This window comes from Vigna umbellata, chromosome 7 (assembly GCF_029865625.1).
Source record: "Vigna umbellata cultivar VRB3 chromosome 7, Vumbellata_1.0, whole genome shotgun sequence".
In the NCBI taxonomy this organism is placed as follows: Eukaryota; Viridiplantae; Streptophyta; class Magnoliopsida; order Fabales; family Fabaceae; genus Vigna; species Vigna umbellata.
Window position 1 is genome coordinate 3861519 of NC_142171.1, and position 72089 is coordinate 3933607.

General features: G+C 34.2%; 5 protein-coding genes, 3 non-coding genes and 1 pseudogene across 9 annotated transcripts; 6 read left to right on the top strand and 3 right to left on the bottom strand.

The window, feature by feature from the left end:
- The first annotated feature begins 4131 nt into the window (after window positions 1–4131).
- Window positions 4132–8605, top strand: LOC124843553 (uncharacterized). The gene is made up of 10 exons (XM_047320325.2): window positions 4132–4291; window positions 4791–5258; window positions 5405–5488; window positions 5583–5702; window positions 6094–6226; window positions 6331–6493; window positions 6626–6754; window positions 7488–7682; window positions 7803–7925; window positions 8130–8605. The coding sequence occupies exons 2-10, from the start codon at window positions 4967–4969 to the stop codon at window positions 8241–8243; spliced, it is 1353 nt and encodes a 450-aa protein (XP_047176281.1). The 5' UTR covers window positions 4132–4291; window positions 4791–4966; the 3' UTR covers window positions 8244–8605.
- Window positions 8606–13275: 4670 nt separating this feature from the next.
- LOC148194968 (uncharacterized) lies at window positions 13276–14583 on the top strand. The gene has a single exon (XM_088094430.1). The coding sequence runs from the start codon at window positions 13276–13278 to the stop codon at window positions 14581–14583; it is 1308 nt and encodes a 435-aa protein (XP_087950556.1).
- A 6007-nt stretch (window positions 14584–20590) lies between these two features.
- Window positions 20591–22278, bottom strand: LOC148194969 (uncharacterized). The gene is made up of 4 exons (XM_088094431.1): window positions 22237–22278; window positions 21447–21573; window positions 21238–21279; window positions 20591–20799 (listed from the first exon to the last, which is right to left on the bottom strand). The coding sequence occupies exons 1-4, from the start codon at window positions 22276–22278 to the stop codon at window positions 20591–20593; spliced, it is 420 nt and encodes a 139-aa protein (XP_087950557.1).
- Window positions 22279–27449: 5171 nt separating this feature from the next.
- On the bottom strand, window positions 27450–29949 carry LOC124833741 (putative WRKY transcription factor 3). Its single transcript, XM_088094835.1, has 4 exons — window positions 29383–29949; window positions 28279–28889; window positions 28035–28193; window positions 27450–27840 (listed from the first exon to the last, which is right to left on the bottom strand). The coding sequence occupies exons 1-4, from the start codon at window positions 29632–29634 to the stop codon at window positions 27570–27572; spliced, it is 1293 nt and encodes a 430-aa protein (XP_087950961.1). The 5' UTR covers window positions 29635–29949; the 3' UTR covers window positions 27450–27569.
- A 1301-nt stretch (window positions 29950–31250) lies between these two features.
- On the top strand, window positions 31251–31322 carry TRNAW-CCA (transfer RNA tryptophan (anticodon CCA)). The gene has a single exon. It is a non-coding gene; the product is annotated as a tRNA-Trp (tRNA).
- A 6565-nt stretch (window positions 31323–37887) lies between these two features.
- Window positions 37888–39586, top strand: LOC124833730 (uncharacterized). 2 transcript variants are annotated; one of them, XM_088095497.1, is made up of 5 exons: window positions 37888–38263; window positions 38496–38573; window positions 38681–38780; window positions 39006–39130; window positions 39232–39586. In XM_088095497.1, the coding sequence occupies exons 1-5, from the start codon at window positions 37910–37912 to the stop codon at window positions 39454–39456; spliced, it is 882 nt and encodes a 293-aa protein (XP_087951623.1). In that variant the 5' UTR covers window positions 37888–37909; the 3' UTR covers window positions 39457–39586. The 2 variants fall into 2 exon arrangements, with proteins under 2 accessions (XP_087951623.1, XP_087951624.1); XM_088095498.1 differs by having other exon boundaries at window positions 39236–39519.
- Window positions 39587–41394: 1808 nt separating this feature from the next.
- Window positions 41395–41466, top strand: TRNAW-CCA (transfer RNA tryptophan (anticodon CCA)). Its single transcript has one exon. It is a non-coding gene; the product is annotated as a tRNA-Trp (tRNA).
- Window positions 41467–43064: 1598 nt separating this feature from the next.
- TRNAW-CCA (transfer RNA tryptophan (anticodon CCA)) lies at window positions 43065–43136 on the top strand. The gene has a single exon. It is a non-coding gene; the product is annotated as a tRNA-Trp (tRNA).
- Window positions 43137–71287: 28151 nt separating this feature from the next.
- Window positions 71288–71974, bottom strand: LOC148194971 (uncharacterized; annotated as a pseudogene).
- Window positions 71975–72089: the final 115 nt, after the last annotated feature.

The following is a 72089-nucleotide window of genomic DNA, read 5'->3' on the forward strand; positions in this document are numbered from 1 at the left end:
TTTAAAAAAGAAAAAAAAGAAGCGGAGAATCATTATTTGTGGGAGAGAATTGGCTCAAAACTCAAGACGTGTATATAAACTGAGGTTATTAACTTCCACACTGAGATTGAATTTCACTGGGAGTCCAAGTGAAATCCTATAAAAAGAACCCCTTCAGCCCCAATAACACACTGATAAACCTACTCATTCATAAGGTGAATCAAAATCAATCAAGAATTTAACTTTGATGTTTACTAGCTTTCTCTGTGGACCTTTTCAACATCTTTTGTAACATTCTTTTGAGAACAATACAATAGTAACAGAGGTCGTATCAATGTTTAAGTATCATATAATAGAAATCACTTGTCAAAGGCACATTAGGCTCTAAAAGAATACTACTTCCAGAAACATGCACTATGAACTAAGCTGCTTTGGAAGAGATATCAATGCATCAGAATACGCATCAAGTTAACTAATAATTGCCATACAAAAATATCACCCAAGAAAGAGAAAAGGAAAAAAAACAAAGGAAAAAGACACAACAGCACTTGGACACCAGAATTTGAGCTTTCATTGAAAAAATTGTTTGAGATTTGATCATTTGAATCTTGTTTTGTTGTAGGTGGCTCTAACACCAAATTGAAAAATTGATGTTATTGACTCAAGAAAGTAATTACTTGCTATTGTATTTGCAAACATGAATATTACCTATACTCAAGCATTTTACTCTTGTGGTTCTAGGAAACAATTCCCGAAATTCATCACAATGTATAATGGTAGCTAAACCTCCTACAGAACATCCAGATAGAAGAGCCTGAAAAAGAAAAAAAACAGAGATAATATCAAAAGGAAACCAGGCAGCAATTTTCTTTTCCTGAAATTATCAAGCTCATATACTAATATAATATAGTATTAAGTATTGAGTTTGCTTGCATTTCTAACCTGACATACCAGCAGTGCAGTAGACAGGACAAAGATCATTCCACCAAATGACAAAGCAATGCCTGGAAAGCAACTGTGGAGCACGCTTCATTTGCCTTTTCATCAACTCCACTACACAACTGTCACATAACGAAGCATTGGAAAGAAATCAGACTGGAAATCTTCAGTAACATCCCCTGGCTCAGATACATCACACAAATTTGTTTTCAACTTTTAATTTTGCCAGAAAAGTTAGAAACACAATAGATGGAAAGAAAAGACCTTTATTTAGAGAAGGGTTTTTCGACAACAATTGACAGAAACTAACCAAAGTTTTAAAATATAATGTTGTCATGTTATTCAAATATTCAAGATTAGATATCCAACCGTCATTATGGTACACAATTAAAACTATTTTTTCTTTTGGTACTGGAGAAGAATACTTTTACGTCAATTAGAAAATAATGCACAAATGATATATAAAATATTTCAAATAATATTATGTTGTGTAGAAGGCTTAGTTCCACAGAAGTATGTATAGAAATATGTTTTTAATCACAGTTTTGTTCTTAAAAAATGAAAAAAAGAAAAAATATTTAAATTATTTTAAATTTTGAATCTTAAATTTATAAAACTGAAACATGTTTCAAAAAGTTACACATTTGAAGCGTCAGGTTGAAAGTAGTATCATCTATAATAAGATTAAAGTAAAACCTTGAAAATAATGGGCAGAGAACGCTGCTTATACCTTTCGATAAAATAAATTAAGATCAAATAAAAAGGCTGCACAAGTAAATAAATTAAGATCAAATAAAAAATCAACATGTCGTTTTGAAAGAAAAATTAATTAACATGTATTCAAAATAATAATTGCACTGATACAATAATAGAGAACAAGACTGCAAGATTCAAAGAAAGGAATATAAAGTTATGAAATAACAAAATAATCATTAAATTTACCATATGCAGTGCAAATATGAGAGTCCCTTCCACTTAACAAGATATTGCTTGACAAAATTATGTTTCGACTCCAACTTTTCTGCATCATTTTCAGTAGGCACCATAAGTCCTGTTCTGGAGCAAATCTTCACTTGCTCCAACATATCACATTAATTATAAAGGATGAAGCAGCAATAGCAAAAGTTACACATTTGGAAGAGAAAAGTAAATAAAAGCTCTTTAAAAAGATTGAAAAAAAAACTTTTTAAAAGATTACTATAATATAAAAAGAAAATTCTCAATTGTTACTGATGAATGACAAATCTACTTCTGAAGACTTATAGTATTTCAAGCCAGGGAAAAGAAATTCACCTACTTTAAAACATTAAAAATAAAAAAACTATCAGCAGTGATACAGAATAGTTCTTAGGTTATTATAACCCACTCGGGTGGGCCTATATATCTGGTATGGAGACAAACAATACAGAGTCGGTCATTCCTACTCTTAAGTTTTCATCCTATTCTTAATCTTCTTCTCTAACAAACAAGATGAGTCACAACCAATATACATATGATATGCAGACAATTGGATGACTCAAAGTCGTTCAGATCAATGGTCCACAATAGAGGAAGACTCTGGCTTGATTAATGATAACTATTAATAGGTTTAACTATTAAAATTTAGCAATAAATGTTATAAGTTTAGTTTCAAGTTTGGATTCGAGTCAGGAATACTTAACATCACTAGCTCAAGGATGGTAAGGTGTATGCATCCTTCCTTTCCAAATTTCAATCATGAGACAGTAAAACAGCAAAGTATCAACAACATTATAATGTCAATTGTAAGTAGTGATAATTGTTAGAAAAAAAATGAGAACTAAAAATATATAACCACCTGTGACATTTAAAGCACCTCTACCCACGGCATTTAGAGCAAAACCACCACTATAGCAGCAAAGATCAAGAACCTTTAGACCATCTGAAATTGTTGATATAAACTTCCGATTCTCACGCTGGTATGCATAAAATCCTGTCTTCTGACCCTTAAGTGAAATTGTGTATACAATTGCATTTTACACAATCTGAAAAGATCTTAAGAAGTGAAAATGCAGGTCATATTTTCATATTCTTCAAGTTCAAAAAATAAGAAAAGCTTCCTACAGTGCTCAGATCTTAGTCAGAAGCAAGATTGACGATAAGGAAACAAAATACATAAACTGATAATGCTCCCAGCTCCTAAAGCAAATAAACTAAGGTACTTTGGAGTAGGTATATTGCTAGATATAACAAAACAGAGCATATGCACACATTAAATTTCATTCTTGTGTTGCGCGGAACCCTAATCGCCCAAACATAGCAAAAGAGAGGATCTAACCTTATAGAGGAGTCGCGGTCCAAGAACACGAGAGTTTTAACGAGCAGTCAATCGGGAAGAGTCGCGGCATTGGCTGTTTTGAACTTTGCCCTCAATGCAAAGGAGCTTGTGGAGGAGAATCGCGCGCGTGCCAGAGAAAACTAGGAGAAGATGTGAAGGAAAGATGAAGAAATGTAGAGAACTAAGAGAAGAAAAGAAGATGCGCGCAGAGTGAAGCGGGAATGGGAATAGGAGTGGGTAGAACATTTAATATTTCACACCGGTTTTAAGTAAAATAGGTATAAAATTTATTTTCTACACTGTTTCTGAATTTAACCGGTGTAGAATTATTTATTATTTATTACGATATTGCCACTATGTTATTTTTTATACCTATTTTTAAAGTAAATGGTATAAAAAAGTTCTTTTTATTTACCATTTTGCCATTGTATCATTTTCTACACCTCATAAAATTGAACAGGTATAAACACACGCTATAAAAAGTCTATTTTGTACTAGTGCAGGCTTTATCAGTTTTAATAATAATCGATGAAATAAATTTTATCACACAATTCTGTCACATGTCACTTAATATATGAAATATAAATAATTTAATAAATCGTTGTTATTTTTTTACTTGCAGGGTTATAACTTTCTTGACAGGTAATTGAAATTTATTAAATTAGTATATAAGAAATTATACATAAAAATTAATGTTTCTATTCTCTCTGTATCTATGTATACGAGATAATAAAGACTTAGAGGCAGAGCTTTGATCCAAAAACTCTACTTTCTCCCAGTGAAGTTTTTCTTTTCTTTTCTTTTTTAAATTTTATTTATTTAATTTAGATGAAATTTAGATATTCGAGAGGAGAGGATTAAAGACTACAAACATTCGAGGATCCGAAAACAAAGGAGCCATGTGGGTACGAGTTCTGAAATTTTATTTGTCTCTTTATTTGGGACATCTCTTTGTTTTGCTTTTGTGTATTGGTTGATTTCTTCTGAGACAGGAGAAGGAAGAACTGCCGAGGAATCCAAGTTCCTCCCAGGAACTGCGATTCCTCTTTCCTGCTTTTTTAACTTTCTCTCTCTCAGGTTCTTCTTTTTATCTCTCTATCTCACATTTTTTTCATCTCTTATGCAATATCCTTCTTCCTTATTCTCTGTCTTTCTCTTATGCCATCTTACTCAATTCCTTCATGCATGCATGCCTTTTATCTCATCGAATGCATGCCTTCCCAGTGCAATCTTTACATCATTTTCGCCCTATATTACATTTTTCGCATCACTACCTCTTAAAGCGCCTTTTATATTTTCCTTTCAATGTTTTGAAGCATGTTTTCTAGGCTTTTGTATTCATGCAGTGGATCCATTTTGCACGGTGTCTTTCCACTGCATATTTCAAAAGTATATATTCTATATACCACTACTTTTTAAATCAATTGAAGAAAATAGACAAGAAAAGAGTCACCAAATGTTAAAATACCTGTTTTGAAAAGAACTTGATAAATAAAGTTTGGTCTAATTGTTGACACTGACTAGATTTTTGTTTTGTCTCCTTCAGGAAGTTATTAATTCTATATTCATTCTTCAGGTTTTATCAAAAAGAAGGTGATCACTGTTTTACCAGGGATCGAGGTTCATGTTAAATATAGAAGTAGGTGCATTATATCTAGCAGATTAGGGTGAGAAACGATCTATTTGTCCATCGTCCATCCAGTAAATTCTTTGATCTATCACTGGGCCTGAATTCTTTTTAAGTAGACAACAATGATTGGAGGATTTGTACAAAGAGTCATTGGAGGCTGTGCCTCCAATCCAAACAGGAAGAGGAACAGTATCCACAAAAGAGAAAAAAAGCATTTTAGAAAACGCAAGGGAAGTGTTTCCACTTCACCCGCTGCCTTGCCTGTGAGAAGATCTAGCAATGCTGGAAGCCGTGTGGGAGACTTTCCTTTTTCTGACTCTATGGACTCTGAGGACGGTGCTCCAGCCACTTACCGGAAATCTGATGTTTCTAACAAAAAATTTTATCACAGTCATAGCAAAAAACATCTAAATGGTATGTTTTGAATGAACCCAGTTAAGAGATATGAGACTTGTAGTATAGTAGTAACTGTATCCATTTGTTTGGTGCGATTTATGATTCTATTTTGCTTTTGGACATAGATCACTTTGATAGGAATGATGAGCAATTATTTTTTGCAGGAAAAAGCAGTGAGGATGCCTGGTTTGATTCAGTTAGCATTATAGAGTCTGATTCGGATGATGATTTCATTAGTGTACTTGGAGGTGATGCATTTATATCATGATTTTGTCACTAATTTATCATTGTTACATTGTTATGCTCATCAAATTTCTCTGTTTCTTGCTTTGTGGCCAACAGATTGTTTTCCCTTTGTTAGTAATGCTTTGGGAAGTGCCCCGAACACTCAGCATGAAAATGAATCATACGTTGTAGATTCAGGAAGTAGATATGACGGGTTGAATGAAAGCTGCATTAAAGGTAGTAACAATAAGAATGCTTTCTGTGAATAAGAAGAAATCCTTTGATGAAAGTGAGAAAAAAGAATCATATAAGTACAATATGAATTAAGATTTTTCCTTAGTTTCTGTTGAAAATTTTGGTGTTTGTCGGGAATATTTCACTATTCAGATATTTATTGCTTGAAAAATCTTAAAACATATAATTATTTTGTCTTAAAGCTTTGGAGCTTTCCTCGTTCAACCGTGACAACGTAATCTGTATTTTAGTTCAACTGAATAATTGTTTGCTCTTAGCTAATTATTTGGTCTGGTCAAAGCACTAAATATTAAAAAAAGATGATGATATAAGGTGTGTACGTATTTAGACCTAGAGGACTTACTATAATAACAATAAATGAGTAAATGGGCAGGTGCATCCGAGAGATTGTATCGTCCAAGAGCTGGGCTTCAGATTCTACATACAACTGAAGAGAAGCCATGCCCTGGTTCCTGGTCCGTAGTTTCACCTTCAGTTTTCAGCCTCCGTGGAGAGAATTTTTTCAGGCATGTCAGCAAATTGTATCGGTCAATTTTTTTTATTTTTTTCATGTTATGCAATCTATATCCATTAATCATTTGATTTCCTTTTGGTTCATCTGAATATACAGAGATAAGCAGAAGTGTCCTGCTCCAGATTTTAGCCCTTATGAACCAATAGGTGTTGATTTATTTGCCTGTCCCCGGAAGATAGATCACATTGCTAAGCATCTTGAACTTCCGCCTCTAAAAGAACATGAGAACGTACCTTCCCTTCTAATTGTTAACATACAGGTTCACTCTCTAACTCAATCAACTGATAACTTCACCTTAACTAGGTTTTCTCGATATTGACACATTGTATTTCTGTTTGAACAACGTACAAGAATGCTACGTAGCTCAATTATGTTCCTTTTTTTGTCCCAGTTGCCAACGTATCCTGCTAGAGTGTTCCTTGGTGATGCTGATGGCGAAGGCTTGAGCCTTGTATTATATTTTAAATTGTCTGAGAATTTTCATACGGATACTTCTCTACACTTTCAGGATAGCATCAAGGTATTTCTTCTCATTAATAATTGCATCTTTTGAATCCCAAATCTGTATGCTTACAGTAATTTTCCTCTAAAAGGAATTTGCAAGTAAATACAGTCTTTAATCGTTCACAGCTTTCTTAATTTGCTTCCTGGACTATAGAATTTCAACATTTCATTGGATTATATCATATTAAATAGTTCTTTCCCTACCAAGAAATTAAGGAGCACCGATCTTGCAGGATAGCTCTCAAGATAAACCATATGTAAATGTTTCACTCTGATTCTTTTTTCTCACACTCTCTTTTCATTAAGGCTTATAGGTAATTCTTATATAATCTATTTATATACCGTTGGTTTGTTATTTGCAACTAGCTGCTCCTCTTTCAAAAACATGTAAAGTTGATTTGATACGAAGAACTAAAGTGGTTTGGTTAATGTCTTGGCTGTTTGGTAGGTTGTTGGAATAAGGCCGTTCAATATATTTATGGGTTAATCCTACCGACCGGTCTAATCTCCTTTGAATTAATTCTACAGTCCCCCATCAAATTATCCTTGATTTAGAATAAAGTATTAGACTTTGTTTCTAATGCTTGATGACCCTCATGTATAACCCAGATACCAACGTTCTATAAATTCTTGGTTTAACATTTGAACTTGGTCCTTAATGTAACACGCTCATTCTTTTCTAGTACTAGTATAGAATGGCTACATAGAACTTTACTTTTTTCAGTTTATTAACAGTATTGGTTTCACAGAGACTAATAGATGGTGAGATGGAAAAAGTGAAAGGCTTTGCAAAGGAAAACTTGGTTCCCTTTAGTGAAAGGCTAAAAATTTTGGCTGGGGTAGTTAATCCAGAGGACCTTGAGCTAAATTCTGCAGAGAAAAAGCTTATACATGCCTACAATGGAAAGCCAGTACTTTCACGCCCTCAACACAGTTTCTTTAAGGTTACACAAATGGATCACCTGGCTTAAAATTTTCGTCTTTAAATTTATTTATCATCTTAAATGAATTTATATCCTTGTGTATCAGCTGTTAAATTATGTGTCTTCAATTCGTCATTGCAGGGACCTAACTACTTTGAGATTGACTTGGATATACATCGCTTTAGCTATATATCAAGGAAAGCACTTGATTCACTTCGAGACCGTACAAAAAATGTTGTACTTAATTTAGGCTTAACTATCCAGGTAAAATATGGGCTTAACTACTCACTCTCTTTTAGACGGATGAAAGATTCAATTCTTTGTTTCATCGGTTGTATCCTATCAATGCAATTGTTATCATTCTTTTTTAGTTGATATGAACCACCAAATGATTGAAAGTTCAGGTGGAAGCCATTCCGAAGTCATGATTTCTAATAATACCCTTTTTCTTCTATGCTTCTTTGACAGGCTCAGAAGCCGGAGGAACTGCCAGAGCAAGTCTTATGCTGCTTACGGCTGAATAAAATTGATTTTGTTAACCATGGTCAAATTCCTACTATTGTTGCTCATGATGATAATTAATTCATGTAAACATCAGGTGGCAATTTGGGATAAGACCCACATGATCATCAAAGGCGGGAAAGAAAAGACAAGATTGAGGGCTGTTTTGTAGGAATTGGGTGCTGAGTCTACTTTAACAATGGAGGCAAAAGAAGAGAATCTGTGCTTTCTCTCACATATGCAAGATTTTTGTTTTCTTTTAGTGTATTAAAGTCCTGAATCTATGTCTTTTTTGCACCTTTGATATCCCATAGATCATAGATTCTAAGGAATGTTTATGTCGATGCTCAAAATGAGGCTCCCTGAGGTTGCAAGAGGAGGAGATGCTGAGTAGAAAGCATTAATTTTTTATCAGTTGTGATTTATCGAAATTGTTTTGTTTACCCTTTAGCATGATCACATCGTAGATGTAGACTGGGGGAAAAATTAACGACTTTGCCATATCTATGGAAATGTCTGACTAAGAGAATGTCTCGATAAGTATATCTAGAAACACTTCGGGAAAATAAATATAAATAAATGAGATGTTTTTCGTAAGTTGAATTTTGTTTATATTTTAATTTATAAATTTTCTTATTTAGTTTCTTGAATTTTATTTTTAATTTACAAATAAATTAATCTCACAGTTGTGATCTTTTTACATAAGCGATGTAAAAGTATTATGTAAGAACCTAAAAAATAGAGTAATAGAGTAGATAGGTGTATTAAAATATTGAAATGAGCATTTTACTTTAAAAATAATCTTATAATATAAATAGAACTTTTTAAAGTTCGGTTCATTATTTAAAACACTTCGTCTCTTTAAAACACTATTTCCTATCGTTTTCCTGCCTTCTCTCTAGATTTTCTCTCAACTGAGTTGTCTGATTGACGATCAGGAGGTGCCCAGACGTTCACGGCGTAGAGGGCTACACAACTGACTGATCAATCTCTTGATTCTAGTTGGTAAGTTGTTTTTCCTCTTTCTCCGCATGTTCTTGAGTCTTGATCATGCAAAGTGTGTTGTTGCATGTGTCTAGTAACTTTCTTCTTCAATTCTCAACTTAATTTAGGTTCTAAGAGTCGTTCTATATCACAAATTGGTGATTTGTAGGTGTTTCTAGAAATTCCTTGCGGTGCAAGCAAGTGATCGGTGTTTCGGTAGAACTGTCCATTATTCAAGGTAAGGGAAGCTAGATTTATGTTTTGATTAGTATTCTGGTATGTATGTGTGATGAAGTTTGTGATATAATAGTGATTGAACTAAATTTAGGTAATTGAGTGATATTGTGTTCTATGTAATGTGATTTCTGGAATTGAACTGAGTAGTTTCGCATAGCGAGTCGCTATGGCGAGATGCTCTCTGCCAAGGGCATTCGCACAACGAATTGGTGCGTTATCCGAATGGCTTGAGAGCTTTGCTCTCTGTCTGAACATTCGCACAGCGAGTTTGGACACTGTGCGAATGGTTGATAAGGGTTGCTCTCTGTCTAGTGATTCGCATGGCAAATCAGAGCGCTATGCGCCTGGTTGGGGTCTGGAGTTATTCCTAACTTTATTCGAATAGCGAGAAGGGGCGCATAGCGAGTGGTTTAGGAAGGTTGGTCTGTGTTTGGGCTTTCGCATAGCGACCTGGGGGCACTATGTGAGAGGTTGAGGTCTGGTACCTCTGCGAGTTAATTCGCATAGCGAGACAAGTCGCTGTGCAAGAAACTCCTGAATTCGCCTTGCGACTTGGGTGCGTAGAGTGAAAGGTTTGAAACATTTGCTCTTTATTACTTTGTATTAAGTTTGATTAAATTACTTGTGGCATGTATTGTGAATTATGTTTGAAGGTGTATGTCTGTATATAATTGAGAATTATTATGAGTTCAATTACAAATAAAAGTATGTGATTCAAAGGGGTGAATGTAAGTTTCAGTGTAGAATCTCTTGGTGAGATTCCAGGTTGTTTAGAATGAATGCATGAGCTCGGTCTTGGGGGTTATCCTGAAACTCCAATGGTCTTTCATTCTCAAGTAGAGAGGATTGAACCATGTTGTGAGGAGTAGCAGGAGGTCTTAGTCTTGGGGGCTTCCAATATTCCTCAAGGTCCGGAACAGACTAACCTCGTGAGGGTCGTAGGGTGAAACCCATTGGCAATGGCTTTGCAAAGTAGTAGAGGCCACCACGAGTGCATGACCCGCCATAGCTCGGCAATCATTCTAAGTCCGGACGAGTCAAGTCTAGAATATAACATGCTAGGATGTTTGGTTTAGTTACTTATTTTGAATTATTTGTTGTATGTTATATGCTATTATAGGGTATGTTTTCTTGTATATCTAGCTTACCCTTCTGCTTGTGTTGTACTTTGTATGTGTGGTGTTTTTCTTTTGCAATGATCATCTAATGGATGTGAGCAGAGGGAGATGAGGTGCCTCTAGAGTAGGCTTTGGAGGGCGATGACTTTGTTGTTTAGATTAGTTTAGTTAGATTGTTATTTTGGTGTATAGTGGTAGAATACTCTCCTATATTTGGGATGACTACAAAGTTTATACTTTATCTCATAATCTTTAATTGTTCTATTTTTATTATTTCGGTTTAATAGTACATTTTGTCTCCAGTTTCGTTAACAAATCTCAATTTAGTCCCTCGTTTTAAAAGTGTTTGAAATAGGTCCTCACTTTCAAAATTTTGATTCAAATTAGTCCCTTCCGTTAAATATAACCAAACGGCCTTAATGAAGTGATGATCTGGCACAATGCAGTGGTGATGTGTCGTTTTTTATTTAGGACATTTTGATTTGTGGGATATTAACGTTATGAATTGTAGGGTTTTTTTAATCCTAATAAATGTTACCCTTTTTTCTGACACCGTTGATTAGCTTTTATGAATTGCTTATATAATCAATTTCATAAATGCTCTTTTAGTGATTTTAATTAAGGAAATCCGAACTTCTTTTTTATTAAGAATCCATTTTTGTTTATGCAATTTTAATTATTCAGAAAACCTTAAATTAAGAATCCTAATTAAAATCAGAAAGGGAAAATTCCCAATTTGAAACCCTAAAATTGGGAATGATTATTGGCCTTTTAGTGCGTTGCACCTCTATTTTGCGAAACTCACTTCATCTCCTTCGGTGTTCTTCACCACGCTTATGGCCTTTGCATTCTGATTTCTGGTTCGATGGTTTTCTTCTTCTTCATTCGCGTTTTTTTGTCACAGAGGAGAACTAGGTCGCGGTGGTTTGGGTTTTCAAGCTGGCCTGTTTCGTTTGCGATGGGGTTCTCGTGCAACAATGGTTGTCAGAGTTGCGATAGTTTCCTCTAGTGAAGACGTGACTCCTTCTTCGATTGGCAACGTCTTTCGTTGCCAACGCAGCTCGTGAATGACAATAACTTAGATGCGTCTGCGAGATCTGGTGCTTCGCACTTGTTGGGTTGCTCGAGGCAACAGGAGTCACGTTGTGCCACGACAACGCTACGTCACGGTGGTCCTCACTCTCGCGATGGCAGAGGCACAATCAGTGGTGGCGTGTTCGTTGTTTCGTCTCGGGTCATTAAACACTTTCTCAAGCAACTCCGAAAGAGGGAACACCTCTTTGCCAACCATGAACCCCCACACTACTGCCAATAGAAAACACTCAAATCGAAACCCAAAACAACAACAACAGAAACGAAAAGAAGATAAACAAGAAGAGCAATTGTACTGTGTTCGCAGTGGAGGTGAACAACTCTATGCAATGTAGGTGAAGAACTACGCCCTAATCTCGCATAAATGGAAATGCCCTAAAATCAATTTTTCCCCAATTTCAAATACCCAATCTTTAATATCCAGCTCAACTCTAACTTCGTAACACGTCACCATGCTTACATTTTAAAAACGACACGTCACCATTGCATTGTGCCAGATCATCAATCCATTAACGTGTTGGGTATCCAAGTGTGAGTCCAAGTCCCACATTGGATAGAATTGAGAAAGTAGAGCAATATATAAAGATGAAAGACCCATTAACCCATTGCCTTAAGATTTTGGGTAAAGAGTGGTGTCGATCCCTTTATATAGTTGGCTTAGATGTTATTGGTGTTTGTGTAGCCCATAGGAAACCTCCTCCTCGATAGATCCAACAGTGGTATCAGAGCCGATGGTTTGTCTTGATGACCGGCTCGGACGAGTATAATGATCCCTATACCGAAAGTCTTCCTCGCAGAGGGTATTCAGGTAAGCAAGTTTCGTTAAGATACGACGGTTGGAAAGGGCTACTCGTGGTTGTGGTTAGTTGGGAATGCTCTTGTTTGGATAAACTTCAATTTTAGGGTTTTATTAATAATTTTGTTTAAATCTTATTTTATTAGTTTTTTGTGTATAGTAATATTTAGTTTGATTTGATAGAGATAAAATAGGGATATGTAGTTATGATTTTCGGTTTATCTAGGTATAATAATTTTATGATAGATTAAGCAGATTTTATTTTTAAGATAGTTGATATTTTATTTTTATTCCTCGTAATATTGTAAGTGTTATGACTATTTAAAGCCCTTCAATTATAATGAATAACAAGACTCAATTTTAGGAAAATATCAGAGTGCGTATATTGTGAGATTTACCCATCAGTGGTATCAGAGCTTTATGCTCTGAGTACTGAGAGAGAGAAAAAGAGAGAGAGAAGAGAGTCAAACACCGTGAGAGAAAAAGTGAGTGCTTGATTTTTTGTGAGAGAGATGACAAAGGTATTCAATGGGATGAGTGTGCCACAATTGTCAGAAAATACCAATTACGACAATTGGTCTTTGTAGATGAAGGTTCTTCTTGGATCCCAAGATGTATGGGACATAGTGGAGGACGGGTACAATGAACCCACAGATGATGAGCATTAGACAGAGAACCAGATTGCTGCATTGAAAAAGACACGAGTGAAAGACAGATCGGCTTTGTACTTTCTATATAATGCAATGGATGAATCTGGATCGAGAAAATAACTACTGCAAAGTCAGGAAAAGAAGCATGGGAAATTTTGAAGGTGGCATACAAAGGAGATACTCGCGTGAAGCAGGTTCAAGTACAAGCTCTTAGAAGAGAGTTTGAACATATGGAGATGGATGAAAATGAGGGAGTTGTCGAGTTTATAACTCAAGTGCAGAAGATGGCCAATCAACTCGGAATGAACGGAGAAGAGGTTCCTCCTAACCGGGTTGCGGAAAAGATCTTGAGAAATTTGACGAATGATTTTGAAAGTATCGTGGTCACTATTGAAGAGACAAAGGATTTGTCAACTCTCACTGTGGAGGAGTTAGCTGGGTCATTAAAAGCCCACGAATTGAGGAAGAAAAAGAAAAAGAGGGAACCCGACGATCAAGCACTACAGATACAGTTTGACTCGAATAAATCTCGGATTACTCAGAGTCGAGGTCCTGGCGGTAGATGGAGAGGAGGAGGACGAGCTGGATGTGGCCGAGGTAATTTTGAGAATGATAGTGAAGAGCAAACCGGTCAACAGAATTGGCATGACCGAGGACAAGGGAAAGGTCGAGGAGATCGGTCAGGAGTTGAATGTTTTAAGTGTGGCAAATATGGCCACTATGCAAATGAGTGTAGATCAAGCAAGTGCTACAATTGTGGCAAGGTTGGTCACATTGCAAAGTATTACAAGACCGAGACAAAGGGGGAGACGAATCTCGTTACTGAAGTTGTTGAAGAAGAGTGTGGAATCCTGTTGATGGCAAAGAGCTCGGATGCAATGGACATGGAGAGCCCAATCCCAAAAATGGATGAAGTGATCTTGGTAAAGGATGCAACAATTGTGGAGAAGGAAAATCTGGAGAAAGAACTCAAACAAAAAGATGAAGAGATTCAGTGGATAGGAAGACTTCTAGATGAACAGAGGGTTGAGCTTGAGGAGCTAAAGAAGGCGGCTCTTGAAAAGGAAATGAAAGCATATAGCACTCATGAACCAAATAAAAATAAGGAAGAAGAAGATGAAGAAGAGATGAAGGCTGATGAGATTTCTACCAACTCGGTATGGTATCTAGATACTGGGGCAAGCAATCATATGTGTGGAAACAAGAACTTTTTTTATAAACTCACCAAGGTGGAGGCCAAATTTATGTCTTTCGGAGATGACTCCAAGGTGGTCATGAAAGGGCGTGGAACAATTCGACATATGCAAAAGAATGGACGAGTTGGAGAGATTAGGGATGTTTACTATGTTTTGGAGCTGAAGAGCAATATTTTAAGCATGGGTCAGATAATTGAAAAAGGTAATTCAGTTTTTATGAAAAATCAGGTATTGTATTTAAAGGATAAGCACGGTCGTCTAACAATCCAGGTAAAAGCAAAGAAGAACCGGTTGTATGAATTGGAGCTGAAAATCTTGGAGAGAAGATGCAAACCCGGAGTAGGATGATGCACATGGAAAGTCAAACGAAGGAAGGAAGAATTTAAGTTTATGGGGGAGTTTGTTGGGATAAACTTAAATTTTAGGGTTTTATTAATAATTTTGTTCAAATCTTATTTTATTAGTTTTTGGGTATAGTAATATTTAGTTTGATTTGATAGAGATAAAGTAGGGATACGTAGTTATGATTTTCGGTTTATCTAGGTACAATATTATTTTATGATAGATTAAACAGATTTTATTTTTAAGATAGTTGATATTTTATTTATTCCTCGTAATATTATAAGTGTTATGGCTATTTAAAGCCCTTCAATTATTGGCTATTAAACCTATTATTTTTGTGACTACTATTATATGGTTTATTGTTATATTATGGGATATTACATATTATATTTATTAAAATCAATATAGAAAATATTTTTCTAAAATAGTTTGTATTTGATTTTGTAATACTCTAAAAATTAAACTATGTACTATATTATAAATATACTAGAGAAAAAGTACAAATCTTATAATATTATAAAATATAATTTTAACATACATAAAGTATAAAATATTTATATAATGAGAGTAAAAGCAAAAATATTCCCTTTCACACGTTATTTCACTTCTATTTATATATTCTCGTGTACACTAGACATATAAAAAAAAATGCATAAGTTTAATTAATAAGTTACAGCAATCATTTTTATTAAAAAATTCAACATATGATAACTATATGGATCTATACATCAAACATATTAAACAACTTGAAATATCATCTAACACATTTGAAAGACTTGTATTACATATGTTTTATCATATATTAACATTTGATTCAATATTAAAGCTACACATTTATATATGTCACGACGAGTTAGAATACTATTTCAGCTTTTTATTACTTGATATAAATAAAGAAGATCTCTCTTACAATATAGATGTTTGTTTGGGGTGTTTAGAATCACAATTAAAATACTCATTAACACTTTTTAAAAAAGTCTTTTCAAGTTTTTGACACAAATTTATATGCATATTATCATCTTAATGTTATTATTTTTTAATATAATATTGCAAAAAATTATTTCCTAAAATTGTGGATGGTTTGTGGATGGTTTGTCTGAGCTTGACCGCAAGTCTCTTTGCTTTCAACGTTTACTTTCGAGATATTCCAAAATCCACGCTGCCAACGTTTAGATTTAGGTTGCAAACATTTTAATTTATTAAAATGTCATTTTTTTCTAGAAGATATTTTGGTAGATATTTTGGATTTTGGTACACCAACTTTATAAATAGAGTATTTCTTTCACTCCAAAACATATCATCAAAATCATTCTTTTTTCATTTTCTCTTCTCTTAGTTTCATTCTTTCTCTTTTCTTCTTCTCCCTTCTCCTACAAATATTCTGAGTTTATTTTTATTCTCTTTTTAAGAGATCCTTACTAGTTCTGAGATCCTCAAAAATTATGTTCGTGATTATGTCAGCAATTTTATCTAACCATCTTAAGGACTTATGGCTGACATCAACAACTCGATCTTGGAGGATCAAAATTTTGTTTCTAAACTGAAAGGTATTTACGAAACCACTTACATATATACAAGCTACTGTGAAAAGTAAAAAAGGTACGAAAAACTTACTGTTATCTTATTATTTGATAATGTGAATATATTCTTAAAATTTCTTAGAAGTATGGAAAATTCACCTCCTTTAATTGTTGATGGTTATAATTATTAATTTAATTTTGAATGCCTTAAACGACAATTAAATGCTGATGTGTTATTTGAATGATTCTTGAATTTTGGTAGTCTTTGTGATCATGAAATTCTAAAAGACCATTTGAATAATGGTTGTGCGTTATCTGCATGGAATTAATGGTAAGATTATAATAAGTGGTTTAAATAAAATGGAAAGCACAAAAATCTAAGGCTTTAATATCATTAACGATTTGTGTTTAATTCTGGAAGGAATTTATTTTCCTTGAGAGAAATAATGGTACGTAGAAGTTTTTTTTTTTAACTCTTGATCATTTTAATTAAAATTCTAAAGGAAAATGATACTCGAACAACTTAATTTGACAACATTTCGACACAGCCTACGTGTCAGCATGTGAGCGGTCTACGTTTTGAGGGAAAAAGCTGCTGAAATCTGAGAAAACCTGCTTCAATTGTGACGTGGCGAGGGACGGGCACGGGCAGAGTAAAAGTTGCGTTTCAAATTTGAAATTCATTTTCGAACTTCGTAGAGAGAAGCCGCGCGAACATTGGGACGGATGCTGTGACCTAGACAGAGAGACGAGAGAGTTGGAGAAAGGGTTCACGAGCGAGAGAGAGAGACGGAGTGCTTGCCGGAGTGCCGCCGTTCACTATCGAAGGCCATGTCGGAGAGATCGAACGCCTCCAGCCCGTTCCGTTTCAGGGGCGCCGCAGGTCCGACGTCGACCAGTCGAAGCGAACACGGCATCGTGTTCCGTCCGTTCCGGCCCAGCGACTTAGGGAGGCGTTGAAGGTGTCGTTTCGTCCCAGCTGCTTCCGTCCCTGTCCCGGAGTGCTGCCGGAGTGCCGTCGGAGTGCCGCTGGAGCATCGCCGGAGTGTCGCCGGAGTGTGGACTGTTCGGTGGACCAAATAGAGGGGTTTTCCGGGTTGTCAGTCCCACCCACACCTTAGGCAATCGTCTCTGTTCCAACCGCCACACGTCGTCTTCACTCAAGGTTGGTTTTTTTTTTTTGTTTTTTCAGTGGAATGAATGTTTAATACATGGATGATGTTGTTTGTGGATGGATTTGGTTATGTACGATACGTCTCCCAAGTGAATTTTGTTGTGTTACTGATTTGTATACATGTTCTTTGGTTAATCTTACATTGTTGCTGTAATTTTGTTGGATTGGTAATATGTTGTGTGTGTATGAGTCCCCTTGTTGGGGCTTTAACTTTAGAGGCTGTAATGATTGGCTTGTGGAACTGAATTTTGAGATTTTCTGTTGAATTTATACAGAGCAAAAAGGGTTAGGTTTCCAAAGGGCAAGAAAGTGAAGTTAGGAGATGAAGTTGTGGACAAAGGAAATGTCGAGGAGGGTGAAGTTGACTTAACGAATCCCCAAGTAGCTGCCAAAGCTGCCAAAGAGCGGGCAAATCTAAGAAATCAATCTAGTATTTACTTAACATTGTTCTACTTTTCTTTCAGGTGGAGCATTGCAAAATGATTATGTGTATGATGAATCTTCTGGGTATGGCTCTTCTCTTCCATGTAAATTTTGGGAAATAGTCTGATATACATGACATTATTTATCTTTGTTGTAAATTTCAAAACCAAAAAAAAAATCATTATGGTATTAAGGAGGTGGCAAAAGTTGAGGGTTTGTACCCACTTCTTCTTCTAATGAATTCTGTTACCAAAAAGAGTTGTTATAAGCTTGTTCTGACATCAATATTTGATGGTCCAGGTACTATTATAGCAGCAGTTTGGGCTATTATTATGATCCAAATATCGGGCTTTATTGCTCTGCAGCATCAGGACAATGGTACAACACATTCCTTTATCATCTTTTCGTGTGGTTTGTCAATTTTTATGCTGACATCTTTTATTAGCCTTTGTTTACAGTAAGTGGTGCCAAACATAGATGTGGATTTGGATGTGTCTTTAGTTGTTTGTTAAAATTTAATCTTGATTTGTGATATTTTTTGTTGGAAACTATATCAAGAGATGTGATATGTGTACGTCAATTTATAGATCTTTGGTGGCATAAAAACATGAAGGGTGATTAGTTGTATAATTAACACCTTTGGCTGAGAGGAGTGATAGGTGTAAATTTTACTTGTTTTTGTTGCTTAAATTGTTGTGCTTTTGAGTAAGTTTTAGTGTTAATTGTCATGAAAAGTATATAATTGTTGATATAAGTATAATTTTGACTGTTTAAATGTTTTTTTATGCTTTTGTTTGTTTATTTCGAAGTAGAATAAGGATTGGATACTATCAAAGACTTGGAGCGCATCATTTGGCTGTCGGCATCGAGAAGAGGACGTTGTTCTTCCGAGAGTTTCACGCCCAGGCGCGAAAAAGAGGGCGCCGGGTGCGATTTTACAGAGAGTCTCGCGCCCGGGCGCGAGAGAAGGGGCGCCGGGCGCGACTTAGAAGGATGAAATAAGTCTGCGCGGACGCTCGTCGCCCAGCGAGCGGACGCTAGTTGACCAGAGAACGAACGCCAATCGAACAGCAAGCCAGGACGCTCGTCCAGCGCGCAGCGCAGAGGACGCTCGTCCAGCGCGCAGAGGAGGCTCGTCCAGCATGTGGACGCTCGTCCAGAGAGCGGAGATCGCTCGCCCAGCTGGCAGAGGACGCTCGTCCAGACGCTTGTCGCCCAGAGGGGATGCTCGTCCAGCGCTCAGAGGAGGCTCGTCCAGCGTGCAGAGGACGCTCGTCCAGAGAGCGGATATCGCTCGCCCAGCTGGCAGAGGACGCTCGTCCAGACGCTTGTCGCCCAGAGGGGACGCTCGTCCAGCGCGCAGAGGAGGCTCGTCCAGCGCGCAGAGGACGCTCGTCCTATCGACAAATCAGGATCAAGTGCTTGGGTGTTCCTCAAACCATTTACAGCAGATACGTGGTGTGGTACGACTGTCTCATTTTTTGTGATTGGAATTGTTATATGGATTCTTGAACACCGAGTCAATAATGACTTTCGTGGTCCTCCTGAGAAGCAAATTGTAATTATGTTAATGTACGCCTTTGTAGCGTCATATGATAACCTTTTACGGCCAGTTTATTGAATTTGGTGCAGCAATAGGTGTCCCAATGTTCATCTTTTGTTTAAGATTCTAAATCCATTTAATGAGTTATTGATGATTTGAATTATTTCTATACCTTCAACTTTCTATACTTGAAAATATAAAATTAATATTAGAGAAAAAATTGTCACAAACTTTATAAGGGGTGTTTGGATCATCGGCTGAAAACATAATATTATAACTTCCAAACGGTTGAATATTGGGTAGAACAGACTCCATTGGGCACATGATCCAAACAAAGTTGATGAATGGAATCACAAATATAAGCATGATAATGTGAAATATTAGGCAAAGATTATGATATTTATATCGAAGTTCATCCCAAGGAACCATTTTTTGCATAACTCTTCATGCAAAATTGCATTGGTACCAATGGCTAAATAACTGGGGACTTAAGGCAAAGGTTTTGCATAGTCAGGTCAACAAAGAAAATACCGTTAATTTTTAAGTGCAAATTTTTTTAATCGTTATTGGACATACAAGTGATGTTTAGGCAATGATTATGATATTTATATTGAAATCTATGTCCAAGGAACTACTCTTTGTAAAACTCATTATGAAGAAACAACACTGGGAGCAAAGGCCAAATAAGTGGGGAGTTCAGGCAAAGATTTTGCACACACAGGTCAACTGTGAAAATGACATTGATTTTTAAGTGAACCAATTTTTTTAAGACTTATTGGACATACAAGTGATATTCAGGCATTTATTATCACATTTATATCAAACTTCATGCCCAAGGAACCATTCTCTGTAAAACTCATTGTGCAGAAAAAACATTGGGAGCAAAGGCCAAATAAGTGGAGAGTTCAGGCAAAGGTTTTGCACATAGGGATCAACTGTGAAAATAGCATTGATTTTAAGTGAACCAATTTTTTTTAAAGACTTATTGGACATACAAGTGATGTTCAGACATTGATTATCACCTTTATATCAAACTCCATGCCCAAGGAACCATTCTTTGTAAAAATCGTTGTACAGAAACAACATTGGTAGCAAAGACCAAATAAGTGGGGAGTTCAAGCAAAGTTTTTGCAGAGATAGTTCAACTTTCAAAATGACATTGATTTTTTAATGAATTTTTTTTAACACTTATTGGACATGCAAATGATCTTCAACCATTGATTATGTCATTTATTGAACATTTCTTTGATGATTTGTAACAAAAAATATGTACATTCAAACCTAATCATCACAATTTCAAATAGTGATAAGAAATCCATAAATGACATTCGTACTATCCATTTTGTAACAACCCTAAATGTTGCAACACTTCATTCCTCCACACAATATGGCGTCCGATGAAGATTGACTAACTGTATTATTTTCATCTGTAGATGACTTACTGTTATCATCCTTGTCAGCAAACATATCATAATCACCTTCACCAGTGCTAGAGGCTTCTCCACTAGCCAAATGTTGATTTGATGGGCCTTCTTTTGCACGGGCTAACTTCTCATATCCTTCTGAAAAGGGGAGAATGTAGAAGGCATAAGCATTAAGCAGTTAATACCACAAAACAAGCACCCTTCACTCCTTCTCATAAACCTAAATATCGACAACATCATAGAAAGAAGAAAGAAGAGCCAAGGAAAAATTGACAATTAATAACCTGCCCCAAAATCCAACACTTAACTAATATGGAGGCCCAAAGATAGTTTCTCCAAACACTAAGAATAAACAAACACCATGTATGATATTGATAATAGAACAATAAGTTCTATCTTGCATCATGACCATAATAACAACATAAGTTGAACAGTATTATAATAGTAAAACCAAGTAGTTAAATCAAATAAATTATAAAATCAAAGAGCATATTACATCATGTTGTTAACAATGTAAACATAATGAAACAACAAAACATAATATAAGTAGAATAAAGCATAGTGTATAACACTAACCCGCTTCACGATCAAAAACCTCTCGCTTTTCATGATAAACATCTGCGAAAAAGTTCAAGGAGCCAAAGTTAAGCATATTGTAGGCATAGCAACTAAAGAAACAGTGAATCAAAACAAGTCGCATGACATGGAGTCTCATCAGCCTATCTAAATGATTACATGTTTACACAATGCATAATATCTACAAAGCCCGGAGGGATTAACTCAACTGTATTCACCATTCTCCATCAGCTTCATAGCATCCTCAGTTAGCTGGTCAAATACAACCTTAGTCTCAGCAGACATTTTTGCCTTTCTGTCACTGTTACCTTTTAGCCTTCTCAAGGCTTGCAAAACCTATTGGAAGAATATCGGTTAATACTGCCCAACTAATGAACCTCAAAAAACTCTAAACGAAGTAGATATATGATATATAATTCCAGCCTAGTCAAGTATAAAGATTTACAAGATATAAAGAGAACATGTAAATGAACATGATATAAAATTAATAATTGCAGTTAGATACAAGCCAAATATAACTTTAAATATTGTTTCTTATATTTTTATCTTTATGAACACCATTAATCCTTTATTTTGAAAAAATGGTAATTAACAGGCTTTCTCTGATAACGGTTTAGGGTTGCCATACTCAACTCAAGTTAAAAGTAAATTTGCATACGCAACTATGGAGTCAACAGCAGATTCGGGTTCTCTTATTTTCTGTATTTATTTGTTCCAATTTGAAAAGCACAATGTCAAAATTACACATTCCTTACACGTTCAGATTTGAGAGTAAAATATTTTTAACTGGATAATATTTTTTAAGGATATGAACTACCCTTAGCAAGAAATTCCACAACTCCTTGGCCACATAAAAAACCAATGATTGCCTAAACAAATGGATGATCTACAACTACTCTGGAGTGAATTGGAAAATAAATATTGTATTTTACAATGATACTTCAGTAGAACAAAGAAATAAAAAATCAGAAAATTAAGAATGATAAAATACATACATACCGTTTCCCTAGGTTCAAGAACATTTGCAATCCGCCTCTTCATGACGGCAATATCTTTAGAAGAAAGGTCGGGCGAACGTCCGGCGGCACTCCGGGACAGGGACGGAACCACCTGGGACGAAGCGACACCTTCAACGCCTCCCTAGGTCGCTGGGCCGGAACGGAGGAAACACGATGCCGTGTTCGCGTCGAGCGCTCCACGTCGGAGCTGCGGCGCCGTCAAACGGAACGGGCTGGAGGCGTTCGATCTCTCCGACAAGGCCTTCAACAGTGAACGGCGGCACTCCGGCAAGGACTCGGTCTCTCTCTCGCTCGTGAACCCTTTCTCCAACTCTCTCGTCTCTCTGTCTAGGTCACAGCATTCGTCCCCAATGTTCGCGCCGCTTCTCTCTCTACGAAGTTCGAATATCATTTCAAATTTGAAACGCACACCCTAAACTGCCCGTGTCCGTCCCTCGCCACGTCACAGTTGAAGCAGGTTTTCTCAGAATGCAACAGCTTTTTCCCTTTAAAACGTGGACCGCTCAAACGCTGACACGTGTGCCGTGTTCAAATGTTGTCAAATTTGGTTGTTCGAGTATCATTTTCCAATTCTAAATCATCTTATGTACTAGGTATTTTTTAAACCCTAATTTCGAAAGTTCCCCAAATTGATTTGGGATTTTCTTCTTCTTCACGCATAGACCCCTGAGTTGGGTTTTATGTCGCGTTAGCAGTGGGGTTTCTCTCCTTCCCCATTCTAGGGAGTTCACGGGCATAAAAATGATTCCTTTTTCGTTCTGGTTCGGACCTGTAGGGAACCTCTTCTTCCCCAAATCGTTTGGCTTTGTTTCGTTCGCAATAGGAGGCGCCGTTTTCCCATTCTTTTCTTTAGTTCTAGCGCAGTTCTCTTCTTCTTTTACTGGTTCTGATTCGTCCCACATCAGGGAGACTTTCCTCTTTTCTTTGGGTCTGGTTGGGTTTCGCAGGAACGAGAGGCGAGCTCCGGTGACCCAAGCGCGACGCTCTTCGTAGCAGTGTGCGCCGCAATGGCGGCCCACAGCGGATTTGAGGACGCTCTTGTAGCGGTGGGAATCGCGGAAGCCCCTTGGTCCAGAACTGACGACAAGATGAGTGTGGACAGTGTGACGGCAGTGGAGTGAATCTCTGTTTCTGGGAATCTCGTGTTCTTGATCGTTTTGGGGTTTCTTTACTTTGTGTGTTTTGATTCGCGATTGGGGTAAATTCTTTCCTGTTGATTCCTAACGTGTTTTGGGGTCTGCGTTGATTAGCAGAGGGTCGTTCCTTTCCTTACGGGGTGAGAGTTCACGATGGCTATTGGCGACGTGTGTTTGAGGACTTTGGGTTGTTATATAGGTTACACTTAGAGGTTCAGCATTGGAACTAGAAATTAATCTGGTTTAAAAGGAAAGGAATGAGAATTTAAAGAAAAGTAATGAGATGATTAATTAAAATAATAAATGATTTATTATTTTGAATTAATATTGAATTATATTTATTTATATCTCTTATCTTTATAATTCTAATATCTAAAATCACATTAGTTTCATTCATCATTCATGTTTTTCATGTATTACAATATGTTGATAAACTTGTTAAGAAGTTTGGGTTTTATGACCTAAAACCAGTGAGTATCCCTTATGATGTCAGACAAACAATTATTGCAAGATCAACAATGGAATCTGAGTTTGTCGTTCTTGAGATGGTTGGCACTGAGGTTGAGTGGTTGAAAAACTTCTTAGCAAACATTTCATTAGGAATGAAACCAACCCCATCAGTGTCAATACACTATGATTGCCAATCGGCAATAGCTATAGCTAAAAACAAAATTACAATGGAAAGAATAGACATATTCAATTGAGACACAATTTGGTGAAGCAGCTGCTAAAGAGGGGAACTATTTCCATTGACTATGTGAAGTCAGAACGAAATCTAGCAGATTCTCTGACAAAACCCTTGGGAAGAAATATGATTTTAGAAACATCGAGAGGAATGGGACTTAAGCCACTAGCAAACAAACAAGTGATGGTAACCCAATCTTTGTGATTGGAGATCCCATGAATAAGGTTCATATGGGTAAAAGCAAGTCACTTGTTAGTTCTGATAGCACTAATTTGATTTTAAATCAAATATGTTCATTCCTATGGTGTGTGTGAAAGTGTTAGAGACAACATTATTGAGAGGTTAAAGTTTGTAATTAAGCAAAGTTTTTAATGATCTTCATATCCCTTATGGGTGGTGTATGATTTGCAGCATACACTTGATGAAATCACCTATATGAGTGTCAAGTGGGGTCGCTTGCATGAGATCTTGGCATAATCTCTAGAGCACTCATGAATACCGGGCACGCGCATGGCCTAATAAGTGCATCACAGCGATAATAGCAAGGATTGTGGGGGTGTACTGTGATTGATAAACCTCTAACACACTTAAGTATCTTTGGTTCATATAGCTTGCTATACCAATATACTGTGTGTTAAGTTTTTCGATCTAGGACTGGTTCATATAGCTTGCTATATCAACTCATATAGCTTGCTATATAAACTCTAATGCATTACATCTTATAAAACCCAGGATTTTTTTTTTCTTCCTTTCTTTCTTTCCGTTATTGTTTCTTATCTTTTGCAATATGTGGGGGATTGTTATTATTTTTTAATATAATATTGCAAAAGATTATTTCCTAAAGTTGCGGATGGTTTTTCTAAGCTTGACTGCAAGCCTTTTTGCTTCCAACGTTTACTTTAGAGATATTTTCCAAAATCCACGCTGCCAACGTTTAGATTTAGGTTGCAACATTTTAATTTATTAAAATGTCACTTTTTCTAGAAGATATTTTGGCAAATATTTTGGATCTTTTGGATCATGCATGGGCTTGGTTCACCAACTCTATAAATAGAGCATTTCTTTCACTCCAAAACATATCATCAGAATCATTCTTCTCTTATTCTCTCTTCTCTTAGTTTCATTCTTTCTCTTTTCTTCTTCTCCTACAAATATTCTGAGTTTATTTTTATTCTCTTTTTAAGAGATCCTCAAAGAAATTCCTGTTGAATCTTGGGGGCTTGCGCAATACACCGCGGATAAATCCTTAAAGACAATGAATCTACACGCCTCAGGAAATATTATTCGTAATTATGTCAGCAATTTTATCCAACACTTAATAATTAGTTTCATACAACGTAACTTATTTAAACAAAATCAAAAATCAATGTTCATTTTACCTTTATAACAAATATTCAAATATAATTCATTAAAAAAAATTATGAGGATTGCAAATAAATTTGTGTACACTTCGAAAAGATAATGTAACTATTTTGCTACAACAAATATATCCATTTAAAGAAATTGAAAGAAACATTAAGATTGAGGAAACTGTATAACATTGTTATGTATAAAATTATTATGTAATTTAATTTATGGACTCATGTTTGACAAAAATAACTATGTCTCCATATTTTTTAAAATAGTTTTAATTCAATTTTTTATCATTTTATTTATAATATAATGCAGATATATAAACTCTCTTTCTATATATATATATATATATATATATATATATATATATATATATATATATATATATATATATATATATAATAAAATATGATTAAAAATATATCCAATTTAGTTTATAAATATTACATTTTTTATTAAAATTGATTTTATAATTAAAATTACGTCCTTTTTTTAATAAAATTGTAAATGAATACATATATAATATATATACTACTTGAGCACACATATCAAAATTATTTTTATAAAATAAAATCAAATCATTTAAATTTAATTTTTCATGAATATTTTACAGAATATATTTTTTTAAAAAATTATAATATTTTATATGCAATTAATATATTTACAGAATGTATTTTAATTTAAGTTAATTTTTTATAATTATTTTAAAAAATATGATTTAATTTGAAATTTACACAATAAAAATATTAAGTAAATATTTAATTTCAATATTTTATAAAAATTCAGATTTGTATTTCCAACGACACAAAAAATACTAACAATGTGGTAACAATTTGAATTCAAAATGTTAAAAAAATATATAAAAAGTTAAAATCTTTTTAATGGACTTTTTAAAACTCTTAATAACTTTTATATCTTCCAAAAATTTAAGAAGAATTCACATTTAAAACAAAATCTGAATGCTAAAATGTTCAAAATATTTAATAATATTTAATAACAGTAATATATAACATAATAATATTAATATAATAATAAAATAAAAATATGATATAAAACAATAAATAAATCATTGAATAATAAGATCGTTGATAAACAAAAAATAAACTACATAATAAAATATTAAAAATAATACATTATTCAAAATTACAATACACTTATGTTAAATTTAAAAAATAATGTAAAAGATAATTTTTATAACAAACATTAGTGCATTATTAAAAAAGTGAAAAATATACATTTTAAAAAAATTTAAAGATATAAAAATAATTTCAATTTCAATATTTTTCTAAAATTAAGATTCCTATTGTCAATTTTGAAATTTGAAATATATGGTAATTTGAATTTAAAATTCAAACTCACAAAAAACTGTAAAATTATAGTAATAGTTAGTAGAATTTGAAATTCAAAATCTGAAAAAAAAAAATTATAAAAAATATAGTCTTTTTAATGAATTGTTTTAATGTTTCTAAGCAACTTTAACATATTTGTAATATAAGAGTTCATATATGAGAAGAAAATTTGAAAGCTAAAAAATTCAAATGGTTTTTAACAACATAATAATATACTATAATACATAACAATAATAACAATATTATAACATAACGATACAAATATAATAAAAAAATTAAAATATCATATAAAATAATAAATAAATAAATAATTGAATAATAACGTCATTAATAAGCTAAACAATATAATATTGAAAATAATATTTCATTTAAAATTGCAATATACTTAAGTCAAATTGTTGAGAAAAATCTTATTATTATAGTCTTTTTGTAATTAAATATTATATCACGGCGTTGTAGAAGATAAGTGTTACATCAAATAGTCAAGAAAAAAATTCATTAGAAGAAAAATCTAAGACTAATTCCAAAGTTTAAAATTCGAAAAGTGTTAAAGATAAAAAGTTAATAAAGATTCAATTAGAAGTTCTTATGTACTTAGAACTTAACTAAGCTTAGGTTAGTTTAATTAGTTTTACTTTGACATCAATTCAATTCAGAGCTAATCTTGAACTATACAGAATATCAGCATGGCTTTTGTGTTATATATTACTAGTGTGTGAGTTTAACATGTTTTGTATATATGTGGAATTATGAGAAAAAAGATACAATATAACTTAAGAAACGAAGAAACCTAAGTTATCTTCTCTTCCTTTAGTCTTAGACTTGCCACAGGTCGCTGTTCACTGCCCCTGAAACCATGCATATTCTCATCAGGCATGGCATTTTGTGCTTTCAGCTGTGTTGAACTATTATTGGCAAGTGTGTGACTATTAGTCTTAGCTGCTGGTACATCATGATTATGTTTTCCTTCATATGTTGTTATTACAGCTTTAGGATCCGTCGAAGCCCTCTCAACATGCTTCCGAACATTGCAACCTGGGGTGGTGCACTTGTAATAGCTCCTATATATATCATAAAACCATGCATAACTGAGTACTTGAAATAACTAAGCATCATGGGAACCATGTTTGTTGGAAGTTGTCGGGTACAATGTTAAATCAAATGCATGTATGAGTGGCTCTATTTGTCTGTTCTTACTAGACTGTAATCCATTTTGTTAAGAAACAAATAAAATGTGGAGGAAAAGCAATATCACCTTGGATAGGGGTTGCCCTTGACAACTTTCTGCCCATATTTGCGCCACCTATATCCATCATCCAAGAGATCCACTTCACTTGTTGTTTGCACAATGATTCTAGGCTCTGCCACAGTTCTATGCAAAGAGGCTGGATCCTGGAGTCTGCCTTCTGTGTTTCTGCCAAATAGTACAACTTTCCAAATTCACATAAGGCTAAACAATTGTCCCACCATGAACAGGTTTATATGAACTAAACCCTTACCTCCTCTTTGGATCAGGTTCATCATTTTTCTCATCCATTTCAGTTTCATGATCACCTACTTCCTCACTGTCACTCGTTCCAGATTCTAGATCCATCTGAGACACCGAGTGAGAACTCCTCTCTTCTTTCAACTTATCTGAATTCTCAGTTGATGTTAGGGTGCCTTTTGTCGTCTTACGTTGATGGTTGTGCTCTCCTTTGTAGATAATTGCAGTTACATGACCCTCAAGAGATCGCTCAAGCTTTTTCTTAACAGGACAATTTGGATGTGTGCATTTGTAATAACTTCGAGAGAAGTCACTACCTTTTACATGTTTCTGCCCATACTTCCTCCAGTTGTAGCCATCATCATTTGGCTTGTCAACAATGACAGCAGAAGAGTGCATTTTTTTATCAGAGTGAGAAACACCAAAGGATTCTGTCACCCCAGAAGCTGCCACTGATGCAGGTTGTGTTATCAGGTGCTGTGCAGTGGTGGAAATAGTTGTAGAAACCTGTGTCAATGAGGTAGCAGGAACTGCTGCAGAGAATGGATCTTCAGCTTGAATTTGCACATTGGAGTGGGATGTGACCTGTGCTAGCATTTGCTGCTGTGTCATTCCAAAGTGTCCCTGTATATTACAGGCTTTAAATATGTTATGCAAAATATTGATTAGGATCCCAAAAAGTGATGGTGCATAATTTTATAACAATTTCTGTGTATACATGTTAATCTCATACAATAATTTCTCTTGCTTTTGGTAGGTGTCACGTGAAATGAATGAGAAATACAAGAAACTTCTGCCTTATAGTGGTAATCTCCATCATATAAAGATTTCCCCAAAAGGAATCTTACCCCATGTCGCCTAATCAATTCAATGAACTTTAAAGACAACTTTCTTAAAGTCATACTTAAGAAAACCTATATGCAGTAACCAAAATTCAAGGCTATATGTTTATCATGAAACATTTATCCTAACTAAAATCTACTTAACCACACATTTTATTTAATCATGTTTCTTAATTTAAAAATGAAGATCAATTATATAAAAATCTAAGATTACATAAATTTAGGAAAGGCATAAATATGCGGTTGGAAGGAATATAGCAAATGAGATGTGTTACTTGAGAAGGTGAATCGTAAAAGAACCAAGGAGGGGTGGGGTCCATCATAGCGCCGGCGAGGAACTCCGAGAACGACTTATACTCATCGCCGTCACCGAACAGGCTAGAAAGCAGAGTCATGGGACCGGGGCTATACCCCGCAGTGTCCCCGCCGTTGAAAACGCTCTCTGTGGTAGCGCGTGGGCGGAGATCACTTCTGGGACGCGCCGCCGTCGAGGGTGGAGCTCCCTCTCCATTTCCACCGCCAACCATTCACCTTGAGTGAACCAAGACTTTAAAAAGTCTTTCTTTTTTTTCTATCTTCAACCAAACCTAATCAATATCCAACCTTTATGCTCTGTGCATGTTATACGATGATTCTGGTGTTCTGGTCGGATGATTTGACTTTTTTTGGTTTCGTGGATCTCAAACTCAATTCTCAATTTCGGCAAAAAAAGTCCACGCCACTGACACTGCAGGAAAAAAACCCAGTCATCTTCTCTTCTCTCTTCTCTCACGTACCAACAAAGTTATATATATTTGATTTCTTTTAATTGCGTAATGGTATCATCATTTTCTTTCTGATCTATAAACCTGAGCACGAGGAACATTATTCCGTAATTTAAGTAACAGTGAAACATAACTTCCTTCAATTTCGTTCAAGGTTCATGTTAGATTGTCCACTGTTAAAAAAATGTCATTAAATTGATTTTACCTAAGCTTGATTTCTGTTAAAAATGAGTGTGTATTTATGCATTTTGAAGTTAGTTTTGAATGTAAAGTAAAATTCCAAGTGACGGCTGTTTGTGTTTCATTCTGATTATGATTTACGAGAAAAATGGGAACAATGCGTGACGAATGGTGAAGGGATTTCAGCATTGTCGATTTTGACCTCAAAAGAGTTTAGAAATTACATGGATTTAGTGAAGGTGAACCAATGGTGAGTGGTAACGTGAGGGGCAGTGGCGAGAAAGGAGTAATTTTGTTGCGTTCTGTTTGTCTTTGTGAAGATAAAATAAGGACCAAACTCAGTCAAGTCACAAAAACTGACAACAACCTTTGTCATAATACTCAGAAGTTTTGCCTCCACAGGAGGATGATAAAGATAAGTTCACGGATTTTTTTTAAATTAAAAAATAAATTACTTGGTTTTTATTTTATTTAAAATATTACGTAACAAAGAGTTAAACAATAACAATGTCATTTATTTTCATTTTTAAAAAAAATTCCATTTCTTTTACATGGGATTATTTAGTAGAAGCAATAAATGGAATTTTTTTATTGTAATAAGATAATTTTCGCATCAATTTTCTCGGCGTCTAATATACTAGACATATGTAGACATCATTTTAAAGAACTGTAAAGACTAAATAAACGTTCTATAACAGGTTTTACTCATGGTAGTTTTATTTTCTACTCTAAGTATGGATTTGAAATTTAATATTAAATTATGAAAAAAAAAATTATTAGTGACTATTTTTTTTATATGTTGCTTAAGAGGGAAAGCCTTATTTCAATACTTTATATATGCAACTTGGAAAGTTCTCACGATCTCTCGTATTCTATTTTCTTTTGGTGTGAATTGTGATAGGTAGTTTTGATTTTTTTTATTACTTTTTTATTTTCAAATTCAGAATTATTTTTCTATTTCTATAAACTTAAAAAAAAGATCTTTTTAGTTTTTGTAATTTAAAAAATAATCTTTTGGGTTGAAGAATACTCAAGATCTTTGTTTCGATTATAAATTATCTCACATAATAAATGTTTTTACTTTCAAATTATCAGGTAAAAAAGTAGATAGAAGGATTAAATCATATATAAAACTAAAAAAATGCTTCGCAGAAATATTCTTTATTCAATTAAATTAATTATGCTTAACAAACAAATGAGGATCTGTGGCGCAATGGTAGCGCGTCTGACTCCAGATCAGAAGGTTGCGTGTTCGATTCACGTCAGGTTCACTTTTTGCATTGTATTCAATTTTCTTATACTTTTAGGAAAGTTAAATACTTTGTTTCCTAATAAATCTTCATGAAATTAATTGATGTATTACGTCTACTTTATTTAGAAATAAAGCAAGTAACTAAACTACTATTATATTTTTTATTAAAATATATGCGGTATAATTTGCTAATGTAATTTCTTTGAAAACATTAATACATGTTAGATTTATATATATATATATAATATTTGTGATGTTTTTATAGACTTACAAAATATATTTTAAAATAGTAATTTAAAAATAGTGAAACTTGATAATTTTAATATTAAAATATTTTATTATAAATAATTTTGTTATGAATGAATTTTATTATTTTAAAAATATTATTTATTTAAAAATCATTTTTAGGGTTTTTTTGACTTCTGAGAGTTTCTTGTCTGATTAAAAAACTAAGAGTCTAAGATTGATCAATGTGGCGAGCTTTCCAATTTGGACTGATCAGTTTCTAAATTTGCGTTAGTTGACTTTTAACCCTTTTGCTTGATTTTTTTATGTATTTGTTGAATATGAGTATTTTTCTACTTATATGCGTCTTTTTAGTCATTTAATGAGTCTTTGTTAATTAATGATCATAATTATATGTCCTAATCTTTCTTGTGATGTTTTTATGTGTGGATAGAGCATCTTGCAAGTTGAGAGGAGTTCTATTGGTTATAGTCTTATAAGTTATTGAGTCAGGTAAATGAAGCTAGTTGTTTTTGTGTGCATGAGTTTAATAATTTAATCTTTTTGCATGTTGATGAATTTGATTAGTGTGTATGGTTATTTTAAATTAAATTATTTGTTTATGATTTTTATGCTTGTTTGTGCTTGGGTTTGTATGATTGAAAGAATTTAGAATTTGAGCAATATAGCAAATTGATACGAGTTTTCGTGTTTAAAATTGTTTTGAATCAATGCACTGAGAAAAGAGTACGAATTTGAGCAATTGATCAAGTCAAACTTCACTTAAAATTCCAAAATCCATTTGTTGAGCGATATTATTTATAGTATTTTATTTTATGAGTTTTAAGATGCTAAAATAGGATGTTACATTTTTTTTTAGATTTTTTAATATATGAAATCCAAATATAAATATCCATTTTTTATTATTTTTCTTTTATGATTTTTTTTTATTTCTATCCTATTAGGATCAGAAAGAGTAGACAAACCAAAGACGAAGGCTTAAGAGACTATTATAATTGGCTTTAGCTAAATACATTTCAAGAAAATATCTTAATAATGACCAATTTTAGTGATAAAAGATAATTAATCACTGTAGTAACCAATTTATAGATTAAAAATTATTAGTAACTAAAATAGTTTCTAAACTGGTCATTATAGTGAATTGGCAGACACGTGTCAACAACATTGATGTTGTATTGAAACTTTGTGTCATGTAGTACAAGGAACAAACGATATCAAAATTTTGACTAAGGACCATTTCTAATTTTATGTAATACTTCAAAGACCCAAAACATATTCTTTTGAGGGATTTGACATATTTCATTCCTTGAATCACATGCTACTTGCATGTACAAGTCTTTTTATCTCATTTTTATTTGTGTTGTTGTTATTTTTATTCTATTTTTTACATTTTTATTAGGAATAGAAATGTGTATCTTTTGCCCGATTTTGCTTGGATTGAATTGCCTAACTATTAACTAAATTAGGGTTTAGCCTTTTATAATGAAGATCAAATCTCTAATGAAATAAGAGATCAACATGAGTTGGAAATTAGAGAACAATGTGAAAGTTGGATGAAATTAATTACAATAATATATTAGATAATTTTGCACAAAAAACCTCGAAAAATAAATTTTAAATAAAAGGTTTCATTCTTAAGTTTGTTTTGAGCCTCAAAAACCCTTGAACCATCCCTAGGGACAGGGTGCGGAGAATGAAAGCATGATTGAAAGGTGGATGGCATGAAGATCATTTACAACCAACATAATTGTCTAGCAACTGACTCAATTTGAATTTGTAAACAGTTACAAATGTTCTTGGGTTGACTTACCTTCGTAAGGATCTTTAGTGGGTTGTTTAAACACACAATCAAGGATTTTCGAGCTAAATTCTAATTTTGATTGTTTGGGATTTGAAGTGTAATTTATTTGATTTAAAATAAGGATTATTAATTTTTTTATACAAGTTTAAATTTCATTTTTGACTCATGTATAACAAAAATAGTTAGTGTACCCACTACAAGAAATGTCTTATTTACCGAAGGACTAATATCGAAGGTCACTTGAGCCGCCGGTAAAGATGAATTACCGAAGGCTTAACCGAAGGTCAATGAAAATGGTTATTATGGACGGCCTATGCCCGTCGATAATGGGCAACTAGTTTACCGGAAGGTGTTTGGCCATCGCTATAGGCATGGACATATTGAAATCAGGAATTGGGATTTCCCTCTTCCATTTTCCCAAAATCCGTATTCGCGAAAGCAACCTGCCCTCCATTTGAGTTCACTCCTCTCTCCCCCATGTAATCTCTGTCTCCTTCTCTCGTTCAGAGTTTGAAAGCACCATTGAACCCCACTTGTGTATTACGGTTCCGCCATCGCCATTGGACGTTCTCGAGCTCCTTTCCATTCTCCAAAAGTGTGTGGGGTTGAAGGACGGAGGCATTGACGTGACGACTTCCATTGTGGACAGTGCTTCTCTTAGGGTTTGTTCACGACGGTCCTTTGGCGGCGTGAGGAGGTGTTGTCGCTGCGTCAGGGGTGATGTTGTGACGTGAAGAGGTTGGGGGAAGAAAGTGTTAGTGATCTGGGGTTTGGTTTGGTTTGATTTGATTTCAGCGGTTACCTGTTCAAGCTTCTGCTTATCGGCGACTCTTCCGGCGTTCTGGCGTGTTCTCCCTGGGAAATTAAACTATAGATTCGTTCATGCGGCTTAGAATCCTGGCGAGAAATCTTTCCGATTTGTTTGTCTCCTATATCTTATTCTCGAAATTTTAATTTTGCTTTCCTCCTTCTTCCATCTGCTGCTGTTTACTACTTTCATATTTGTTTGGTCTCTTTAAAAGTGTGTGTTATTTACTTGTATAATTTTACCTACCTCAACCGCATGCCTTTCCTGCCTTGGCTTTCCCTTGGAACCCCACCCTCCCTCGCGCGCTTCTCTTAGAGATTGGGAGACCATCAAATCCAACGATTCCTTGCTTGGACTCATGTGCAGACAGTTGGAATGGCAGTGGCGAGGGATGCGAAGGAAGGAGAGGAATCCGATGGTCTGAGAGGCGTTCTACTTTTTCGAGGAACAGAGTGTATTGGAGGAATCCAACAAAGTGTTTTCATGCCTTTTATACTTTGAGAATGTGTATTCAGAATTTTCAAACATGTCAAGTTCTAACTTATATTTTAGTGTAACTATTACTCAGACACAAGACTATTCAACTTTTGTATAAACTTTATGCTGATTTTACTGTTTTTGAGCTCACAAGAAATTAGTTTTGTGTGGTTTTCCATGTGCTAATACAAGTTCAATTTGTTATTCGCAAGTTGATGTTGGTCTTTCCTTGATTATGAATTGCAAGTTAGGAAGTATGTTGAGAAGATTGGTTTGTGTTTACATGACAGAGAAAAGAGGATTCTGCAGTGCAAAGAGAAGCATTGGGCGGATGCAAACAATCTTTTATTATTATTATTGTTGTTTTGTTATTATTATTATTATTTTTGGTTGAATGTAGGGTATCATTTAGCGAAGAGTCAACAACTAATTCTTTGAGGTACTAAGATTTATTTAAGAGCCGACAACCGACATCTCCCATCAGTAGTATTCCTTACATCCATTTATTATTTTTATGTTATCTATGATAAAATTTTTGATAAACATTATGCTTATCTGTTCTTATTCAAATTACATCAGGAAAGGCCTATGGTTTTGGGATTTTGATCATCAACAAGAATATCCTATTCAAATTACATTATGATAAACATTATGCTTATTTGTTTTTGTTTGACCATTCTAATATCTGACATGAGTAAAACTTGTAGCAAATCTTGACTGAATATCCTATTCATTTAGTTCTTTTGTTGGACCAGATTTGCTGAGATTTCGTCCAATGATGATTCTGGTGAAAACAGCCCTGACATTTCTGATCACGAAGAGAAAATGGAAGAAGTTGATACTGTTGTAAATGATCATAATAGCTCAAATATCCTTATTGAGTCAGGTATACCCTTAAAATTGTGGGTGAAAAATCTTATGTGTTTTTTCAAGCAATTATATAAACCTCGTCCCTGTATTTTGCATATCATTTCTAAGGCTATACCAAACTAGCCCAGATGCTTTAATAGTTGGTTGGTTGGATGGTTGTGTTCAACTTTAGTTTTCTTTTTGATCACCTGGCCACCTGGAATTGATAAGTTGCTTGCTCTTATATATTTTTATATTATCATTGAGTTTGTATTTTATATTCCTTAATTCACAGATACAGAAAGAAACTATAGTTTTTGACCTTGATAAGGAGGATGATGCACCGGGACATCCACTCAACCAGGAAAATAATGAGTATGTGTCTCAATCTATTAGTCCCCCAGTTAATAAAATGGAAGAAAGTTAGGGCGTGGAAAAGGATAAAATGGAAGAACATTAGAAATTTTAGTCATTTCTTCTGGGTTGTACTGTTACCTGTGTTTTTTTTTATATACCAGTGCACACATTTTCTCTGCATTGTTTGGCATGTTTTACGTGATTCATCCTAGGTCTTTTCTAAGGATGCTATATACTCTTGCAGTAAAAGTTGTTTTTAGAGGCTTTAACGTGATCTTGTTTTTATATAAATCTTTGAAAGCTAATGCATATAACAGGTTTATAGTGTAATAGTAATTGGTTATCAGTTGGGTTATTTGGATGCTACTGATAAATATACGTGAATGATTAGTTTTTTTATATGATATTTTATTATTTATGAATGATATTATATCAAGTACGTTATATTATATTAGGTAGGTTTTATATACGTATTATATTAAAGAGATTTAAGAATGATATTTTATTATTTATTGTTAAAGACATTATATTATGTAGGTTATAAACGTATTATATTAGATATATACGTTTGATATTTTATAGTTATGAAAGAGATTTTATTAGGTGAATTTATGTAGCAGCCCAGCGTCCTGTTTTTTTTTCGTCCTTCGGAAATTACCGAAGGCTTTTGGCCCTCGGTAATTACCGAAGGGCGAAAGCCCTCGGTAAATGTTAGCAACAAGAGATTTACCGAGGGCTCTTTGGCCGTCGATAAGCCTTCGGTAATTACCTTTTACCGACAGTTTTGGACTGTTTCCGAGGGCTTCTGGTCTTCGGTAATGCCCTTCTTTTTTGTAGTGACCGTACAAGCGTTTGGTCAACATAATTAAAAAGAATAATTATTATTTATATTAGTAATAAAATAGACAATCAAGTTTAAAATAAACTAAAAATGGAGAAGAGGTGTATATATAATCAATAAAAATAGTATATTTTGTATTACTCAATAATTTATTTATTTTAGTTGCCCAAAAGTATTCTTTCCTCTACCTTTTAATTTTTTTTTAAATTATATTAAATCTATACAAAGTGCAATCAACAAATCTTTAACCATTGGTTAAAAATAATAATAAAAAAATAATAATGATGCAAAAATAAAAAATAATTAAATTAAGTAGTTTAAAAGAGATTAAATTGAAACCATACATGGAATCATACTTCAATTAAAATAACCAATAAAATGGAAGTTGTGTGTGCAATATTTAAGCTAAAGTTGTGGTTCGAACGTAAGTTTTTGAAAAAAGTTTAAAAGAGAATTTTCAAAATCAAAGTATTTCAGAACACTACTTTCCATTTTGAAGTGATATATATTGACAAACATTTTTTTGTTTTCTAAATTTCCTTAGTTTTAACAAAAAAAAATGCGCCGTTAAAAAAACGAGGAACGGGGTGTTGTGTTTGCGTAAAATGTATGCGCCAAACCGACAATCAAACTTTCGCAATTGTTATAATGAAACACATGCCAAGAAATGTCACACAATTCCAAAACAGTTTCGCCGTTTCAAGTGGCTTGCAAAATAGTTAGGTTTCACACATTTTGAACTTGTCTTCATGATTTTAATGGCTGAAATTTTTTCTTTTTTCTTTTTCTTTTTTTAATTTTATGAAAGAAAAATACGATTAAGAGTTGAGAACCAAGTTTCTTTTGTTTTTCTCTGTTTGGTACAGCTTGGCTGCTTCCATGCTATGCTAGCTGGAAAGAAGGAGCACATAATAAACTTTCATCCTTCTTTAATCTAAAATCACGTTTGACATCATCTAAGATTAAACATCTTAAGAAAAACCTAACGAGACACGTGTCCGATGCAAAACACAACAGGACCCACACGTTCTGGAAAGTTGAAAGGTAAAATTGGCATGCGCGTGTTGGTTTAGCAAGTTTCTTAGTTCTGTTCAAAAGTTCTGCATGTGTCCAAAGTGACCAAAATATGCCTCGAATCTTCGCTCTAATTTCTGCATATATATATTCGTGGTATCTATTAAGACATTCTCGTATGCCATAAAATTCTAATAAACAAACTTCAATTCAATGGCAACCACTAGAATATTGCTGCGTAACTCTAGGCCAATTCAACTTCCTCATTCTTCTTCTTTTTCTTCTTATTCTTTGTATGTGAAATGTGTACGGCTCCAGAGCAGAGCCAGTTTGAATGGAGATCTTAACATGGCTTCTGCTCAAGGAGAAAGAAAACCAGTGGTAGCCATGAAAGCAACCATGGCTACCACCGAACACACAACCACATCACAACCAATACTTCAACAACGACTCTCAGATTTAGCTGCTTTCTTGGCTAGTATTCTCAGTGCCATTCTGGTTCTTTTTCGGGCTATTGTCAAAAGGAAAAAACTAAGCCATTTACAACTGCAGATGCAAATTGAAAAGGTTTGTATATATTATTATTATTACTATTCTTACATAGTTTTGTCCATATTATTTTGTTCTTTCTTTTCTACTCATTTCTCCACTAGTGTATCTGCAAAGTAGTTGCATGCATCCAATTCAAAATATTTTTATTCAGTTATGTGTAAATGTGCAGTTCAATAGGTTGAGCATGTGTGTGTCTTCAGTGACTACGCAAGATATGTGATTATTAACACAGCTTTCTATGGTGCAGGCAATAATCGATTGCAGATTCTTTACTTTGTTCGCCGTTGCAGGATCTTTACTTGGATCGGTACTGTGTTTCGTTGAGGTATGTTTATGAAGCTTTCTGCACTGTTTTTGTATCCCTTTTGTTTTTTATATTTCAAGACGAAGAAAGAAAACTCTTATGAACAAATGTGCATGCATGGCTTACAGGGATGCCTTCTTGTTATGGAGTCATTCGCGCATTATTTCCGTATGATATCTCAAGGGTTGGATCAAACACATATGACGCATCTACTCATCGAGGCCATAGGTTTGTCAACAACCATGAACATGAGAAGAGTACATTTGATAAGAATTTCGTGCTTTTCACGCAATGAACAGATGAAAACGATATTTTGACTGATTGAACTGTGTGCATTTCTCGATATCTTCTTGGTTTGTAAAAGATAATACAAAGTTGTTGTATAGACGCAATTTCTCGTAACAGTTCTTATTGAATTGTATGCTCTGAAAGTTAATTGAAAGTGTTGTGCAGACTCGTTTATGATGGGAACTGCATTGCTGATATTTGGGGTGGGAATGTACGTCATGTTTGTGAGATCAAACGCAAATAGTAAAGAAACAGAAGCACGTTTTTCGGATTCAAAGATTCTGACGAAGGTATATATATATATATATGTTGTTAATGAAAAAGTAGAGGTATATTAAGAGTATAAGCATAAGCTAAGACATGAATAATGAATATTGTTGGTGTAATGAAGTTAGAGTCAGCACCGAGGTGGTCAGGGATGCAATCAATTGCAGAGGCAAAGCTGAAGATTGGACATGCAGTGATGATGATTCTTCAAGTGGGAGTGTTGGAGAAGTTGAAGGACATTCCGTTAGTCACAGGATTTGATCTTGCTTGCTTTGGTGCTTCAGTTCTCACATCCTCAGCATGCATTTTTGTCCTCTCTAGACTTCACCATCAATACTCATGTAAATGAATCACTGTTTCAACTTCATATTTTTTCCATATTCTATACAAATAAATCATTCTTTTCATTTTTTATTTGTAAGTCATTCAAATATTCAATTTAGAGGAGACGTTTATTCAATAGGAACTATGCTTTAGTATTTGCTTTGTTCGTTTTTGTTGATCACCGTGTTTTAATTATATGATCTTATTTGTAATTTGAATGGGTCCAAATTAGTCTGTCTTAAACAGGATTTAAAAAGTCAAACACAAAATTGAGTTAAACAAGTACGTAAAAAAGTTAAAGACTAATGTAATTTGGAGAAGAAATTGAATTAAACCCATACACAATTACAATTAGAACACCCTGCAAAGGGAAAATCACCAATAACCCCGATTTGTAGACATTTGCTTTCTGCACCCCTACGATTACTAACAGAAACTCCATAATACGAAAAAAAGGGATTAAAATATCTTTCCCTGTTCCCGTTGCCGCCGTCATCACCACTGTACTCTTAGGAAGGAAGAAAAAAAGAGAGTAGATTGGTGGGTTTGGTTGAAAGTGTGTTTTGAAAAAGTTGTTTTGGAAAGCATTATATGTCTTATGAAAAATTTGTTTGAGAAATCATATTTCAAAACACATTTTATATGTCCTGGAAAGTTTATGTTGGAAAGCATCTCATATATTCTAAAAATTTTGTTCTGAGAAACTCATTCAGAATGCATTTTATATATTCTGAAAGGTCCGTTCCAAAAATTTTATGATGAAAATCCTATAACAGAAATCGTTTTCTAAAAATTCCAAAAAAAACTTGTTATGAAATATTTCTAGAATAGATAATCCAGCAATCATTTTTACAAAGATAAAATGTCATTTTAAAAGTTATAGGGGAGCACTTAGAAATTAGGAGTGCATGAAGAAACAAAGGTAACGTTAGTCTTGCAACTCAAATAATAGTACAAGTTGGTATACCAGGGGATGTTTGTGGACAAAAACTTGCTTATGTCATTGTTTTCGACCAAAATTAGTTTTAAAATTTAAATCAAATATAAAAAAATAAGTTATGAATTATTCTTAGTTAGATTAATAATAATTAAAAAATATATTTGTATGTAATAGAAATGTATGAGTATTACATAAAATAAAAGTTTTCAATGTAAATATTTAAATTTAAGTAAAATACTCAATGTTTATGTTTAGAATTATTTGGTTTTCCAGATTAAAGTCCAAAAAAGCATAATATATATACATATTAGTAGTTTTCTGATTTTACATATTTTTTAAAAAAACACTTGGCACAAGCTATGTTTAAAATCAAAGTTTTATTAAATAAAAATTCATTTGGAGATACAATTAAAATATAAAATACATGATCATATAAATAAAAAACAATGAATTAACATTCAAGAAATTAAAAAGAGACAATAATATAAATAGCAATAAAGCTTATGAAGATATGAGATGCTTGAATAACTAATAGAAGAAAAGATAATAGAGAAAGAAATGTGTCTCTCCAACTTTCCCTATGTTCCAACATGTTTATGCATTTATTTCCCTTCCTCACAAAACCCTACATAAGGATTCTTATAGTTTCTTCTTTTGGTACCACCCTCCGACAGTAGTGAGCAGCTACACACACATTTTTGTTTCTCTTTGTCTCTCTTATTTACACTTAGTAAGGCTCACCATCTTCAATTTTTTTTTCAATTAAATATATTAACTTTTTTAATTTTTGTTCACCTATTGATATAAAAATATATATAACTGCATATGTTATTTGATACTCATATTTATTTATTTTAAACAAACTATTCCATTTATTAACCAAATTAGTTTTCTTTTTTCTTCCTTTTAAATTTGATGTAAATTGGAAATTTCTATTTAGGTAAAAAATACAAAAGTCAGAGCAAAATTACACTATTTTTTGTTTATAATATATAAAATAAAACAAATAATATTTTCATCAAAGGATCTGTGGCGCAATGGTAGCGCGTCTGACTCCAGATCAGAAGGTTGCGTGTTCGATTCACGTCAGGTTCAGGTTTTTAAGTTTTTTTGTCATTTATATAACATAACATTTTCTGTTAATTACGTGTATTCACGTTTTTAATAAATGGAATTAATTCACTGTTGATTTATACATTTTAGAAATCTTTTATAACTTGTTAATCCGTTTTTCTTTTAATTATTCATATCATTTTATCCTATTTATTTTTACAATTAGTATTTAGGATATAAATTACGTGTATCATTTTTTTATTAACTTTAAATTATATATATGGAATTTTTCCTTTGATGAAATTTACATATAATAAAAATTATGAGACTAATATTATGATGGAAAAAATATTGCACACTTTTTTTTGTTGGTTAATAAATGGTAAACATATGTGGAGTTAGAGTTGGTACAGCATATTACTAAAAGTACAACAAATTCAAAATTGAATGAAAAATTCTCAAAACTGAATGAAAGCTTCTAAAAATATTGATTTTTTTTTTGTAAACCTTAAACGAGACCCCTAGATTTTGCAACAAATATTCATGTGTTTATAAGATTTTCTTTAATGACGAGTGTTGAACAATACAAATTTGATTCTAAAATTTATTAAATTATATCATATTCTTTAAAAATAGGTCAAATAACTTAGTATTGAATTTTCCAAAATAAAAAGCTTTCTTGTTAGAGGGAATATATAACACTTGAAGCTTTTATTGAAATAAACTTTAAATGAATAAAAAATATAACGTTTATAAATATGAAAAAGATAAAGTTTATTCTTCATTTTATTAAAAGTTTTACCTCTCTCAATTATTTAAACTCTCTAAAAACTTAAAGACAACTAGAAATTTGTTGTGTTAACATAATATAATAATTTTGAGAAGATAATAATATAATGATCAAATTGAATTGATATGATGTTTTATTTAAATAACTAATTTATTTCCTACAAAAAATTATTTTTTTTATGAACACTCCCACATATTTTTCAATTGTCAACAAACTTACTCTTAAAATATCAAATATTGATTATCAACACAAATTCAAAACATCATGATATTTCTTGTTACCACCATATTTTTCAGCTTTGCCTCTCAAAAAACTATAGTGTCACAAGCATATTATATATTAATTTTTAATTCATTATTTCCTAATTTAAACCCTAAAAGGAAGTTTTTCTAAAAAAAATACCTTTATCAATCAACTTAATCCTTCTCCTATAGTTGTAAAGAGTAAAATTGTTAGCTTCAAACTTTTATACGTATTTAATTCTTTTGTTTGACTTTCGTTCACTATAAAAAATACATAATTGGATATCAAAGACTAAAGAATCCATTTTTTTCAAAAAACCTAATATTTGAAGCATTATATATAGAAAAAAAATATATTCATTCTGATAATAATTTAATAAAAAAAATGTAGACAGAAGCCCTAGAACCTTTTTCTTCATATTAAAAAAGATCAAATTTAAATAAATAAAGAAAAATACACAAAAAAAACTTATGACGTGTTATTCTTATTTAAGTGTTAGTTTTAGAAAAAGAAAAACCCGAGTTTCTCTCGTACTAGTTATTATTTAAGGATTAGTATTATGATTTAAATTAACAAGTATTAAACAAGTCCTAAAGTAAATAAAATTGGATCTGTGGCGCAATGGTAGCGCGTCTGACTCCAGATCAGAAGGTTGCGTGTTCGATTCACGTCAGGTTCATATTTTTTCAATTATTTTACTATTTTAATTGTTTTTTTACTGCTAAAATTAAATATAATCAGTCTATTAAATAGCAGACATATAACATTAAATATGAAATGAAATTAATAATACATCGTATTCTTATGTATCACTGTGCAACATTACAGTAAGGATCATATTCTCTAAAATATTCTAATTAGCTATAACAAAAAAAATTTAAATTCTAAATTTTCAATTTAAATTTAAGATACTTACATTTAATTCATTAAAAATACTCCTAAAAACCATATAATAGCACAAGAACGATTATTTTATAAAAAAGAAAATATAAGTTATCAATATTCTTGTGTATCACTACGTGTGTTTGTGTGCCTGTGTGCGTGTGTGTGCGTATGTGTGTTTGTGCGTGTGTGTGGGTGTGTGTGCGTGTGTACGGGTGGGAGTGTGGGTGTGGGTGAGTTTGGGCGTGTGTGTGCGTGTGAGCGTGTGGGCGTGTGGGTGTGTGTGTGTGTGCGTGTGTGTGGGTGTGCGGGTGGGTGAGTGTGTGGGTGTGTGTGGGGATGGGTGTGGGTGTGTGCGTGTGTGCATGCGTGTGTGCGTGTGTGGGGATGGGTGTGTTTGGGCGTGTGTGTATGTGTGTGCGTGTGAGCGTGTGGGTGTGTGTGCGTGTGTGTGTGTGCGTGTGTGCGTGTGTGCGTGTGTGTGTGTGTGTGCGTGTGTGTGTGTGTGAGTGTGCGTGTGTGTGTGTGTGTGCTTGTGTGTGAGTGTGCGGGTGGGTGTGTGTGGGTGTGTGTGCGTGTGTGTATGCGTGTAGACGTGTGGGCGTGTGGGTGGGTATGTGTGTGGGTGTGTGCGCGTGCTGGTGCGCGTATGTGGGTGTAGGTGTGTGGGTGTGTGTGTGCACGTGTGTGCGTGTGTGTGTGTGCGTGTGTGGGTGGGTGGGTGCTTGCACTGTGTGTGTGCGTGTGTGCATGTATGGGTGTGTACGTGTGGGCGTGTAGGTGTGTGGGTGTGCGGGTGGGCGTCTGGGTGTGGGCGTGGGCGTGTGAGTGTGTGTGTGTGTGTGTGTGAGTGCGTGTGTGTGCGTGTGTGTGCGTGTGTGAGTGTGTGGGTGTGTGGGTGTGTGTGGTTGTGTGTGCGTGTGTGCGTGTGTACGTGTGGGCGTGTGGGTGGGCATTTGTGTGTGTCTTTATGTGTGTGTTTGTATGTGTGTGGGTGTATGCGTGGGTGTGTGTGTGGGTGTGTGTGTGGGTGTATGTGTGTGGGTGTGTGTGGGGGGTGTGTGTATGCGTGTGCGTGTGTGGGTGTGTGGGTGTTTGTGTGCACGTGTGTGCGTGTGTGCATGTGTGTGCGTATGTGTGTGTGCATGTGTGTGTGTGCTTGTGCGTGTGTGCGTGTTTGGTGTGTGTGTGGGTGTATGTGTGTGGGTGTGTGTGGGGGGTGTGTGTATGCGTGTGCGTGTGTGGGTGTGTGGGTGTTTGTGTGCACGTGTGTGCGTGTGTGCATGTGTGTGCGTGTGTGTGTGTGCATGTGTGTGTGTGCTTGTGCATGTGTGCGTGTTTGGTGTGTGTGTGTGCGTGGGTGTGTGGGTGTGTTTGTGGGTGTGTGTGTGTGTGTGTGTGTGGATGTGTGTGTGGGTGTGTTTGTCTGAGTGTGTGTGCGCGTGCATGTGTGCGTGTGTGCGTGCATGTATGAGTGCATATTTATGGGTGGGTGCATGTGTGTGGGTGTGTGTGTCTGTGTGTGGGGGGGGTGTGTGATTGTGTGTAGTGTGTGTGTGTGTGTGTGTGTGAGTGTGTGTGTGAGTGTGTGTGTGTGTGGGGGGGGGGGGTGTGTGATTGTGTGTAGTGTGTGTGTGTGTGTGTGAGTGTGTGTGTGTGTGGGGGGGGGGGGGTGTGTGTGTGTGTGCGCGCGCGTGTGTATGAGTGCGTGTGTGGGTGCATATGTGTGGGTGGGTGTATGTGTGTGTGTGTGGGGTGGGTTTATGCGTGTGTGTGGGTGCGGGGGTGGGTGTGTGTGTGTCTGGGTGGGTGTGTGTGCGTTCGTGCGTGGGTGTTTGTGTGTGTGGATGGGTTGGTGTGCGTGTGTTTGTGTGTGCGGGTGTGTGTGTGTTCGTGTGTGTTTGTGTTCGGGTGTGTGTGTGTTCTTGTGTGTGTGAGTGTGTGGGTGCGTGTGTGTGGTTGTGTGGGTGGGTGTGCGGGTGCGTGTGCATGTGGGTGGGTGGGTGTGTGCATGTTTGTGGGTGTGTGTGGGTGTGTGTGCGCGTGCGTGTGTGCGCGCGTGTGTGCGTTCGTGCGTGTGTGCATGCGTTTTTGTGTGTGCGTGTGTGTAGATGACATTAACGTTATGTGCGTGTGTGTGTGTACCGTAAGTTTGGAAGTTACATCGAAACATTTAGATTTTTGAAAGGGAAAAAAGAATATTTATGTTTATAAACTTACTATCTCCACCTAAAATGAGATAATTATAGTTTACACTATGATATTGTTTAGATGTGTGAAGAATGTGCATGTGTAAGTGATGTTGGAATTTATTTATATGGAAAGTTGATTGTATAAATATATATTTATATGATTATTCAGAAATCGAGTGTGGTTTGAAGTACATAGATGATAATACATGATATATTTGAAATAGGCTTTTGGAATATTTTCTTATAGTATTAAATGCAAAAATTGAAAACGTTACAGATTGTAATATCGATGAAAGCAATTAGACTAGGATTTGTGGAAGAGGTTGCAGTAGGTGGGTATAAAAGTGCCATAATTTCTTTCATAAATCTTTTAAACTTATCCTATGACTTAATGATTACAATAAAAGGAAATTTAGACTTTCACATTATAGTAGGATAAAATCTAATTAGACATTGATTTGTGAGTTTAGATTAATGATAATACAAGTTTTTTCATATTGTGTCGTTTGAAAGACGCAAAAGCAATCCACACTTTATCTTTCCGAAGATTGAAGATGTACTTATAGAAGATATGAAACCGTATATGAGATGCTCATCGAAAATAAACATTACAATATAATAATTAAAATGCCTATGGGTCTTTAAATATTGTGGGGGAAAAGCAGAGAGACACATAGTAGGAGGAAGTGAAATAGAAATAATTATTCGGTTTTGTGGGGCATTGTAAGAATAAAAGGAGTGGGGCCCGTGCATCTAGTTAGCCGAATCTTGAAGTAGTTGGAGGCTTTAGAAAGCTTCACTAATTTTCCTTGAAAAGGACAATGGCAGAGAGAGAAATGAAGGACCACATTCAACTCTTCCTATCATTGCTCACATAAATCATTATGGCCCTTTGCTTAACTATCTGCCAAACAAAAACTCATTTCCCTTTCTTTTCTCTCCCTCTTATTAATTACTATTTCACAATAACAATAATGCATGAAAATGACCTTCCTCCTCCATCAACCCAACAACATTTAACTATGGATTAAACCATTCAAATTATTATTTTTATTTAATATAAGACTTTATATTTATATAGGATTTCAATAATCTATTTTCAAGTACACGTGTTTAATCATATTTATCACACTAATTTATTAGGTTCACGCGAAATAAATATTAAAAAGATTTAACACCAATCAACTATAAAGAAATTATATAAGAAATTAAAATACTAATACTCTATATTTAGAAACTACCTTATAATTGTTTATGTTTGTATTTAAGGTCAAAGATGACACTTCTTACAAAGTTGTTGTGCACTTATATAAGGTACATCGTCATGGTTAAGTTAGCTGTCTATTTGAGTTTGGAAAAGCCATTTTCGAGTTTGATGAATTCGATCAACTGCTTAGTTTAAGTTTTATTCCTTTATTCTAAGTTACGAACAATTTTTATGTTTTATATTTTCCTCAAATAAATTAAGATATTCTTTTAAAAATTAAACAAATTTAGTCTTGTTTTTTTCTCTTCTAGAAGCCATCGACCACTTTATTTCATTTCCTATTATAAAATAGTATTTTAGTTATTGTTAAACTACTGGTTAGGGGAAATTTGAGTTTATCTTAATATATAATTACTTCCAGCATTCAATATTAGTTTTTATAATAACTAACGACAAAAAAATACTTTTTTTTTTCGTTTTTGAAATATGTTTTAGTTAATTTTTTAGCCCTGAGAGTTGACAAAGAAAACATTATTAGTGTAATAAATACTTTTACTTTTAATGATAGTTTCGTTTTTAATTATAACATTATGTTTAAGGCTAATGTTAACGGATGTAGACAAGGAAAACATTAATCATGAGATCAATATATAATTCAAAGTTGGACCGTGATTAAATTAAAACAACCAATCTACTACAATTCTTGACAGTTTATTTATTTTTAATAGTTATTGTTTTTTAAAATGTTTAATGTATGCCTGCTTTTGTATGAACTGGGACTGTGCACTATTAAATCAGTTCAACGAATTGAATAATTAGTAGTTACCCATTATACATCATTTATTAACATAATTTATATATCCACTTGTGCAAATTGTTTTCGTCCAAAAACTATTACTATTTTATAACAAAACACTTCAAACTATAGATAGGATAAAATATATTTTTTATTATCGAATTATTTTTTAAAATTGTATTTTGTTTCTAAATTAAGTATATACATCCGTTCCATTTTATAAAAATTATGTAAAATATTATTTTCAGCAAATCACATGTAAATCTTATATTATAATTATATAGTGTGAAACCCATTTATCATATATTAAGTACTCCTGTGGTTGTTTGCTAAAAACAATATTTTATATCTAGTTTAAGAATAAAATATTATTTTTAAAATAAATAAATATGTTTTAGTTTTTAAATATTAGCATAAAATTGAAATTCATTTTTGTTTAAAATTTTGATATATTTTGATCTGTACTTTAAAAATGAATGAATATAATCCTTTTAATTTAATTATATTAATTTTTTATACTAATATTAGAGTTATTTATTCTACTTCACACGTACTCACCTTAATGTTAATTTACAATTTTTTTTTAATATAATTTGATTAAAAAAACTACATTCATTATTTTTAACTTTGAAACCAAATTATATAATTTTTTAATAAAAAATATTCAATTTTTAGTGAAAATTCAATAAATAAATATATTTAATCTTTTCTAAAAAAATAATTTAAGGGAAAATATTTATTTAACCATTACAAAAATAATAACTCGATCTTATTAATTTATCTGCTTAAATATCGAGATGTTATATTTAATTATTTCTTATTAACGAGTATCTCATTTATCATACTAATATTGTTTTTAAAAACATACAAACAATACAAATTTAATCTATAAGATAACTTTATAGAAAATAGTAAACCATATAAAAAAAATTCATATGATGAAATATTTAATATAAAAATTAAAGATAATTTAGATTTGAGAGTTTCAAATATTGATGAAAAACTTAACAATTTTATTTTATTATAAAGCTTTAAGTTTTTCATAAATTTAGGTGCAACTCTTCTCAATAATTATAATAATTTCATCAAATGTTAATATGTATTTAATTTTTTATATTTTATATACCTATACTATTTCACTATCCTCTCCATTAAATAACATTAAATAATGGTGGTCTAACAAAGAAGGTTTATGATAACATATATATATATATATATATATATATATATATATATATATATATATATATATATATATATATATATATATATATATATATATATATATATATATTATATTTTGTTATAAATTTTTTCTTCTTAATTTAACTAATCCTACAACATCAATTCATAAGATGAGATTTACATTCATTTTTATTTTATAAATTAACTTTATTTTTAATAGAGGTAAAATCTTCAATAAATTATTAGACAAACATATCATGTATATATAACTTGTTAGTAGTTCATAATAACAATAATCACATTCTTTAATACTCTTATATAATTTTGAAATAAAATTTTAGTTGAAGCAAAATATAAAATTGGCTGTAGCTTTATTTTTTTAAAGTTTTGAAATTTATCCTCAGCTTGCTAAACGGAAAACATAAAGCAGTGAAAAGACAGGAAAAACAATCGAATCGCAATTTTTGTTTGCTAATAAAGGAAGAAAGACGGAAATATTTTAAAGAAAGAGTTCACCTTCCATGATCTTCGTAATCCGTTTTAGAAAAAATAAATAGAGAAAGAAGACTGCTTTATATAATTAAATTTGTAGTTTTTTTTTCTTCTTATTTCTACACTAATTTTTATTATAGATAATTTATGCCATTATATATATATATATATATATATATATATATATATATATATATATATTCCTTTTATTAATTCTATCTAAAAATTATAGGTGTCAAAATGGACTATTTATTTCAATATAATGATTCAAGAAGTAAAAATATAACATGCATATAAAGATCACAAAAATACATTATATTTGTGGATAAAATTCATAGTGAATAATTTGTATCTAATATTTATTATATGCAGATAATACCTAATGAGCATCTTAATACTTGTTTATTAAGAGATTGGATGTATGTGTCATACGATTTGTGTTACAGGTATTTATTATTGACAAAAAAATTAAAATAAAAATTTAATTTATATTTTATTAAGTTAAATTTAATTAAAATTAATTTATATTTTATTAGTTAAATCTAATTAAAATTAAATTTTAACTTATATTATATATTATATTTTATTTTGTAATTCTATTTATATTTTATTTTAAAAATTTATAAAATATATTTTTTAAATATTTACAGATTTTCATAGGTTCTCACATGTTTTAAAATACACGTGAATATTTTTTAACCAAGTATCCAACAAGAAACAAAACATATAATAGATAAATTTTTTTGTTACAGGATTGGTGTTTGACACTATCGATACCCGATCCGATCTATTGTCATCCTTATATAAATACATCTCAAAAGAGTTGTAAAATTTAGTTTAGTTGGATCTTATATTGTCTTAATGATTATTTTAGCTTGTTCAAAGAAATATATAAATAATTAAATTTAAAAATTAAAACATATATTTTCTAAAATTTATTTGTAAGGAATGAGTAATTTGATAAGACTATAAATGATTTAAATGAAATAATGTTTGAATACTTTATTGGTTAATTTAAAAATCAATAAATGAAAAAACTTAACAATTCATGTATCTCATAAAAATCATTATCTTATTATTATCCTTTACATTTTGGGTTAATTATTATCTTTTTAAGATTTAAATTTGTCATATGGATGCTAATAGAGTAAAAGATAATTTGTCTAACGAAAATAGTTCAGAGAAGATAATTGCTAAATGGTTGTTTGCATGCCTAAGATTAGGTATTTCTTGTAATGACAATAAACATGAATTTCTATTAGTCTAAAGTTGTAATGATATTTTTAGTTTGAGGATAATTTTTTTTTAACATATTTTATCTTCGTTGTGAATCAAGAATTTTATGCTTAATTTAGTATTAAGTTAATATAATCAATCAATGTATACTAAACGATTGTCAACCTCTACTACAATTTTGATAAAAAGGCAAAAGATTTGCATGTTCTAATGATTTTATTTAAGATATTTATAAATGAATTTTTACCGTGCATAATCAATTAGCGATTTGGTTACACACCAACAAGGTGATTTATAAGTGTGCTCTTTTAAATTATTAAGTGTTAGATATTAGATCATCATATACACAAAAAAGAGATAATGTGTTATCTTTATAACTCTTTCACTCTAGCATATTATCATACTAAGAAGCGTTTATATTTATATCCTCTGTGAGAGTTTTTCCTTGTAATATTTCAATAGCATCTTTATATGATATATATAAGCGTGACAATAATATAATAGTCATTGAAAGCAAGAGGTGATTTAGTGATAAATAATACTTTTTAACTTAGTGCGAGAGAAAAAAATAATCAATTTGACTTTATGTAATCATTGTAAATTATAAGTAATATACTTATGTTTATGTTTAAGAGTTCTTCAAAAATAACCAGGTATATTTGGGTTGGTCTTTGGCCTTAGTCAACTCGTGTTTACCTTTGGTCCATGTTAACTTGTTTTAACTTTCGACATGAGTCGACTGGTTTCGATTTTCTTGAGGTCTAAGCAAACTTCCATCAACCTTCTTTCTTGAATGACTCACTGTAATGGGTGAGAAAAATGAAAGTCTAACAAATGCTGAGCTGGATGTGGGGGACATGTCTGTCATACCAGAAAATCATTTGGCAGGTGATCCACAAGGAAAAGGGAGCAGGAAAAGCATGAGGCGTAAGAGAGAGAATATATTTATGAAGGATTACGTGCTCTAGGGAAGATATGCGTGTGGTATGTTCCCTCTGACCAATTCTGTTATTCCCCTTCTTCTTACTGTACTACCTCTCCTTCTGAAATTCTTCTTCTATGAATGAACCAGGTTAATCCATTGTGAGATGGCTATTGGGATGCTTCCGTTATTGGCTGAATACCTTTCACTATATTGTTCAGTTTCCTTTTGTTCACTTTGAAATACCCATATCAAACCTCTGTCATATTTTGATTACAATAAAACTATCCATTCCAGAGTTTATTTTTAATTCTTTCTCTGTTCCTATTGTGGGGTTGTTTTTTGTTACTGTTTCACTCACCTCGATCTTAGACCTTAACAGACTTGAATCAACCTTTGGTTTAGGCTGACTTGATTTGACCTTCGACACGAGTATACTTTGTTTGACCTTCGACACGAGTATACTTGGTTCGACCTTCGACACGAGTGGACTCGATTCAACCTTTGACACAGATCGACTCAGTTCGAATTTTGTCCGAACTGACTTATCTCAACTCTCAATCTGAGTCAACTCAATTAACCCTTCTACATGTGTTGACTCCGTTGGACCTTTAGTTTGAGTTAAAGTTCTTCGATTTAGTAGTTGACTAAAGTTTTGTAGTAGAGTTAAACTCACTTTGACCATGATCCTAACTCACTTTAAGGACCAATAAAATAGGAACTCTGTCCACTCTAAACCTTTTCCTTAATAACTAGGAATTTAATGTTACTGTGCTTCAACTTGGTCGAGCTTCTTTTATTGCTAAAATACTATAAAATTGATTTGTTGTCACAATATAAATTAAGTGGTCTTTCAATTATTTCCACAATTTATAACCATGTGACCAAATTTCTTAGCTATATTCCATGATTTGATGCCTCACAACATGCTACAAATTCAACAACCATAATAGATGAAACAATAAGGGTTTGCTTGGCATTCCGCCAAGAAATCGCACCACCAGCTAATATGAAAATGTAACCTGAAGTGGATCTCAAACTATCTTTACATCCTGCAAAATTTGAGTGAAAATATACATTGATCTCCAACTGGTCCGACCTCTTGTATGTGAGCATACAATCCTTTGTTCTCTTCAAATATCTCATAAATCATTTTTCTAATACCTTAACTATGTATGTTGTATTTAGACGAGTACATACTTGGGCATATATCAAACTCCCTACAATTGATGCATAGGGAATCTTCTGCATTTCTGTACCTTTTTTACAAGTGTACCATTTAACATATAATTCGTAGTAGTATCAGATGTATAAGAATAACCAAGAAGAATTTGTAAGAAAAGATATGGCTTGTTTCTCTTACCAAGCGGTGTGTGTGTGTGTGTGAGAACACAATTTCTTGTTGAATCTTTTTAGGAATTTTAGATGATCTTTAAATGCGCAAAATAAAATTATAAACACAATCTTTTTATCCTGGTTCGACCTCAATGCCTACATCCAGTCTCTCTCAATCAACCTTAGATTGAAAGACTTTCCACTATAAAGATTTTGACTTTTTACAGCAAGGAATTACAGCGACTCAATGTCAAAATGTAAATCTCCTCTCTAACTCACACCAATCTAATATAGCATACAAAACACCCTGCAGAAGAACAATCCTCTTCACTGTAGTATCCCTTTGAGACCCTTCTCAAAGTACAAAGAACACCGAGTTCTTTTTCCTGTCAACACACACAGGGAAAACATAATCGTCTCTTGATTACAAAACAAATTCTGATCAATAAAGAATACACCTGAATTGTGCAGAAGTGATCAGCCTATACACGTTCACTGCTAGCCTTCAAGAATTCTTCAAAATCTTCAAAACCTTTGAATCTTGATTCTTGGAGCACTAGGCGCACCTGCAATCTCTTTCTAACCTCACTAATGTCAGATATGAAAATTCTCAAATGATCAAAGTGTCAAAAGTTCTTAATACAACACGCAACATGTTAGTATATATAATTTCTCATATCATACGCACTTTAATCAATTACAAAAATAATGTAATCGGTTATGCTTTAATAGAGTTTATACCAGGATTACATTGAAACAAATTTAATTGAATACACAAATAATGTAATCGATTGCATCTTAACAATAAGTTAAAACATTTAAAAATATGACCGTTATAACAGTTATGATTTAGCTTGAAAACAGTTTTCAAAGAATATCAAACTTAATTGATTACATAAGCAGTGTAATCTGTTAAGTCCTACACTTAGACAGTTTTGAAAACTTTTTCTTCTCAAAAGTCATCACTGCATATTTTCAAAATGGTGTTTGCAAGGACACGAGTTTTAATCGATTTTACAGTTGACGTAATCGATTGAAACTTGTGTAGTTTGCCACAGTTTTAAGCAAAAGTTATCTGATGAACTTAATTGATTACTAAACCAGTGTAATCGATTATTTCATACAGATTTGCATTGTGCAAGTGGTTTTAACATATGAAAACATGAGAATGCATACAACAGATATAAACACATTTATGATCATAATGAGTATGCAGACAATCAGTTTTAGCAACATATGTATAAAACATAAAGACACATTTCTATTGTTGTCATGATAACATATATGTCTGTTGTCATCATCAAAAACCAAACATATGGGAATTTGGATTAGCATTCACATTGCTCCCCCTATCAACATAATTGATACCATTTCTAGGACCAATCCTCTTAGTTGCTCTATCTCTGTCCACGTTCAAGTTTACTTTCCAATAATTAGAAACATTCAAATAACATTCTATTTCCATACAATGACAATAAATTCAAGAAAGAGCATATGAACAAACAAAGATATATTGCACAAGAATTTTACATCAAATGAGTTCATTACATCCAATCACAATGAAAAGTAAAATTAGTTACTCCTAGTCATCTAAAAACATAGAAGTGTGACGAAATTCGGTGAAGAACGACGTCCTGATACCTCAAAGTAGCTTCTACCAAATTCCTTGAGTTTCTTCAATTTTTTCTAACTAGAACTCCCTTCACTTCCTTCTTTCTCCACTAAATAACCACTCCAAGAATTTCACAATTCGATGAGCGAGCATGTACACATGCATTGAGCGAAAACTCAGTTGTTTCTCTGTTAACTGGTCCCACATGTTGAGTGATCCACTCTATTCGCTTAGCGAGTGTCCTTCTTCTTAGCTGAGCGAATCAGTTGTGGCTCAGCGAGAATATCTTGTCAGATTCTTGAATGATGCTTCATTTTCCTATACAACTATTACATTTTTCTATGAGGAAAACACATAAGTCATGAATAAATACAACTTTAAGAGTTTTAATAAACATGAATAATAAGTATTTTTCACACTTATCAATTTCCTAAATTTTCAAATTTCTTTTTGGACATTGTTTGAGACTGATCTTGTGTCCCTTAGCAACTATAATATCCCCGAATTTATATTCTTCTATGCTAAACCTTTTAAGTACCTTTTCAATATATCTCATTTGTGACAATCCTAGAATACCCTCAGATTGATCTCAGGTGTATCTAAATTCCTAATACAAAGGAGGTGTCACCAAGATCTTTCATTTCAAAGTTTCTTGATAGAAATGTCTTGGTTTCGTGCAACATGCCTATATCATTGGTGACAAACAATATGTCATCAACATATAAGAACAAAAAAATATGATTACTCCTACTGAATTTGTGATACCTATAATCATCAATATGATTCTTCTCTAATCCAAATGAGAGATTTATTTGATGAAATTTATGGTACCATTGACAAGATGTTTGTTTTAGCCAATAAATAAATTTTGTCAATTTGTAAATCATATTCTTTGGGTCTCTTGCATAGTTTTTTGGTTGCACCATATAAATTGTCTTGTCAATGTTGTTATTAAGAAACATTGTCTTGACATCCATTTGATGAAGCTCCAAATCATAATGTTCAACAATAGTCATGATTGTTATAAAAGAGTCTTTCGATGACATCAGAGAGAAAGTATCTTTAAAGTCAAACTTTATAACGCTTCGTCACAAGACAAACTTTATATCTCTCTACATTACCTTTGGAATCCCGCTTGATTTTAAATATCCATTTATAATAAATGAGTGTCATGCCTTCTAATAATGGGAAAATTTTCCAAGCTTTGTTATCTTGCATGAACTTATACTCCTCATTCAGTGCTTCAATCAATTTTTCTAGTTGGAATCTTGCATGCCTTTGAGTCATCTTCCATCATACCATTATTTTCCTGATTTTCTTGGAGAGATACCACATAATCATCTGGAACAACACTTCTCTTTTCTCTCATGGATCTCCGCAAAGTTATTGGCTCATGAAGCATAAGTATAAGTTCTTAAGGATCTTGAGTTTGTTCTTCACAAATTACCAAATGATCTTAAGTGGGACATTCAATAATAATATCTTGCAAAGGTCCTGAACTTGTTTTTATAAAAAATAACTATATGATTAAATATGGAATCATTACCAAATAAAAGTGTATAATAATAATCTAAAATGCCCTATAGCTTCCATCTGCACTAATTTTTCATCTCCAACATACATCCATATTTCAAATTCAATTGTCTTCTGGTGGATTAGGCAACGCTGCATTAAAACACTAATAGTAGTAATGGCATCAAAGTCTAACCACCAAGTGTTTCTAGGTAAGTAAAGTTAACCTTATACTAGACCAAATTAAGAAACATGCCTTTTTGTGCTTAGCAAACATGATATTTGGTATATTTTTTCTTTACAGGTCTAACCTACATAAGAAACAATTTTCACCCTAATTTTGTTTTCTTTTGAACCATTAACAACTTCATTCTTGGGACCCTCAGTTTTCTTTCTTTTGTCCTTGCCTTTAGAGGTACTTACAAAATGAGCACTTTTTATCTTTTCTTGCTTCAATCTCTCTTCTTCTTGCACACAATATTAAATGAGCTCATTAAGATATCATTTCTCATTTTGACAGTTGTAAGATACCTTATATTGACAAAATTACGAAGGAAGAGAAATTAATACTAAATGTATGAGTAAGTCTTCTAACATTTCAAGCTTTATTGCCTTAAGGTTTAAATCAATATTTGACATTCCCATAATGTATTATCTCACATTTCCTTTGTCATGATACTTCATGGAAATCAAGCTTTAAAGAAGAGCATCAACCTTATCATTTCTTTTTTTGCAAAATGCTTTTAAATTTCAGCAAGGAAATCTTTGACACTTGTTATCTCTTCAAATATAGCATCCTTAACGAGCTCAAGAATGTCGCGCTTAATGACCATAAAACTCATACGATTTGAGCAATTCCAATTTTCATAATATTTCATCTCTTCAGAGGTACTAGAGTCCATTGGATAAGTGGGTTTCTGAATCCTTAATGCAATGTCAAGATCCTTGTAGCTAAGAACAATTACCATGTGCTCTTTCCAGTCCTTAAAATTTGCTCCATTAAGAACTTAACCAAATTCAGATTAACAGATATTGAAACAATAGTAGTTGAATATAAAATAAGACAAATAATGTAATTAAGCTCACATAATAAAAATAACAATAATGAAAGAAGTAATCATCAATATGTTCACATAATAACATAAATCATCTCAAGATACATAGTGCACCATTAAGATCAAGTCTTTGGACAATAATATTAATTGTTAGAGGTATCTTGTTATAATATCCAAACATTGATAATAAAACATGTCCAATAACAAGCCCATCTTTGGATTGATTTATCATTGACAGACAAAACCTCATAATTATCACACGTTTACCATCACAGGTGTCCATGCAATCTAGCCAAGCATTAAACTTTATTTGGGTCGATCAATACTCGAATAGATACACATAAACACAAACATTTAACGTTTCTCACAAACAATATACTCAAGAGAAATCACTTTAGCTACTTCTTGATTTAATTAGCTCATCAAACAATGTTAAAGTGCCAAAATTTGAACTCCTACACAACACATAACACACACACGCATAAAGACACACATGGAGACACACACACACACAGACACAAACATACACAGGAATACACACAAACACATATACACAAACACAAACACAAAAACACATAGACACGGACACACACACACACACATAAACACACATGCACACACACACACAGAGACACAAATACAAGCACATAGACACACGCATAGAGACACAAACACACACAGGAATACACACAAATATAGGAATACACACAAACACAAACTCAAAGACACATAGACATGGACACACACACACACATAAACACATGCACATGCACACACACACACACACATAAACACAAACACACATAAACACAAACACATACACACACAGACACAGACACACATACACATAGAAGGTTGATGTAATAGTAAAATAATATATGTTAAACTAGTTATAATTATATATAGTTTATACAATGATCCATCTCATTTGAAACCAAGATTTTTTTAACATAAATCCTCGACAACGACACCAAAAACATGTTGGATGCCATGCAACAACCAAATATACCAACGATTATGTTGGGTAGTTTTTAGTATAATAAATATTGTATCCATAGGGACTCAATAGAAAACACAATGTTCTAACTAGTTCGATCATGAATGAAACACTAAATGGGTTGTAAGATGTGAAAAACATAGTTAGTTCATGAAAACAGTGTAAAATATGTTGTAAACATATTGGATTTGAAAATGATTGTCTTCTAGATGATTAAAACGTGTTGAAGTTTGACTCCACTATTTTGTCTCTCTCTTGTAATGGTTCTGTTATTAACTATGAAGTTACAAATAATTATGGCATGAGAGTTCTCTTTGAATGTAACTTTAGGTCAATCCCTAACACCTAGAGCCTAGGATCACTAAACTTCAATATGATTCTTCAATGACTGCTTGAATGGATCACCTACATTAAGATTAGGACTATGTATCCATCTACAATATTATATCTATTCCTAGGATATAAAAACATGTAGGAGAATTGATTGAACCACAATTTGAAACTAGTTTCCATGCAATCCTAAGCTAGTAAAAGCATGCAGGAGAATAAATGTTATCAGTTCATCCGACAAAATGTATAAACCAACTTACAAACATGTAATTAAAAGGAAGCTTTCTTAAATAAAACAATATCAAATACAAGAGAGTTTCAAAGGGTTTACATTTCCCTTCAACACTTAGGAGATTTAGCTCCTCATAATAGATGGAAAGAATTTAAGACAAGGAAGGAAATTCATATCCTAACCCTCTAATAATGTTCTTTAAAGTATAGAGGAAGTATATGAGAAGACTCTCTAATGTCTCTCTAAATTTGTCTAAAAATATTTCTGGAAAAGTCTCCTAAAACATAGAGGTAATTATATTTTTATAAACATTCTAGAGCGTGGCTTTAACGATGGTGTCATGGCTCTGACTGTGAGGTTTCCTCCCAAGGTGAGTTTCCTTTATTGTTCAGACCTTATGCTTTTGTGCTAGAGCCTCTACACTAACTTCTTGGAGAAAGATTCTTCATGGTTGTAGCCTCATGTCAATGCTTGAGGTTTTCCTCCAATATGGGTTTATCCTTGTGGCTCGGGCCTCAAATTCCATGCTTCATTCACGCTCAAGTTAGTTTGTCTAATTTTATTTAGAATTCTTTTATTTTCTTCATATTTCTCCTTTGCTTATCTAAGATTATTTAAGTTCATCAAATTGTGCAAAACACGTAAAATTGTGGTGATTTCTACGTATATTTAACATATTTAACATAGTAAAAGAAAAGATAAATGTCAAATTGATATCATAACTAACTATTGAACATATAAATTATACATTTTCACGTTAAAAGCTTTTATTACTTTAAAATGGATTTAACGTTAATTGGTAAAAGGAAATATCATCAATTCAATTCATTCAATATAGGCACGGTTTTATCATACTTATCATACAATTTCACTTTGAAATCAAATTGCAGCGAAAAACATAAGAAAAAAAAAACACTAAATATAATGATTAAGGTCCTTAAATTCATAATAAAGGTTCTACGAATCTGGGAAAAAACTTAAATTAAGGTTCATCTTAATTTGGGGAAAAAACTATCATAAAAGAGAAACATAAATCTAATAACACATAATGCTCTGATCCCAATTATTAGAATATGTTTCTCATTTAGAACCAAGCTACAACATAATTAAATATTAATCTTTATGAGTCATTCCTTAATTGAAGATGAAAATAGAATATAGAAGCATACTTGAATTTGTCATTGGGAACAATGAAGGTGATAAGATAAGTAACAAGTGTGTGATCTTCCTAATATAGAACACTTTATATTCATTGTTGGGTTTATCTTCTAATAGAGATGAAAAGAAAAATATTGAAAATAACACATTCTATAATGGAGACCATAACTGCTTCACGTAACTTCTATCACTTACATTTTAAATATTTTTAATTTAACCTCTCATCAAATTAAAAGTATTGTTTATAATATTACACAATTAATATTTTATGACATATATATCCTTAATCATAATTTTTATATTAATTAAATTACTTTAATACTTATTATTAATAAAATAATAATCGTAATACATTTAATCATGTAATATATATATATATATATATATATATATATATATATATATATATATATATATATATGACCCATTATTATTAACACTTAAAACTTTAACTTCTTGATCTTAATGTTCAAGGCCTCCAATTAGCGATATATTTTTCATTTTAGGAAACCAAATGACGAAGAAAAGTGATCGCGGAAAGGAAAAGTTGAATGCAAGAAACGGATCTAGATAATATTAAACCTTAATAAAGCAAGTTATGACTTCACATATTATATCATGTAACAAATTCAATCATGGTATATTAGATATATATGTTTGGAGGAATAAATTATTATTAAAGTTTTATTAATGTATCATTGGATAGAAAAAACACACTTAAAGTTTTATACGCAATGACACGCATAATGATATTATAGTTTATTATGATGTTTAAGAATACCCTTGATTTATTAATCTCTACAACACGTCCCTTAACGTTTAAGGGTTATTACACGTTGGCTAAGTGCGTATATAATGCATGAGTGGAGGATTATTATTTAACATTATGCAAAAAAGTCGAGGATCCAGTGGCCACCACCATCAGCCCCACGAAAGATGCACTGGTGTAGAAAGGGCTTTAGACGTTCGTTTTTTTGGCCTTTTGACGTCCGACGTTCTCCCAACGTCTTTGTGAGTGACGTTACTCAGACGTCGGGAGTTCACACCGGACGTCTATATAGACGTCCGTTGTGTCAGGCCGGACGTCTATATAGACGTCCGTTGTGTCAGGCCGGACGTCTATATAGACGTCCGTTGTGTCAGGCCGGACGTGTATATAGACGTCCGGTGTACACCCTCGGACGTCCATATAGACGTCCGGCTCTTCCCTCCCCCGACGTCTACCTGCCTGAATTGTTTTGTGGTAGGGGCTGGGGTTGGACATCCGTTTGTGCACTGCCTGACGTCTATAGACGTCCGACAGTACACTAACCGACGTCTACTGGACGTTTTTTTTAAAAAATTGATTTATTTTTGCAATAAAACCACACCTGAAAAGCAGAAAATTTTCCTAAAACAATTTTGCAATAATATAAATATGCGTTTCATATAAACAAAGTTCTACTTAATGTAAACTATAATCCACTACCAAAACTATCAACATAAAACTTAAACTAAAACTAAGCAATGTTCAACAAGAAATAAAACTATTCCTAACTTCATCTTTGCAGAAGATAAGCGGTCCACTCCTGCCTTATCTGTTTAATTGTGTCCTCTGGAATAGGCGATGTACTCTTGAAGCGCTGCAAAATTCAAGAAAGATTCATTATGGTTTCATATATGTTTGAAGATGAATTTGATTTGTAATGTATTGAAGGTATACATCATTACCTCATTCCAGTCATCTGTAATGACAGCTCGAATGATGGTCTTAATCCAACACATCACATAGAAGCCACATTCCCATGAATCTAGCTGCTGGTTACACTAAAATGACAAACTAAATAGTTAAGAATTTAGATCATTCAATAACATAGAAAATGAATTAGAAACTATAAATGACTTACAACCTTTGGATACAAAATTTGAACCAGTTGACCACGAGATTTACCAATAACTCTGTACAGATTGAAAACACAAAGTATAATTAATATGACTATATTTATCATAAAAGTTGAAGGTGAACATCAAATTCAAAGTCATTTTTGGAGAAACACTTACCCTTGAAGCATGGTTCTCAAGTCATTTTTCATCCTCCTGTGCAACGAACAAAACCATATAATTTTACATTGTTTGGGAATGATGACCATCAGCTGCCAGTGCGACCTATCACGAAGGACAAATAGTTATTCAACTAATTAAGGAAACTATAATAATGAACTGACCACATATAACAACACCTACCCCTCAATGTATGGCACAAGGTATACGTCTCTTTTTGACTCATCCATCCATGTTTGCAAATAATGTTGTCTGTTTTGAAGTGTGTTACCAGACGGTTGAATGGTCTGAGGTTCAACAAATCCATACATGGAAGACCGACCTTGGTCTACAACGATTGTGTCCATGTACCTAAAACAACAAAGTTAAGTTGTTAGAAACTATAACAATGTAAATAAAAGTAATATGAAAGACCAAATTGACTATCTTACATGCACCACAGCTGAATGATGGAAATATTCAACATCCTGTCTCCCCCAATCACCTCCAATGCATCAGAGAATGTGATATATAAACTGGCACATGTGGGGGAAGACCAAATACTCTCAAATCCCAGTATAGTTCTAATGATGCTTTCTCCAATCTGGGTAATTTTGTCATTAACTTTGATAGAGGATCATCCTCCACTTCAGCCATCTCATCATCTTCATGTATGACTGTATCATGAATTGGTTGCTTCTGAGGACGTGTGAACTGAAGATAAGAATTTACGTCAAAGCGTTATCAACAATTATTTGAAGAATAAACATAGAAATACTAAGGAAAAAGACATTATACCTGTGGAGTAGCAATGTGGGACATGATCAATGCTTTAGGCCAGGCAATAAATGATCCTATGGCCTCCCCCGCAAAGTTAATTTCTGGAGTGGGTACAGGCACCTGAGCCTGGGGATCCCGAACCTCGTCAATGGTCACATGCACATGCTGGGGTAATATGGCAACACCATGAATAGTCTGCCCTCCCTCAAGCACTCGTCCGACAGCCACAATGCGTGGGGGATCCCCATCAACCAACAACTCATATTGACCGCTATACTGAGTGGGGTCTACAGCAGAGCATGATCCTCTAGTGCTGACACGAGGTGGTGTGGGAGTTTCATCGGCCCCCATGTTGCCTTGCGTCATGGAATGCAGCTTTTCTTCAAGCGCTCTTTGTATTTCTTTTTGTTCTTGTAGGTGCTCCATGAATCGTTGCTCCATTGATCTCATGCTTTGGTTGAGTCTTTCCTCCCACTGAAGATCCATCTGCCTCAATGTCTCCTGACTCATTGATGGGGGGGTTTTCTATGTAGGGCCAAAGTAATCACGAAGACCAATCGCCCCAAGAACTCCACGTACACGTCCTGGGTGCTCGGGCCTTCCAATGGCCGTTGTTAGAATGTCGTCCCTACCTTGGCCAGCAAATGTCCCCTGAGTCTGCTGCTCAACCAACTCATCCTGCACATAAAAAAACCAAGTTACTTAGAAGACATGCTGTGATAGATACACAATCACAGAACTGCTTATAATTTGAACTTACAATTCTCTGTGAGATCAAGGCAGTTGAGGAAGATGTCATGTTCCCATCAGATTTAGTCCGAGCAGCCTTCCACAGCTCGCACCTAGCAGGTGTAGGTACTAGGTCCGGCGACTCAAGTCCCAAGGCATCCGCTCTAGACTTTCTCAATTTCTTCTCCAGTTTTGCATATCCACCTCGTGATAACAAGTGGGGTGCATCGTTTAGCCTTTGTCTTTCTTGGGCGGCTAACCTTTTACCCTGTGAAACCATGTATATAAATAAGTGTAAAATCATAAAAACTCAATGAAAGACGATGTTAAGAAACATACCTTCCATTCCTCAGACTCTCTAGATGCACGAAACTGCATCCAATCCTCCTCTGTGAATGTATATTGCTGACATATAGTCGTGTCAGCCTTGTCTTGAAATCCCTCTGTTGAGAGGGTCGCACCTCCCACAAAAGTTGTGCATAAAAGAATGCAGTATAGACTAGGCAGTGACTCCTAGGTCGTCTCTCAAGGACCAATTTATGGTTCGAGTCTCAGGTCAAACACGTAGTGGGGGGGGGGGGGGTTTGAAAGTGTTTTTGCGATTGCGGATGAACTTGAATAAAACACGAATGCAAACATAAAATGTAAATAAAAAAAACGATATCAAATACAAAATTAAATCATTGGTCTATTAAGCTAACATCACAACTAAATTAAAGAAACTTGTATGACCCACTCATAAAGCAATTGATAAAATAAAAAAATTAAAATAAATAAAAAAAACATACTATTCAACTAGAATAGAAGAAGCTACGGTTAAGCTATGAAAATGGAACGTTGATTGCAGTAGCTTGCCACCCACTTCCATCATCGAAAACAATAATCTAAACAGAAAATTTCGTGAACAGTGAGCTAAAAAAAATGAATACGCTGCTTCCAAACTAAATGCATTTAAATGTATATGGTATAAAAGATTCTCGGTGCTAGCATTAAAACATAATAAATCAACAAACACATCTATTTAAAACCAAACAAAACCACTGCTTAAGCAAAGAAAATCCTAAATGAAGTCAGCACCGAAATTTTTAAAGCAAACCACATAATAAAATGCAAATAAAGCCTTTGCTGGTTTCTTCTAAGTGAAAATCACCATTTAAATCACTGTGCTTCTAACAAGAATGAAACGTGTTTCTCCTAGCCAAACCGTGACACCTCCTTTCCAACTCCACGTGTGCACCGCTGCACATTCAGCTGAACGTTCCCATGCTTCTCACTGTACCATTCAATAAAAACTTCTTCGAAGAAAGTCCCTGGAGGTGGCGGCTGGAGCCCTCCAAGTGTGCACACCTCCTAGACCTCTTCTCCCCCTCTTTTTTACTGTAGCCGCTGGACCCTTGTGTGGACTCTTCTGTTCTCCCCGTGCACACCCCAAGCTGCTGGGAATTGAAGAAACATGTTGGGCCGTGGTGATGCTGGAGCGTGGTGAAGCCCTTCGTGCACCTCCCATTCTCTCCCCGCACCCCTCTAGCTGCTTCCGGATGCTACTGGACTCCCGTGTGCGTGGACCTGTTTTTCAAGCCTTGCTGCTGTGTGCTTCTTCTTCAAAAACTCTTGACCGCTTCTTCTTTTGCCACCTAAGAAAGCTGCCCTGCTGGACGTGTGAAGGTGCAGAATGTGCTGGACCGAAAACTGTGTGGGCCGTGTGCTTCCTTGCTTCAGCTGGACGTGGACGCTCCTTGGATGCTGGACGTGGACGCTCCTTGGATGCTTCTCCTGCTGGACTTAGTGGACGCGTGGGTTGCTCTCGGTGGCTGTTGCACGTGTTGTTCTCTGTGTGCACCCCTCCAAAGATGCTGGCAGCAGGACCGTGAACCTTTTTTTCTCATCGTCACACCACTTTAATGCTAGCTGCTTCCTCTTTGCTCATGGGCCGTGTGCTGCTGCTGAGCCTTTTCTCTCCATGCACACACCACTCTGGAAAAATGAAAGCCACTGGATCTGTGCTGGATGCACCCCCAAACTGCTTCCCATTCTCCGCGGCTGGATGTTGCTTCTGGATTCAGCCCGTGACTCTACTCACTCCATGCAGCTCCAAAATTGATTCCAGCATGTGCTCTTAATTTCGGCCCATCTCCATGTGCACCCCTAAATAAGATGAAATCCACACCCCCTCTCTCATTTATTTTAAAACATAATTGATGTGGTATTTCTTTTCACCTCCAAATGTCCCAAATATTATCCAACAATTTTCCTACAATTAATAATGCAAATAATTAGCTCAAATAATTCAAATTAATTAAAATAAGAATTTTTGGTCAAATTAAGCACAATTATCAAAAACGGGAAAATACCGGACAATTAAGCACAATTCTCCGATTAAATTCGGTACAATAAACTAAGTGAAGTGAATAAAATATTGACTCATCAAAATAGACCACACTTAGTCTTTTGCACTCCTGGGCAAAATCAAGACGCAGCTCAAGGAATAGTTCGAAGGACATCAGGAAGTGACACAACTCAGCAAACACAAAACAAAGACTAACAATGACAGAAACAGAATTACACAGTTCTCAAGGAATCTGGACCAAGAAAGGAAGTAGATAATATCCAACACAAAATCAAAGAAAGCAGATACTCATGAAATCATCCAAGCAATTCAAAACATGACAAAATGATCAATCAGTTCAAGAGGTGAATCAAAAGTAACAAAACCTCACAGATGCACTATCAGTGTTTCTCTCAAGTGTCTACGGTAAGCAATTTCAACTCAATGCACTCAAGAAAGCAAACAACAACAGACTTGGCAAGCCTCAAATATCAACACTCAAGCACATACGCATGTTCAAATCAAAAGGTCTTTTCATGGTTGTAATGGGGCCAAGGACAAGGCAGGATATATCTGGATAAGAAGCTACAAACCATAAGGAACAAAGGAGCAATGGGGAACAAGTGTAAACACATTCAAACACACCCACAACCTCTAATTCCATCCTCTTCTTGACTCCATTATTCACAATTATTCACATTTTTTTTTCACTATTTTTCTGCTCTCTTTTTTTTCATCCTGTCTCTTTTCTTTTCTCTATTCAGCACACAATTTCAAGAGACAAGATACACATATATTTACGAAACAAAACAAGAGGAACCAACTAGCCAATTCATCAGAATCCCCAGGAAGACCACACTTGTTCCCAAAACACTTCCAAAGCTCCAAAATTCCCTAAGGTTAAGTTAAACATGGTTTTTCACTTAGGGCTAGTGTATGAGCTTCAAAACAAAGAAATGGGGGAAAGTACAGGCTCAAAAGGGTTATCAAAGGATCACAATAAGGTAGGCTTATTTGGCTAGAGAGGCTCAAGAACAAAACTGCCTTTATCACTTCCAAACATGCATATCAATCAAGAATTTTCAACAAGAGTCAAGCCAAGGCATATGTGCAAGCAATCAAGAGACATATCACACACAAGAAAGAACATAAAGTGGCTCAAATTCTCACACAGGGCATTTGTGTCACAATCAATTCAACTCTCAAACATCATGATCATCTTCCAAGCAAAGAAAAGCAAGGAATCCAACATCTCAGAGTATCAATGAAGTGAAGGAAAATTGACAACCTAACCACAATCCAGAATTCAAGAGAAACATGTAAAATTGTATACAAGACACGACAAAAATAACCTAGAAAAGAAAAAATTTAACCAAGAAAACAAAAACTAACAAAGAAAAATAAAAATCTCCCCCAATAGACCACACTTAAACTACACAGTGTCCTCAATGTGTCATAAGCATAAGATCAGAAATCATAACAGTCAACAGATCATGGACAAGTGCAATAAAAGTAGGGAAAGGGGAAGAAGAGAGAAAGAAAACTCCCCTGATCATGGTGGCAGTTGCCAATTTTGGACTTGCAGGGAGATGTCTTCCACCACAGGATCCAGCAAGGAAGTTTTGAGGAAGAATTGCTTCATCCTCCAGGTTTGATCTAGCAGGGAGATATCATCCACAGCTGGATCTAAGAAGCAAAGATTGTTGGTGAGCAGGTTCAGCAGGTGCCTATTTATCTTGAAGCTTTTGTCAGTGTTAGCACCTTTATTTTCCACTATGGGTGTTTGTTGATCAAATTCATTTGTACCTCCTGCAATAGGGTTAGTGCAATGTGGCTCTACAAAAATTTCATGCAGGGGTATAACACCCAATCCCATTGTAACAGGCTGAACCTCAGATACATCCTCAGAACATGAATCAATTTCCAAATTAAAAGTAATATCAATAACAGACTTAGATTCATGTTCAGTGCATTGAGAATAAACATCTGGATGTGATATCAAAAAGTGGTTCTCATCATGCACAGAGGGAGAATTAAAAACATGCTCAACAACAATATGATCATCAACATACCTCTCAACAGCATAATCATGAACAACATAATCATGAACATAATCATCACTGACATAATCATACTGAGGTATGCTTACCTCCACTTCCCTGAAGATTGGAAGAGTGGTGGTAGCTGATGATGGTCTACCTTTCTAAAAAATGTTGCTCATATATGCCTGGTCCTCAAAATCTTTCTCAGTCTCTTCAGGTGCAAGAGTGGGACCATCTGAAGGTGGGAAAGTATGTGGCGCAGTAGTAAGCTCATAACTCTGCTCCCCATCTTCTATGTGGATGACACTAACATCATCAGGAATCAGCACAGTCTGAAATGATGACTCTGAATCTTGAGACTGTTCCTGATTTAATTGAGTAGCCATCTGCCCTATCTGGTCATTCAAGCTCTGAATGGACGCTCTGGTCTCTTGCTGAAACTGCAGGTTCTGTATGGTCAACTGCTCCAACAACTCCTGCAATGTAGGCTCAGAAATAGAAGGCTGAGGAGCTGTTTCGGCAGAAGCATCATATTGCTGACTCTGGTATTGCTGGACTGGTGGAGGCATACAAGTACTCTGGAATGGTGGTTCTTGACAATGATGCTGTGGAGCATTATACCATCCCAAGGTAGGGTCATTCCATCCAAGACCGTTGCTGTAAGCATATTGCACAAGGGAAAATTTGCTCAGAAACTGATGCTCAAGATATCCCCAATCGGTAACGGATCTCAGAGGAAGAGAGTCTTTCCAATCCTTAGCTGCTCCTTGTAATGAATGCGGAAATGCGCTCAAGAAAATGTAATCAAGAGGGACATCTGGAGGCTTCATTGAAGAGCACATGATGTGGAGCTCCTCCAAATGTCTGTGTGGGCATTCTCCTACAAAACCATGAAACTTAGGCAGCAAATGTATCAGTCCAGAGGTGAGATCGCAATGTAAATCATCCTCCTTAAGTGAAACCGGCTCACAAAGAGCACTCTCAGAAATTAGAGGATGAGTCATATTGTTCTCAACATAGAAATCAGCAGAATATGAATTACAATCAGAGTAACATGTAGAAGGAGAATCATAATCAGAGGCACTAACAAAACAAGCAGTATTCACGAAATCAAAATAGGTAGACATGGAAAAAGAAGAATACTAAAAATCACGAAACAAATAAAACACAACACATTTATACATGCAACACGCACACACAAAACAGAACATCACATCACATCACATCACATCACAACACAAGACAAAACACAACACACACAAACACAACAAAAACCTAAGACCGAACCATTGGTCCCCGGCAGCGGCGCCATTTTGTTGAGAGGGTTGCACCTCCCACAAAAGTTGTGCATAAAAGAATGCAGTATAGACTAGGCAGTGACTCCTAGGTCGTCTCTCAAGGACCAATTTATGGTTCGAGTCTCTGGTCAAACACGTAGTGGGGGGGTTTGAAAGTGTTTTTGCGATTGCGGATGAACTTGAATAAAACACGAACGCAAACATAAAATGTAAATAAAAAAAAACGATATCAAATACAAAATTAAATCATTGGTCTATTAAGCTAACATCACAACTAAATTAAAGAAACTTGTATGACCCACTCAAAAAGCAATTGATAAAATAAAAAAATTAAAATAAATAAAAAAAACATATTATTCAACTAGAATAGAAGAAGCTACGGTTAAGCTATGAAAATGGAACGTTGATTGCAGTAGCTTGCCACCCACTTCCATCATCGAAAACAATAATCTAAAAAGAAAATTTCGTGAACAGTGAGCTAAAAAAAATGAATACGCTGCTTCCAAACTAAATGCATTTAAATGTATATGGTATAAAAGATTCTCGGTGCTAGCATTAAAACATAATAAATCAACAAACACATCTATTTAAAACCAAACAAAACCACTGCTTAAGCAAAGCAAATCCTAAATGAAGTCAGCACCGAAATTTTTAAAGCAAACCACATAATAAAATGCAAATAAAGCCTTTGCTGGTTTCTTCTAAGTGAAAATCACCATTTAAATCACTGTGCTTCTAACAAGAATGAAACGTGTTTCTCCTAGCCAAACCGTGACACCTCCTTTCCAACTCCACGTGTGCACTGCTGCACATTCAGCTGAACGTTCCCATGCTTCTCACTGTCCCATTCAATAAAAACTTCTTCGAAGAAAGTCCCTGGAGGTGGCGGCTGGAGCCCTCCAAGTGTGCACACCTCCCAGACCTCTTCTCCCCCTCTTTTTTACTATAGCCGCTGGACCCTTGTGTGGACTCTTCTGTTCTCCCCGTGCACATCCCAAGCTGCTGGGAATTGAAGAAACATGTTGGGCCATGGTGATGCTGGAGCGTGGTGAAGCTCTTCGTGCACCTCCCGTTCTCTCCCCGCACCCCTCTAGCTGCTTCCGGATGCTACTGGACTCCCGTGTGCGTGGACCTGTTTTTCAAGCCTTGCTGCTGTGTGCTTCTTCTTCAAAAACTCTTGACCGCTTCTTCTTTTGCCACCTAAGAAAGCTGCCCTGCTGGACGTGTGAAGGTGCGGAATGTGCTGGACCGAAAACTGTGTGGGCCGTGTGCTTCCTTGCTTCAGCTGGACGTGGACGCTCCTTGGATGCTGGACGTGGACGCTCCTTGGATGCTTCTCCTGCTGGACTTAGTGGACGCGTGGATTGATCTCGGTGGCTGTTGCACGTGTTGTTCTCTGTGTGCACCCCTCCAAAGATGCTGGCAGCAGGACCGTGAACCTTTTTTTCTCATCGTCACACCACTTTAATGCTAGCTGCTTCCTCTTTGCTCATGGGCCGTGTGCTGCTGCTGAGCCTTTTCTCTCCATGCACACACCACTCTGGAAAAATGAAAGCCACTGGATCTGTGCTGGATGCACCCCCAAACTGCTTCCCATTCTCCGCGGCTGGATGTTGCTTCTGGATTCAGCCCGTGACTCTACTCACTGCATGCAGCTCCAAAATTGATTCCAGCATGTGCTCTTAATTTCGGCCCATCTCCATGTGCACCCCTAAATAAGATGAAATCCACACCCCCTCTCTCATTTATTTTAAAACATAATTGATGTGGTATTTCTTTTCACCTCCAAATGTCCCAAATATTATCCAACAATTTCCCTACAATTAATAATGCAAATAATTAGCTCAAATAATTCAAATTAATTAAAATAAGAATTTTTGGTCAAATTAAGCACAATTATCAAAAACGGGAAAATACCGGACAAATAAGGACAATTCCTCGATTAAATTCGGTACAATAAACTAAGTGAAGTGAATAAAATATTGACTCATCACCCTCCATCTTATCTCTATATGCGATAACACTTTCTTTCTAATTTGCATTGTGTTTGGAATATCAAAATGTTGCTGTTTAAAACAAAAAACTTGTTATTCCAAAAGAAAACATAAAAGATAAGTATATCACAAATTGCATGAAGTATAAACATACCTGAATATCTTGCCATAAGAGGTTCTTGTCGACCTCTGGGACGTCATCCCAACATGCATGAAGGATAGAGACATGACTTTTTGCTAACTTACCCAGATAACTCCTAAACCTATCTGCATTTGACCCTGATGGATGACCTGATCTGGGGTCGATGTCAACATGTCTCCTCTAACCATCCACGCGTCCGGATGTCACATCTGCCACTCGGGTGACGCCTCGTCCACGTCTGCTCTTTCCCGATCCTGAGTCTGAGGCCGACATACCTGAAAAATTAAACAACGTTAGTAATAATTCAATTATGATGAACATACATATAAAGTCAATAAAAGTGAAAATATCAACCTATTAATTAATTGTTTTTTCTCAAATGCCTTCGTTGTGATCACTACGAATTGCCTGCATGACATCGACAACATCATCAACTGGGTCTTTAGTGGGTCTACATGCAATAGATGTTGTCTCAAGTATTTCAAGAGAATCGTCATCATCATGTCCATGCATGTTTTTTCCTTCTAAAACCACTGACCATTTTTTATTTGCTGGATCATTTACGTAGAATATTTGTCTTGCTTAACTAGCCATGATAAATGGTTCATCAGTGTAATTCATCTTGTTCAAGTCTACCAATATGAAACCAAGGTCATCTGTCATGACACCAGAATTTATATCAACTCATTTACACTTGAAAACTGGGACTCTAAAAGTGACGTAATCAACTTCCCATATTTTTTGTATTATTCCAAAATAACTAATAGATGCTGTGATTGGATTTTTGTCTTTAGAACTAACAAAGTGCACAGCCTCAGCTTGTAGTGTGACGTCACTATTTTGAACTCTGCTTTTGTCATCTTCTACCTTTGTCTGAAAAAAAATATTGTTTATATAGTACCCACCATATGTAATGACATCTGTGTTCAGCCCACGAGATAACCTCAATAAAGTTTCAGAAACATGTGAAGTTGCATAAATCTTTTTCTTAAACCATTGCAAAAAGGTTTTCACATGTTCATTAAGATGCCATTTTTTACTCATTTTTGGGTTTGCTGCCTTTATTTCATTAACGTGGTCAGAAATGTAAGGAATCACATCAACAGTGTTGTTTAAGACGTACAAATGAGCTTGGTCAATTTCTTTTCTGCTAACACTT

Bases quoted from the DNA above. Each gene is read 5' to 3' on its own strand.
- LOC124833741 (XM_088094835.1), bottom strand. From the start codon at position 29,634: ATGGTTGGCGGTGGAAATGGAGAGGGAGCTCCACCCTCGACGGCGGCG. The intron at 28,890-29,382 runs GTAACACATCTC...TGTAATATACAG, and splicing joins TTTACGATTCACCTTCTCAA to GGACACTTTGGAATGACACA. The intron at 28,194-28,278 runs GTAAGGGTTTAG...ACTATTTGGCAG, and splicing joins GAACCTGATCCAAAGAGGAG to AAACACAGAAGGCAGACTCC.
- LOC148194969 (XM_088094431.1), bottom strand. From the start codon at position 22,278: ATGAAGAGGCGGATTGCAAATGTTCTTGAACCTAGGGAAACG. The intron at 21,574-22,236 runs GTATGTATGTAT...TTCTTCCAATAG, and splicing joins TTCTTGAACCTAGGGAAACG to GTTTTGCAAGCCTTGAGAAG. The intron at 20,800-21,237 runs GTTAGTGTTATA...TCCCCTTTTCAG, and splicing joins GGTTTTTGATCGTGAAGCGG to AAGGATATGAGAAGTTAGCC.
- LOC124833730 (XM_088095497.1), top strand. From the start codon at position 37,910: ATGGCAACCACTAGAATATTGCTGCGTAACTCTAGGCCAATTCAACTT. The intron at 38,781-39,005 runs GTTTGTCAACAA...AGTGTTGTGCAG, and splicing joins TCTACTCATCGAGGCCATAG to ACTCGTTTATGATGGGAACT. The intron at 39,131-39,231 runs GTATATATATAT...GGTGTAATGAAG, and splicing joins ATTCAAAGATTCTGACGAAG to TTAGAGTCAGCACCGAGGTG.
- LOC124843553 (XM_047320325.2), top strand. From the start codon at position 4,967: ATGATTGGAGGATTTGTACAAAGAGTCATTGGAGGCTGTGCCTCCAAT. The intron at 5,703-6,093 runs GTAGTAACAATA...GTAAATGGGCAG, and splicing joins GAATGAAAGCTGCATTAAAG to GTGCATCCGAGAGATTGTAT. The intron at 6,494-6,625 runs GTTCACTCTCTA...TTTTTGTCCCAG, and splicing joins TTCTAATTGTTAACATACAG to TTGCCAACGTATCCTGCTAG.
- LOC148194968 (XM_088094430.1), top strand. From the start codon at position 13,276: ATGGATGAAAATGAGGGAGTTGTCGAGTTTATAACTCAAGTGCAGAAG.